The following is a 72089-nucleotide window of genomic DNA, read 5'->3' on the forward strand; positions in this document are numbered from 1 at the left end:
ATAGGCAATAAGCTGCTGGAGGGGAAAAACCTCTGACAGTGCGTCCAAAGATTTATGACTCATTCTCAGAAACAGTTTTCCATTGATGTGCTCTTACTGTACTTCCCCTGCTTACCATGCATTCTGATCTTGAATAAATACAACACATATTAACACAAAGTCAAATTATTGGCACACACACACACACACACGTATCCGAGTCAAGTCGTGGGACAAGGAAATGTTCTCGTTGTGTATTTTCAGCACAACTTCACTGGTCGTCCTGTGTAAAAATGAGCCTTTAAAATAACAAATAGTCACACGGGAAAGAAGAATTGATTGTTAATGAAAATATAGAAACATGCTAAATATGTATGAATGCATATGAGCCTATGTAAAAATGCAATTTTATAATGTCTACAAAATACCACCACGTATTAAGATTTTACATATAAGACACAAAATCAAGTTACAAAAAAATAACGTATCATTGTAGGATAGCGCAAAAATCAAAAATAAATAAAATTCACCTCAACCAGCTGCAAACTTAAAATGCTGTTAATATATTAGTAAAAGTATTCCAATAATATAATACATTTGAGAATAAAACTGTATTTGTAAGGGATCATTCTGTCCAACAAATAATCTGATAATACTTATGTACTGGTACTTCTGTATGTTCTGAGCCGATTTGCACCGAACTTGGTGGAGGGATGGGGCGTGGGCCAGGAAAGAACCCATCAAATTTCGGGGCAGATCCGGATCATTTACTATGACTCTGAATTTTTTTTCTCTAAAGTCGGGTGTATGTTGTTTGACGTCGGCCTCGGCGGAGGCCCGCGCTCTGCTGAGTGCCCTTTTAGTTACAGAACGGTACTGCCATTTTTAATCACGTAAAAGATACGAGTGCCTTTTCTGGCAGTGCAGTTCTGAAATAACTGACAAACAAAAGTTACTCAAATCAATGGTGTGATACAGTGTGGTCTAAATGAGAGGAAAATAACAATCTGTGGGAAATTTCAGCATATACTGTATGAACAGGGACAAGATGTTCCACACTGTGCTTGTGTTCACACTGCCAGGTTAAAACTGTATTTGATCTCTATAAATAACTATTCGTCAGCATTCACAGAAGCAGCTGTGGCCTGTTTTTGATTTGCATCACTCCGGGCTTTTCAACAATGCACAGTGCTGTTGGAAGTCCCGGAGAAACCAAGCGACACCTCACCGTTCTCTATGGTTTCTTCAGTAAAAGTTTCAACAAAGAGCATAATGTTCCGTTCTTCAGATGGGAGGCATTTAGGAAACAGGCCAATTCACTTTCTTGTCAAGTGTCAATGTGAGTGTAAATGTGAAGCTACAGCTGGCACCTGGTTAGCTTAGCGTAGCAACGAGACCGGAGACAGGGGGAAACAGCTAGCCTGGCTCCGTCCAAAGGTTAAAAAAAAAACCCCCAGCCATCCAGCACCTCTAAGGCTCACTAGATACCATGTTATGGTGTTTTTTAATCAATGCTGAAATGTAAACGCAAAAGTTTGTTGTTTTACAGGCTGGTTGCCTCGCAACTGCTCTCAACAAAGAAATAGTCTGGCACACACCGTAATCCCATATTCAACAGTGAGTTGTTGTTTTTGTGCCTTTGTCTGAATAAACAAACAAGTTTTAGCTTTAGCGGTGCTTCCAGGAGGATTTCGTTACCTTTGGGCGGAGTCTGGCTAGCTGTCCCCTCCGGTTCCAGCCTTTATGCCAAACTAAGCCGACCAGCTGCCGGGTGCGGCTTCACATTTAATAAACAGTCTTTTCAGTGGCATCCATCCTCTCATCTAACTCTCGGTGTGACACCTAATAAGAATAACTTCCAAAATTTCAGGGTTCAGCTGATAACAACTGCTGTAATTATACTGTGAATTGCTCGGTCAGCGTCTTACAAATCAGATTTTGTAAAACGGAGCAATGAGATATTAAAAAAAAACAAAAACAAAACTATACATGTGGAGACATGCATGTGCTGCAAAGTCTGATTCATATTCATATTTACACATCTTAAGTCGATAGGGTGAACTTGCGGGCAAACAGCTGCTTATTTACGTGCCCAGCAGTTACGCAGCAACATTACAGGTCATTTAGAGTCGTGATTGTGTCCACCTGATGAATCCAAGTCCAGAAGTCGCTCTCTTTTGGCCCATTTTGGTCTCTAACCTGAGGGAAATATCGGGCTCTTTAGCTGCTAAATGCTCCACTATGTTCACCAGCCAGTTCGCCAGGGTGAACCAAAACGGTACAGATGCAGCCCGGGACACTGAAACTCACTGTGAGGCTCCATAAAGTCGAGGGGAGCTGCAGATTCAGGTGCTGATTCTCTGTAGGTTCATCACTATGATCGGCCCCTTTCACATTGTCACATTATTTTCACGTTGTCATTTAGCACGTTGTTATCCTACAAAAATCGGATATACACGCTATAAACTTTGAAATTAATAATCTAAAACCTTAAAAGGATAATCTAGCGTGTGAAAATCCCTCATATGAAACAGACAAAAGGTTCCTAAGGGCTTTCGGTTACATGGGCTGGACTCACATACCTTAGTGGGACACGCTGTTCACCCCACACAAGTTTAAAATGCCATCTTGAAGCATGATTCATCATTCTGTCTGCACCCTGTCATAATATGCAAATACCGAGGCTGGCACATATGACTGGATACGCTCAATTGCAAGCGTACACATGTCAATACATAACATGCTGTTCCTACATTGTCAGACACAGACAGAGGGCGAGAGAATGACGGGTGGAAATGGAGCTGTATGCGGGGTATTCAAGTTTTCGGATACATAACGTTAAACACTCTCGATTTAATTAAAGGTCTCCTCCCATCCCGTGATGCCTCGGCAGCTTTCTTAACTGGGAGAGTGGGTGTCCAGCGGCAGGACAATCCATGACCCGCTCTCTGCCACCACTGGAATGCCTTTAACTCAAACGTTTGATAATGACTCCTCCTGTTGGCCTGGTGAAGAAGTGCAATTTTGCTTTCATGCATCGTGAACGAAGTTACAGTCGAGTCAAGTCAGGTTTTATTTGTATAGCCCAATATCCCGAATCACAGATTTTCCTCAAGGGGCTTTACAATCTCCCCTCAAAAAAGAAAAAAGTTTAATGGGACAAAAATTGAAGAAATGTGGAAATTTCAATATAAAACCAAGTGGAAACAGAGATATTAACATTTCACAACTAAATATAAAGATATTCCTCCCTTATGCATATTTTGTAAATCTGAAATAGAATCATTATGACTTGTTGTTTTTTTTTACTGCTGTTGTTGCTGTTACTTTGTTAGTTTCCGGTTGCTTTAGTGAACTAATTTTCCTTTTCTGAAGACATTTTGTTTTCATCTGCTCATACCAACAACAGCATCTGTGTCTGTTAGAGAAGCGTCATATCTCTAAATCAAGAACGACGTACAGTTTTCTCAGCTTCTCGACTTTTCTTAATTGATGTGAAATGTGAAATATTTGAATCGATCCTTAAAAAAATTTCTGTAACAGCGAAGCACCGAAAACCGTCACTTTCATGGAAGACATTGTGAAATTGTGATGTTTTGTTATTTATTTATCTATTTATTTTTTGTGTGTGTGTGTATGCAGACTTTTGTCCACTCATACCCGGCCTGTTCTGCAGTGTTCAATAAAATATAAAGAAAAGGAGCTATTAACATGTAATGTGACCCTGGTGTAACACTGATAACGATGCAACAATGTAAGTCATCAAGGGTATAAAGTAACTAATTACAGTACGAGATGATTGCTTTTTCTTGCATTTGTACCCTTTTGAGCAGGCTGATTTTTACTTTTATTCTACTACTGTGTGTTTAGACGGAACTTTTCCTTTTTTTTTTTTTTTTTTTTACACTAAATCATATTGTTATCATCCTACAGATAATTGGTTTGTTAGCACTAAATCAGACACAATAGCCAGTTTTAAGTATCGGAGCCATACCATTCCACATTATTCTGGAATTTTTTTTTTTTTTTAACCGAATAAAATAACCTGACCTCTGACCTGACTACTGTGACCTATAGAGAAAACTTTATTAATCCAAATGGGAAATTGCAGCGCTACAGTGGCCGAGTTATATGCAAATCACAAAACCAACAACACATAAGGAGGTAGATAAGAAAACCTAATAAAAAAACAAGCAACTGACATCTTAGGCCAGACAAGGCAAGTTTATTTGTGTAGCACCTGTCAAAAACAAGGTTACACAAAATGCTTTAGCTAAGACATAAAGAGGCATTAAGTCAAGATATAACAGAAACATGAGGCAATATAAAAAGACACACGGGAATAAGATTAAAAACCAGTCAAACAAAATACAAGATTAAAAATAAGGTTAAATTAAAATAAAACAGATTAAACAGTAGAATTAAAATGATATTGCAGCAACAGTGCGCTGCGAGATATGAATAAATAGTCCCATATTTAATGTAGTAAAAGGTTGTGGCAAACAGAAAAGGCTTAAGCCTCAATTTAAACAAGACACTGAACTAAAAATAAAAACTAGGACCAAAATCTGTTTTTATATATAAAGCCTACAACAATAGTGCCTGGTAGTATTCTATGCATGGTTATTGCATTACAATATATAGTTTTATAATATTATAGGGTACATTTTTACAATAATAACTGTATTTCTACTTAATTAATTTCAGCAGCGTGACATATGTCCTGCTTGAATAATGATATTTTCGTAGTTTACTGTCTCCACACTTACTGTATTGATAAGTTAATACTAAATCGCCCCTGAGTGTTTCGGTTACATATATGGCTCCTAAAGAAGAGACACACAGGCTTTCAAATATAATAACACAAAAATATCGACTGCGTTGAACATCAAACTCAAAGTGGTTGGCAGCGGGGAGATTGATTGGGATAAAAAATAAATAATAAAAATAATATTCATTTAAATAATGATATTTAGTAAGAAGGCCTTATAGCAACCAAAAAGACAATGTCAACAAGGTGTCAAATAAAAGTAGTGGAGTAAAAGTATTTCCCCCTGAAATGTAGTAAAAAGTAACATAAAATGGAAATGCTCAAGTAAAATACAATTACCTGACAACTGTGTGAGGTTCAAGCACAGTGCCCGGGATGTATGTAGTTACTTTCCAACTCTGGGTGTTACGTTACAACGTTACTCGGGATTCTACATCAAACAGGGCAATACAACTACCACTTCGGCTCCTATGTGTAGTAGTAGTATACGTCTGTATTCCCAGTACTAATACTAATAACAGTAGAGGCAAAAAAGAAGAAGAAGGTGATAATGATGAGGCCAGGTCGCCTCAGTAGCTGGTACAACTACAGAAAGGGTCAAATTTCAGACCAACTATGTTACCCAGAAGTCAGCTGCACCCCGCGCAGTCGCAGTTCGAGTCGTTTTCACGACGCTGATTTTGCTGTCTTAGCCCAGTTACTGTACCGCTCTGTATCGCCAGTGAGAGCTTACCAATACGCGTTGCAGTGATGTAGCACACAGAATAAGGACTTTACCCTTCTGTGAACGGATAACGTCAGCTAATGCTCCTGTCCTCTCCGGGCCTGAGCACCGTTTCTGAAACTACCGCGGCTCCGTTCATCAACACCGCTAGCTAGCCTCTCGCTAGCAAACACGGTGGCGTGAGTTTGCGATGTGCTGCTGTTCGCTTGTCTCTCTCTCCCGTCTCGGCTAGCTATCTAACTTAGCTGCCAGGCGGATAACCTTATTTGTGCGTGTGTGTGTGTGTGTGTGTCTGCGCGTCCGCGGTGCGGAGCCGAGCCGAGAAATACACCGCCATCCCCTGTCTTTAATGCGGTTGTTGTTGCTGCTGTCAGGAGCCGAGCTAAGATGTGGCAAAGTGTCGGGCTCACGCTGCTGGTCATTGTGGCCACACTTGTCTGCGCGCTGCTCTTCATGCTGTTTGGTGAGTTTAAGGACAACAAGCTTCGTTAGCGACTCGCACAATCCGCTCTGTGACAGATTTAACTCACGGGATTTGGGGTAACGTTACAAGAAGGCCGGAGGCTGCAATAGAAAAACAACAACAACAACATAAATAAATAAAATAAAGGTTGACTCTCAGAAAGGAATAGCTACGATTTAATGTTTCCTTATGACAAGTCAGAGTCTGTTGAGCGTCTTTGACCGACAAGTTTCGATTTCAGTAAGGAGTTTCTATTTTTACCATGCGCAGGGGTCCGATCTTAACCATGGCTGCTCCTCTGCCACTCTTTCATTCCTTCCCTGTTGCAAACTCTTACTGACGTGATCTTCAGGGCTCGTTTTCATGCCGCAGGATGAGCTGGGGACCAGTCAGACGCCTCCCTGGTGTGTAGTAATAGAGTGTGATGGATAAAGCAGCTGTTTTTCCCTGAAAGATAAATTCCCAGCAACTTTAAAAAAAAAAAACTTTACCACTGTTTGTTTCCACAATCCTCAAAGACTCTTTTGACCATTTTGGTAAAAAAAACAAAACAAAAAAAAAGTCTGTCAAAAGTCAAAAATCTGTCTGCTGCTTCAAAAAATGACCATTTTAACACGTTTCTCTTATTTCCAGGTAGCCAGAGATTCAGAGCTGCAACTAACGATTATTTTCATTATCAATCCGCCAGATAATTTCCCGATTAATCAGTCAACCATTTTGTCTACAAAATGTCATGCTGTGATTTCCCAAAAGCTCAAGCTCGAAACGACGTATTCAAATTGCTTGTTTTATTTGACCAGCAGTCCAAAATCCAGAAATATTCAGTTTACAATCAGATATGACAAAGAAAAGCAGAAATTGATTTTTTTTTTTTATGCCTATAAATAACTTTTTCCTTCTTCCCCCCTCAGGTTGGTATGTAGTCTGGCAGCTCTTCCTGTCCAAGTTCAAGTTCCTGCGTGAGCTTGTTGGGGACGCTGGCACCCCGCAGGCTGAAACTCAACCGTCCGAAACCAAGAATGAACGTGCCGCTAACGCCCCGACTCGTAATCGGCCCAGGACTGCACGCCAAAGAGCCGCCCCTCTAGAAAGCACTTCATAGGTCACCCGGACAGCCGCCGTGCGTCTTCACGTGAAACCTGTCGCGCCACGACTGCACGTCGGCCCTCTACAAACGTCGTGTGTGTGTGATCATCAGAGATATTTCCCCACTGACCCTGCGCTCTACACTACACAAGGACCTTGTGGACGCTCAGTAGTCAACCCTCAACAGGACACTTTAAACTGACCAGGCAGATCTCCTGGTTTCAAAGGGAAAAGCCATTTACGTACATCGCTGTCCATTTCTTTATGTCCTCATAAATATGTTGAATTATGTACAGTCGCATGTACTGAGCAGTGAGTCGGGGGCTCCACGCACGGTCCTCCAGTCATCCTGCAATAGAGACGGCCAGCTTTTCGCGAGCGGCCGAGCTGCTTCCTGCCACCTCTGTGCAGTATAAAGACGCTCCAACACACAAAGAGATACGTTAATTCTCTCAAATATGTGTGTTTTTTAGCAGAAGTTGGCAGATAACTTTTTAACAATGAGCTCCTCTGCATCATTTCAAAGAGAGCCACCGAAGATAAACTCAAAAGCGAAACGATGATTTGTACAACTGACAACTTTATTTTCTTTAGAACATAACAAAGTGCAATGAAAGGAATGTTCAACCTGTCATTTTGTTTTTTCTTGCGCAGTCTAGTGCTGCCTGTGTTATGGACAACCATCTGTGAGGTGAAACTCTCTCGCCCAGTAGATGATGCCCAAAGCCTCCGAGGAAGATGATAAATTACGAGGCGTCATTCCAGTCATGTCATATACGTGAGCTTTTTCTTGCAGCTTCTCCTCCACCCTTTCTCTAGATTTATACTTGAAGAGTCAGGAGACGGTTTCAAGGAAATGGCAGCCGGTGTTCAGAAGCAGCGCTACGCACAGCAAGCTGAAGCTCCGCAGCGACAAAAAACGAGGCTCCCTGCTGCAGGAAAACCTGCCCGAGCGATGTCTGAGCTTCTCTCCCCCCGCTCCCCGTGCCTCTGTCAGTACCAGTGCCTGTCGCGATGGTACCCGCTTTTTCGTTGCCCGGCCTCCTCTTGTATAGCCAACAGAAGCGTCGTGTCCATTGCAGGGCAAATCAAAGCTGACCAGGGCCTAGTCAGTATTTATGTATTACAGTTTCCCTCCAAGTACAACTCATGTAAATCTTGCACCTTTTTATCAGCAATGATTTTTTTTTTTTTTTTCTTCAAAGGAGCAGTAGCTTCAAATAAATAATGCCACGAATATGGTGATCCCTGTCCTGTTTGCTTCTTTAGTGGAAAAGTTGCTGTTTTTGAGGAAAAGTAAACTGGTCGACATTTGATTGATCATTGAAAACTTTAAAAAAATATATATATATTAGCCATCAGAGAAAAATTTCCTGTGTAATAAACATACAAAGTACTTCATAAAACACCTCTTTCTGTATATTCAGGTGGAAATAACCATATCTTAGCCATCTGACATTCGTAATCATTAGAGCTGGATGAATGAGAAGTTGATTGACAGTAAATTAATCTGCAACTATTTTGATAATGATCAATTGTTTAACTCACGGGATTGGGGTAACAACTTCTCCAATGTGAGAATTTGCAGTTTGTTTTTTTTTGTCTTGACTCACTATTTGTCCCAAAAACAAGACATACCACGGACACACTGGGCTCTAGTTGTTACTTGTTCGTTGATGTGATCTCGACCAAACAAACGATCGATTAATTGAGAAAATAATCGTTAAGGTGCGTTCAGACCGAAAGCGACGCGAACAGGTCGCGCGACATCGCCTCCGCCACCTGTCGCTCGTCGCTGTGGGCAACCGTCGTGTAACTATTAGCAACCTGCACTTCCTGCAGGGGGGGCAGGAAGCTGGGCCATGATCCACTGCAGGTAAGCGCCAAACTTCCAGACTTGATTCAACTTTACGGACCGTTTTGGAGGCTGCGGTTTGTGGTGCTTTCTGGACCGTACTGCCTTATACCGGAGAAGAAAAAAAAAAGGGTTTCTATTACTTTCGCCCCACTTGTGGCAGCGAGGGCAGGGCTGGATAACAGACAAACCTCTCTGCCGTACGCAGTCAGGTTCAACGGCTCCCTCTAAAATGACCGGACCGTTGAAGCAACGCCTCTCTAAAGTGATTTAAATAAAAACCCAGCGTGACAACCTTCACGAAGGGAGGATTTATCGCAGCTGGAGCGTTAAGTCAAAACATTTTAAACAACCCCCCCTGTTCACTCTGGACTAAAAGTCAGTCGTGAACTTAACTGTCATGGCTTGATTTCAGACAGCACATCCTCAGACTCTTGACGGGTAGTTGCTGGCGACACCCAACTCAACCACAGGGGGGCGCACTGTCCTCGCAAATACACGACCGGTTAGCCAATTCACAGTCGATCCCCTTCCGCGCCATCGCAGCTCGCCTCTGTACGCAACGCTGTTACTCAAACCTCCTCCTTTTTTTTTTTCTTCTCCAGCCTCCTGGCGTCCTTCTGCGGTTTGAACACAAGGTGGCGGCATCACACTGGCAGAGAACGACGGTTGCCCCGAGCCCGAGCGTTAAACGTGCGCCCTGGTCGGTAGTGAGTGTTTTTGAGCAACATTTACTCGAGTAAATGTGCACGAGTGCAACTTTGAGCTGCTCGTACCTGCTCCTGTGCATTTTGTGCTACTTTAAACTTACACTTCGCCGCCTCCCAGAGGGAAATATTGCACCTTTTGCTCCACCACATTTATCTGACGGCCGTAGTCACCAGTTACTTTTGAAGCTCGAGACTATGCCCGAAAAACCTTTTCTAAAATATGATGCATTTATAGACTGAACTAGTTATAATTATCACCACCTCATCCAGCCAAAGCATTCAAATGAGCGTGCATGGAAATGCACCAGTAATAATAATAATAATCCAATAATATAACATAACACTCTTAAGGGTGGGGGGCATCCTGTTGCCTCATTAGCACTTTTAATCATTTCAATTTACTTAATTTCCATTTTATTTTAAGACCATCGGAACACTTTGCCGCTCAAACTTCGGAAATTGAGACTCAAGTGAAATCGAGGAACGCAAGGACTTTTACTTAACGGAGTTCAGAATCCATTCTTCCTCCACCTCTGCCTATCCTGACACAATACCTCCTCTCCATCCCTGCAGTCAGGAAATCAATCGAAAAGAGGTCGTTTGTGTTTCAGGCTCCCTCCCACTGCAGGAACTTACCCCGTAGACATACGACATCCTTGACACCATTCCACATCACTGGCTAATCCTGCACACAATATACAATACCCTGTATATTCTGTGTGTTCTTTACTCTCTATCACCCTTTTTTGCCGGGCAAGCGTCCGGTCACAGCCTCTCTGTGGCCATCTAGTGTCTGTGCTCAGCAGTGTACTCGTCTTTCTGTGCTGATTGTCCTTGTTGTAGCGTGTCTGTTGAATTGTTGATTGTTGTTTGTTTTGTCTTTCCTGTCACTTTATTGTCTCTGCTGTTTTTGTTTATTTTTCACTTTTGTTTGTATTGTATTTTAGCCCCCCCTGGAAAAAAACAGGATGGTCAATCTCAGAGGGGTTTATCCTAATGAATAAACTTGTATCAACCGCTGGTGAGCATAAAGTCATGGGGGGTAAAGCTTTTACCTGAAGTCTTTTGCTGAAAGACGTCTTACAAGAATAATTTGAAATAAAATACATTTTTGAGTGGAGCGGAGACAAAGCAGACCGTGTTGGTATTTGACAGTTAATGCACTAAGAGACAAAACAAAATGAGAAAGTGCTTTAAATTAGTTTTATTTTGCCCATGTTTGATCAGAGTAGGGTTCATAAAGAGTTTTTTTTATTTTACCCCGGAACGAACAGTGCAGCTCTTTTGTTTTTGAGCGGAATTCGGAGACAAAAATAAAACCTACAAAAAAATGAAATATATGAAAAATAAAACAAATACTCACACAAAAAACTCATGCCCTGACTCCAGTGAAATCCAACCTGTCTCGTTACGCTTTCAGACTCTGCTGGCTGATTTCAAATTGCTGCCGTAAATTACTGTCCCAAACCTCAATGCAGTGAATTAATCTGTCGTACGTTTAATCTATACCGAGTCTGTCTATCTTTGAAAGACCATTTTAGTCTCTGACAACGCTTAATTCATCTCAGCCCCCAGGGTCATTAGCCTGCTCCTAAACTGCTCGTACCCAATCTAGTTCAAGGATGCAGCGATTGTGACTGCAAAACATGCAGCAGAGCGAGAAATAAATGTTAACAATCGAGCTACAAGTGAGCCGTTCTGCTGCAATAAAGATGATATTTTCTTAAATTGGAGAGTTTTAAAGACAGCGTATTTAAAAACAAATGGTAAAATAAGAAGCTAAATATAGTACTGGTTTCTTTTTGAAAGTTCAAATGCATTGAATTTCCCTGCAGCTTGTGGTTTTTAGACCTTTTCCTGTGTCAGTCAGCTCTTTTGAAACTCAAACGAGCATTTCATTCACGACTGCAACACAATCATGTCCTCTATCTGCAGTTATGTGCAGTTTTGGGAACCAAAGAAAGCACCAAGAACGCAGAGGTAGAAAGTAACTAAATACATTTTACTGTCCAGTACTTAACTATAATTTTGATGTACTTCACTTGCGTATTTCTATTTTCAGGTACTTTATACTCCTCTTCCAGTACATTTCACAGGGAAACATTGTACTTTTTACTCCATTACATTTATCTTTCAGTTGTAGTTCTTTTGCAGATTAAGTTTATTAAATCGAAATAAAATCAAAAATAAATTATGATGCGTTATTAAAACCCAGCTGTATCTAATTTACTTAAAAGTAGCCTCACCTGTGCCAGCTGCAACATCAAACTGATACATTAATGCATCAATAATTATAGTTACATTATATAATGTACGTTATACTGTAACAGGCCATTTTGCATGAGTACTTTTACTTTTGGCACATAAAGTATATTTTGACGGTGATACTTCTGTAGTTGAATGCAGGACCTTTACTTGGAAGTAAGTATTTCTACATTTGCGGAGGTTCGGAAATGTGGGCCCCTCTTTTTGGTTGTTTTTCATCTCTTTATGGCCATTTTGCATCTCTTTGTGGTCATTTCGTGTCTTTTAACTGAACTGTATGACTTTAAAATAATAAACATTAACAGTCACATCATAAAGCTGCTGCGGTGGCCCAGGAGCCCCCTGACCTCTTGGGCCCAGCAGGCCTGTTTGATAATTCAGTCATTTTTCTACACTGTGGTATTGCCACTTTTAGTTACAGGAAAGGTTTGAGTACTTAGCCGACCACAGCAGGAACATATTTAAAAGTAAATAAGAAATAGATCTGTGTTGTTTTGAGTGCAGTAATCGATACACTTCCCTGTGGTATGACTCAAATGTTAAGAACCAACTCGTCCAGAATGTCCTGCAACCGTCATTCGCTGGAAACAGATGCAGAAATTTAAGAAACCACCCTTACAGCAAATTGACGAAGTTTTATTCGTTCTAATGATGCCACCTCTCCCTTAGATCTGGCTGGCTACATTTCTGCCTGCAGCTGGGGCCTTTTTCAGAAAAGGAGGCCCCGCTGAGCTACGAAGCTGTAATTTCAGAGCCTGCAAATACTTTACAGGAAATGATTGTGGTAAGCCAAGGAAATGACATAGACTCTCCACTGTTCCTCTAACTCTTTCTCTATACGTGCGTACAGTGAGAGCCTGGCTGTTGCTGGCTGTAGGTATCGCACATTATCTCCCCGATGACCTTTCACTCTGTTTGTTCCCTCAATAGACAGGTGAGCAGCTGACTTTTTGATTGCTGTTGCTCTTGTGTATCACTGTAAAATTTCCATCTCAGCAGTCCAACACCTGTTTGCTGTTTCTCGGCTTGACTAGACAGTATCTCATCGGGGAGCGTGGAGACAACTGCTCTAAGGGATTGAACAAAATGCAGCCTCAGCTGTCTTCTCTGCAGTACCTTGTGTAGTTGCGAAATTGTGGTGAACGAAAAGACAGCCGTTAATGAGATGTTTGGCACGAGGCGCAGATACACACTGCTGCCGTTGAGTCCAGGACTGTGTGTTCTGGCCGGGGTGCATGGATTAACGCTGCCAGGACTAAAATAACTCATTGATTCACCAATCGCTCCCCAGGTCTCAAGCATCAACATCGGCCAAAAGCTGTTCCTCTCGCTAGTTAGTTTAGAGCCAAAAGATGTCCTGTGATGCCATTATCACTGCCCTACAAAGGCAAAGCAACAGCTGAACAAAGAGAGATATATCAAGTGAAAACTAGCTGTTAAGATAGCGACAGATAGCCTTAGCTAAAGCTAAAAGAAAGTGAATTTTTTTATTTTTTTCCCTAGCTCTTATTTGTGATTGAAAAATATCCACTTAGATTAACTGACATATTGGTAATTCAATTATTCCACATAACTAAAGGAGGTAGTACCTAAATCCAGTCATGACGGAGAAAAGCCCCGCTAAACTCCTGCTAACGGTAACTAGCTAGCAGGACTAGTAACTGCCATCACAGCTTTTGACAGGTGGAATTCATCCAGTGTGGTACGGTTCATTTAGCTTATAATCACACATTTAAATTCATTAAATTGTAAATTAGTTTATAAGAGTGATTTGACTACAAATATTTCTATTAGACAGACAGACAGACACCTAGCAGAACAGAGATACACCTAACTCGTATGAGCTACACCACAAAGGATCAAAATAAAGTTTATTTTCTTAAACAAACTAGCAAAAGTGGACAAGATCAAGCTGAAAAAAACACATTTTGTTTGTAGGTATTGCCTTTTCCCTTTCCATTCTAAAAAGACTATCCAAATGCAGAGTGCATATACACTTTTAGCCCTGCTAGCATGGCTCTTTGGATGGCAGTGTAATCTGTGGGTCTACCACTTTGGTCCAGACTGAAAATATCTCTTCACTTCTTCTTGGATTGGCACGGAATTTGGCACACATGAGGCACACTTGACATGGTGATTACCTGACTTTTCTTTAGCGCCACCATGAGGTTGACATTTCTGAATTTGAATTTGAATTTTGTACAGACAGCATGGTCCCCAGAGGATGAATCCCAATGACTTTTAGTGAGCGCCTGACTTTTCTCCTAGGAGGTCAAAGTTTTCACTTATCCAGTGAAATATCTCAATGTCGATGTGATCGTTCAATCCAATTAGTTTGGTGATTCCCTGATATTTTTCTGCAGTGCCACCATGATAACCAGGAGTAAAATGTCTCAACAACTACTGGATGGATTGCCGTTAAGTTTGGTACAGACATTCCCCTCAGGATGATTACGACCGTGATCCCTTAACTTTTCATCTAGCGCTACCGGCAGGTCAATGTTTATGATCAAATACCTGCAGAACTAATGGCATCCCCCTCAGCTGTAAATTGAAGGCATTACAACCTTTCTACCTGTTACACATTTTGCAAACCAGCCGGGAAAAAAATGAAAATACTTTTTTTCTCACCTGCTCTGCTTCTGCTCTCTGCCTTTACGGGACAGATTAACAGAGAATATGTGTAGGACGGACTTTGTAAGGTGGAGCTGACATCTCCTGATTTACCGTGTCTGTCTGCAAAATGGGAACCCTCTCTAAAAGTCTTTCCATTGCACATTCCTTTCTTACTCATCTCCCCGGAGAGCACTGAGAGGAATGCAGTGAATATTAAAAACAGTTAGATTGCCTGCCTGCGTGAGCTTGTAGGATTTTTAATGAGATTTTCTGATTGGGAGCTGAAGGGGGGCAGAAGTCTCACTGTGGTCACTGACATCTCTTCCTCACGCAGTCGCATCTTTCTTGCTGTAGGGCAGCCTCTCGCCAGGGACCAGACTATATTTCACTCAGATTGTAATGAAAGAGAGGACAGAGGGGAGGAAAAACACAAAGGTTGTTTTTAGTTGTATCCCACAGCCAGTTACTGTAGTTGCGGACACCCAAAATCTCTGATTTAATGTTGCCAAGAGGCTGTTGCAGAAAATGCCCAACCATTATATATATTTTATCAGGTCACCTCCCTTTAAACCAGAGCAAATGTGTTGCAGCTTGATTGGGTGGCTCTGAAAAAACATGTCTCTCATGGTCCAGAGAACATGTGTAGCAGCGTCTCGTTCTTTCCTTGCCGCTCATTATTCTCTGTGTGTCATATCTAATGTTCTACAGGCGAAGTGAAGAATTATTTGGCGCAGCCGCCCTATCCGGCAGCTCTGTCCCGCTTAATGTGAAATCCTTTCAGCCCCATCTTTAACCGAGCCCTTTTAAAGATCAGAGGGCTCAAATAACTTTGATCAGATATGACTTAGAAATCAAAAATATCCTGCAGGGGTCCAGGAGGATGCGATCGAGTTAGACAAGAACTTTGGGTTACTACAGTGACAATGAGATGTTATTTGCAAATGTTGCTCTTTAGTAACTGCTAAGTCATACTTTGGATTAATTAACTCTTCATGTAAATTCTGTTTCTTACCAATGAAATGGTGCTGTTGGTCGGACTATCTTAAACAGCTGCTAAACTAGACATTGTATGTTTGAGCGTTAAAGTTCATTCCTGGCCCTTGAAACAGTAGCTTGGGGCATTGATACACAAAATAATCCACTGATGTACATGTCTCACAAAAGAAAAAGAATCCCAACTAAAGGTACACTAACTGGCCTTTTTTTGCTGCTGGAGCTTGATATGACACTGAGAAAACTACACCCACAAATGAAGACCTTGAGATGTGGTTGGAAGCCCTAGAGAAAGTAAACTAACAAGATTTATATTTGAGTGTGAAAGTTCATGGCTCGACCTTGGAGTAGTAGTTTGACAAGTTTTTTTTTTTTAACCGCAGCTTGACCTGACAACTGGGCAAACTTCAGCCAGTAGTGAAGACTGAGAGATGTGGTTAAAAGCTCCAGAAAAACTAAACACACAAGGTTTGTATTTGAGTTTGAATGTTCATTCTTGACTTTGGAAAACAAAACAATTCTTAACTCAATGCCCACTTACAAGCTTTTTTTTCTCTGACTAGCATGACAACTGAGCAAACTCTATCTGCAGATGAAGATCATACAATGAAGGTAAAAGCTCCAAAACAAGAGCTGATAAGTAGACCACAATTTACTTATTTATTTCAAAATCTATATCAAGTTGGGTTTTAGTGTCCCATTATTGTCTAAATTCTGTTTCAAAAGACACTGTGTTATGAATACATTTCTGGGAGAAAACTACTATATTTTAGCATGCTGAAAAAAGACGAAACTAAAAGATACTGGAACAAAATCATGGCTGTTGTCACTGGAGTCAATCTGAAAACATCTGCACTGGCCGTACAAAACGCATTCGTCAATGTGCTGCTTTCTTGGCAAGGACAACCTTCCAAAGGAGAATTTTCATCTCTGGGAGAACCTGTTTTTGGTTTCCTGGTTTTGTTCATTTTTCGTATTTGCAGTTTTCGTTTGCAGTTGTTTGTGACAATTTGTCTATTTTTATATCAAGGGAGTTTGGTGATATAAGATCCAAGGGGAGGGTGCTCCAGAGTCTAGGGCCGTAAAAAAGGGAACACAGCCTCACCAGACTTCTTGTTGGAACTGCTAAAAGAAAGGCATTGGAAGCAGTTACTATATATATGTATGTGTATATACATGTTGTAATTCTGCTGTCATTTCAGACCCTGCCACTCCCACCTGCCTGCCTTTCCTGTCAGTAGAATCACCTGACCTGCTACTCCTTCCCCCTCAGCTGCTCACCTGTTCCCCATTCCCTCGTTGGCTCCCCAGTATATGTAACGGGCCGTTTCCACTTGCTCCCTGCCAGATTGTTTTTTTGCCATGTGCCTTAGTGTTCCAGTGCTATGGTCTTTGCCTGCCCGTTTTGATCCTGATTGTGTTTTGGACCTTGCCTGAGTTTTTTTTTTTTTTTTTTTTTGGATTTTGCTTCAGCCTGGCCCTTTGTGCTTTGTTTACCTGCATGGGTTTTTGTATAGTAAAGACTCTTTACTGACACATTTCCCTCCCTAATTGTGCTCTTAGGCCCCTTTTCTGAGACCAACGCAACAGGTAGCCACTGCCGTGACACAAGCAGTGGCTACCTGGCTATCTATCTACACATCTCACAGATATAAAGCCTTGGATGAGTAAAAAAAAATTTTTTTTTTGATTAATCAAATTCCTGGCTGCAGCGTTCTGAATTAACGGTAATTTTCTTGAGTTGTAGCAATCTGAGTGGCTTGTAATAAAAGCATGTATCAGCTTTTCAGCATCGTTCTGAGTTATTTTGGCAATTTTCCTAGGATGAAAAAAAATTATGTAATTTCTAAAATCACTCCCAGATCTCTAACTTGTCTTGGTTTTTTTTTTTGGATAGAGCAAACACTGAGTCCAGTCTTCCTGCTTTTGATCCTACAAGTAGAATCTCTTCTCTTCCCATTTAAATAAAAAAAAAACCAAAACAAAACATTTTTACTCATCCAAGGCTTTATATCTGTGAGATGGGTAAAAAAAGCCCCCAAAGAGTTTAAGGTTGTCTGAGTACAGAGATATAAAGTTGTGTATCAACTGCGTAGCAGTGATATTTGAAATTATGGTGATTAATAATGTTGCCCAGAAGGAGTGTGTGTAAAGAAAAAAGATTAGGACCTAAAATACTTCCTTGAGGAACACCGTATTTGGTATCAAATGTCTGTAATACAAAATAACCTAAACTAATAAAAAGTTTCCTTCCTGTCAAGTTTTAGCGAAGCCAGTCAAGCACTACACCAGAGAGACCTACCTACCTATTTCTCGAGCCTATGGATTCATTTGATCAATTGTAAAACTCTCAGGTCATTTAGTACCTTTTAATAAAACTGTTTCAGTGCTGTGGTTAGTCTGATTACCAGACTGGGACTTTTCCAGAATATTGTTAGCATTTAGATCATGTAGTTCGTCAAATTCCATCTGCTCCAGACGGAAAAGGAAGATTTGAGATTGGCGTGCAGTTATCAAGGTGAATAATATCCAGATCTGGCTGCTTACTGTGGTAGGGAACACTGGGAAACACTTCCCCCGTGCTGCCCCTGAACCTCCCTTGCTGATTCACTAGCTCCTCCTTTCCTGTCAATCACGGCCAGGGATATTGAAGACACCTGTTAGCTTTATTGCTACCTCTTGCTTCTTCTATGTGCTATGGTTGTAGGTCTCCTCATTCACACTGCAGAGGTATGTAGCCGGACACTTTGTTTGCTTTAGGAAGAAGCTGCATTGTTAACTGTGATATGTGTACACTGTGCACTCTTTTAGCTTCTTAGCCAGGGTATTTCCGTGAGGCTTCCTGGTTGAAACCCTTTTCATACCACGGTGGTCCCCACCTGCTGCTGTTTCTGCCTAATTTTGGTTTTGTTTTAAGTGCTCTCCATGTTTGGTCATTGTTCAGACACTGTTTCTTGTAACCATTTTAAAATACTGTTAAGCATTTAAACCAACCGGTATCTTTTCAGTTTCTTTTATTTGAACAATTCAATAAAAACACTTCAATTTTGAATTGCACCTGTGCTCCTTCAGTGAACAAGTCTATGAACCTTGTTTGACTGTGGATTTAAGGTAATTGGTATTTGGCAGTACCTGTCTCCCTAGCTGTACTTTATTCATTGGGTGTAATTCCCCAGGTGGCATAGTTGGTTCCCTTTTTAATGCACACATAAAAAAAATAGTACTCTCTCTCATCTCTCTCCCCCCACCCAATTCAACAGAGGTTTTATCATAATGTTTTAAAAGCAGTAGGGAAAATGCCTAATTGCACATTCGTGTTAATTATTGTTTCTAGGGAAAGGCACTGGAAGTTGTTTTTAACAGTGCACCTTTTAATTTCCCTGTTTGGGATCAGTATAGCTTATCTTAAAGTTATAATTACTTTTGTTTAAATTCTACTAAATTTAAAAAAAGACCAAATTCAAACATTCAATAAAATTCCCACCTAATACTGTTGACAGTTTCTGTGGATTACCTGGTGTAACGGGGACACTAATTCAGGTGAGAGACATAATTATTATTGAATGTATTACATGTAATTTTTCCACCACAACCAAAATTAAACTCACCTTCAATATATCGGGGTGGCATCAGAAATATATCTCAAAACCTGGGAAACAAAAACTATCTGCAGGAGTAAGACACTAGAAACAAGTGAGAAAATGTTTTAACAGTTAGGGTAAATGCCCCCTTAAAATAATACAATAATGACCACCTGCTTCTGACCTTGCGGTTACCAAACCACTCTGCTCTCTGGAGAATTTCTTTACTATTACAAATCTGTTATGTCCGAGAAATGAAGACACAGTCACGTGGTTAAGAACAATGCTTTACTTTGTGGAGATCTCCACACACATCCACATTAACGTGATTTTTTTTTGTTTTGTTTTTTTACATTTACTGTCACACCCAGCAGTAACACACATCGACGACATTTTGAAAATGAAAAAAAAAAAACCATCTCATAAGGTGCGTCATAATATGCAACAGGAATGTTATGAAAACTGTCCACATAATCCTACAGAGACACCAATACTGCATCTACATTTATATTCATACCATAATATAAAACAATCTACACAAAAATAGAGCAAATATTTACAGAACAGACTATTTACAAACATTAAAACAGGCTTACAGATGAAGAGCAATTTATATATATACGGTAAATATATATTTTGTGCTAGATTAATGTACACAAGGAGTCTGTGGTGAAATGTACAGGAGGAATATGGTTGCAAATCACGAATTAGCCATTTGCACTAACTGTTCCTTGAACTGCTGCGAGTGGTGCGAGAGGTCTGTGACTCTGTCCACCATCTCCTGGATGGCAGCTGTGTTTGGGTAGTTCAGGGCGGCCGTTTTAGTCGCAGCCACCACCGTCTTTAACAAGTCACACAGCACGTTACTGGAGTTCATCACCCTGTTTGCTACCTCGGGGGCCGAGGCCTGCCTGGACAGTGTGTCTCCGATGAAGACCAGTTTGTGGGCGCTGAGGATGACGAACTTGCTGTGCGCCACAAAGATGCGGGGAGGCTGCCCGGCGCTAACGCAGCTGAAGAAGGCGTCGACGGCGCTGAGGAGCGTGACAAAATGCTGCTCGCACTGCTCGGAGTAGAAGCCGAGCAGCTGGCGGTCCCGAGCGCACACGTGAGTTGAGGGGGACACGGTGGAGGAAGAGTCCGAGGGGGAGGCCGCGGTTACGCCTGAGTGTTGGTGCGACGTCCACTGTGTGATGTCGTTTTCCACGGGTTTGATCACTTCCTGCTCCAGCTTCTTGAACTGATTGATCTGTGAAGGGTTACAGGATTTAGATTATTTTCTGACCTTGACTGGTCAGCATGTACCATACCTCTGATTTTACAGAGATAGTTATATGAGGTCGTGCTCTGTGAAATTGTTTCTAAGATTACAGTTCTTTTGCTGTAAGACACAACAAAACAAGTCAGCTTCCAATTAACGCTGCAACTATTAGTTGATTAATCAAAGAATTTTAAAAGAAAATCAGCAACTGTCTTGATAAAAGATTCACTTTTCAAGCAAAAATACCAAATATTTGCTGGTTTCCATCTTTTTAAATATAAGGATTTTCTGTTTTTTTTTTTTTTGTGTTGGATTTTGGACTTGGTCCAGTAAAACATGCGGTTTAAAAATAAAAGTCTGGGCTCTGGGAGGTTGTGATGGGCATTTTTCACTATTTTTTTTTTTTTTGATGCTTTACAGACTAAACTATTTGTTGATTAATTGAGAAAAACAATTGTTAGCTGAAGCCAACAGTTGCAAATTTTAGTAGTTACAGTATATGACTAAAGGTTCATGTAGAACTGCAACACTCATAGTACGAAGCTGATCGAGGAAACATGTTTTTGGGGCTTTTTAGTATCTTAATTATTTTCAGTGTGTAATAAAATGAGGTGCCACCTGGCTACGAAAAAGGCTCCAAATGATTGACTCCCCCTGGCCTGTTTTTTGGCTCACAAAGTCTCTGTACCCATGAAAACCCAAAAAGGTCAGCAGCTGTTTGTGTCCGACATGGTAAATTAAGATATTTATTTCTGACTGATAACAGAGAATTACACAGAAGCACCAATCCGTAGCAACGTCTGTGACTGTAAAAACAAAAAACAAAACAAAAAAACAACAAAGCCGCACCTGTTCCTGGCCCAGCTGGACTTGACTCTGCTTGATGATGTTTTCTTTCTCCAACAGCTCCTTCTGCTGACGTTCAAAGTCCTCCTTGCCCTGTTCAGGAAGACGAAGAGGTGAGAAAAGGTATTCAAACTTACTCACACAGCCCAGTTTCAACCTTTCGATACATGCTACGTGAATCAGATAACATACTCCTGTGTTACAAAGTCCCTGGGAATAAAGCTGATCAAGCAATAAGAGTAGGCCATGAGCTTTAAAACCCCAATGAAGTGCTTGCAAGACTGCACAAAATCCTTAACTGCAACATTGCCCACCAACTTACTGTTAGTATAGAAAATATACCACATAAGCTACATGTTTTCCAATTCAGGTGATCTCAAAAATATGACCCTGTGAGTAGGATTTGAAAATATGACTTTGGCGCTCCTAATAGTATCTCAAAAAACAATTCTGTTTTTGCATTCCGCTACCCACTACTGACCTGACCCTGGGACTCTTGTCAATGAGTGGGCTAAAACCAACACAGACTGCACCACATTTAATGAAACAAGACTAGGTCATAACCTAGCATATGGTCGGACCACCCTTTTATTGATTGCTTCTCTCCTACTGTCTTTGCTCACGTATAAAATATTTTACTACAGGCAAATTCCCAATAAAGCTGTTGTCATTTACATGTTTTCCTGTTTCCGTTGTCAGTCAACGGAACAAGTAGGAAGTAGTGGCTGAAACAAGGCCCGTTGAGACTACATGTTAACCAGCAGTCACTTCCAAGCCATTTCCAAGCTGCTGCTCTGCACTTCTGATATCCTGCTTTTATAACTGTGACTTCGTCTGACAAATTCCGCGTACAGTTGACACACAGTTTTCGTGTTCTCGCGTCATTTAGCATTTACCTGCAGATGTACGTAGTCGTAGTCCTCCATCCAGCTTTTCACACACTTCTCACTGTTGTTCATGTTGTCTTTGTCCTGGCTGGAGGGCACAGGGAAGGGCTTAGTCTGGTCCCCGTAGTTGTCGTTATCTGAGGAGGGGGAGGTGAGCGGGTGGATAATGTTCTCATCAGGTGTGCTCCCGTTAGAGAGAGACCCGTCCACGTGCGTCCGCCTGAACAGTAGCTCGGCAGTGCTGCCTATCGTGGACGCCAGCTGCTTGGCGTCATCAGGAACAGTCCTGGAGACCATGACGAAGCGGTCCAGGTCGTCGCTCTTGCTGTGGTGCTTTCCAGAGGAGGCCAGGGTGTTCAGAGCCCAGCTGCAGTTCTCCAGGACCTGGTAGATCTGCAGAAGGATCTGCTGAGAGTCCTCCAGGCGTCCCAGCTGCCGTCTCAGCTTACTGTGCAGACTGGAGTCTGATAGAGATGTAGAATTTGCTGCAGCCCCTCGACCGAACACTATGAAGTCCCCCAGAGCAGCCCGGACCCTGTCCAGCACTGTGCGGACATCGTTAGCATGGCACTCCATGAAGGGAAAAGTTCTCCAGTGAGGTGAAGCTGCCATTGAATGCAAAGCCCAGACGGAAGCCTCCACGGCCTGCTGCAGGCGGTACAACCTCTGGACAGCAGCGTCCACATCCAAAGTGAGGCGGCCCTCTGAGCTGGAGCCCGTGGAGGACGAGGAGGTGGACATGCTGCTGCGTGTGCTGCCGGTGCTGGAGAACGACAGGCGGTTCACGCCGTCCGTCACGTCTCCTACTGCTCGAGCATCCTGAGCGGGGATGTCGTAGATGCCTTTGCTTCCATCTCTGTCAGCAGGTGAGGTTCTGTGCTGGGAGGGCTGCTTGCACCGGGGAATGTCGTATATGTCCCGCTGAGACCCCGCCCCTGAATGAAGGGTGGGCGGAGGCACGTCGTAGATTCCTTCGTTGCCGTTGGTATTTGGGTGTTGATGATGGGCAGCAGGCTCCACATTGGGGGGGAAGTCGTAAGGCGACTGGGGGCTCTGTGTGGGTTTGTTGAGGGCAAGCGGCGGTACGTCGTAGATGCCCTCCTGCTTGTGTTTCAGAGGCTGCGGGAAGTCGTAGTTTCCCTCCTGGAGGGCGGGGTTGGTCCTGCAGGGAGGCACCGAGTAGACCTGTGGGTGAGGAAAATCATTAGGTTCATTTCCACTGCAGCTTCGCAACCATGCAGCACAATCGATGTGTTCATGTTCACGGCACCAAAAAGGCTCCACAAATAAAATGTGACCCAAAAAAAGTTCTCTTCCTGAAACACAGTTCAATTTCCAGTTCCATTTCACTGAAAGTAGTGGCCCTTAAATCACCCTACAATTAGTTAATAAAGCATGAAAAAGACTTCAGTTTAATCCAGACCAAGTCTTTTTCTCTCCAGGAAGATTCTGCTTCATCAGATAACGTTCTTAATTTAGGTTTGTACCAGACATCAACAGACAATTGTTCCTTGTACACCAGGAACACGATGTAACACTTAAGTAACCAGGTTACTCAGAGAAACCAGGCTACACAGGTAATCAGAGGACACGATGACATGCAATGTAGTAACCTGGTTACTGCCAAACTGTGTATACGCGCAATGAGATTTATCCTCTGCCCAAAACTATTTTAGAAGACTGGTTTGCTTACTTTAACTGTAGCAATGACAGAAGCCACAGAGGAGCTTGTCCTCGCAGCACAAGTGTCTAAATTTAACAGTCAATAGAGTTACGTAGACTTATAGAGGATACTATCTTAGTTTCAGTTTAAGTCTGACTTTGGATGGAATTATTTTAGATGTGAGAACACACTGCTACATGTAATGATATCTCCTTTCATTCAGTGCCTCTTCTGCCTACAGTCTTTTAGTGTCTACAGCCGTTTTACCACGCACATGTGTACTTGTAGAGAGTTGATTAGAAATCCGATCACCTGTATATATTGCTGAGAAATCTGCATTCTCCAGGAGAAGACTAGCTGGGGAAACCAGCTTAACCCGATTACAGAAACAAGTTTTCTCATTCTCATCGGCGTATTGGAAAAAGTTGACTGTGACCTGGAAAGTGTTAAAATGCACTGAATGTGGATTTTCACCAGATACACTTTGTACAACAGTACTGCAGTTAGAAATTGAGGAAGTGAAACAGCTTCTGGCCTGTGTAGATACTATATTTTAAACCTCAAAGTTTCTGCCTTTGATTCCTTTCCTTTGTCAGAGTACGAGAAAGCTTTATCCTCCCACCAACTTGACAGAGCAGTGTGCCTCTCCTGACGTACATGGTACAAAGCACGATGGGAGTGCAGTTTGGTGAATAAAATGGTGGCCTGCAAGCGATTTCCATCAGCCTTAAAATGCACTCTTTACAGCTAGACAAGCCTGCCCAAACTGTAATTAGGAACGACGCAAATAACAGGTCCCAGCATATTTCAGGTTATTACAAACAAACTGATGGCTCTCTGCCTGGTCGGGTCTGGAAGTCTGGTGAAATCTTAGAGGGTCTGGAAAGAAATTAGTTATGTCCTTGCTTTTTTTTTTTTTTTTTTTCCCCCCCTCGCTGGAGAGTTCAGACACAGAACCATACTCATGGTGTTTTGTTTAAACTCTACTGGCAGGCTAAGCTTTCATTTAGTGCAGCCACAAAAATGTCATAAATATGACATTTGATGTATTATTCATTTATTGCAGACAAATAAGAGAAATACTAGGAACTGTATCGATAAACATTAAAAAAACATTTTCCGGACATAAGCGGCTACCACTTCTTTAATTCAACTATATTTCACTGAAATAAATGGCGTGTCTGAATGATTATGCCCTTTCGTTGTGGCTGAAGATCAACTAGTTGTTGAAATTTTCTCTTACCCCTTGCGAAGAGGGAGGTATGTCGTAAACGCCTTGTGTCCTGTGGTCCATTTGAGAAGGGGGGACATCATATACTCCCTGGTTTCTGGCAGTGCTGTGCTGACCAGGGAACATCTGACCAGGTGGAATATCGTACACCTGAAACATGAGAATAAGGTGATATAAACACAAAATACGGGGTAAAAACTTTAAATTATCCTTGAGAACTAGTTTATTCTTTTACAAAAGTGAGTTGATTTTATTTGAATAAGGTCAATAGCAGCCTTTTATTGTATCAAAGCGCCACTAGTTTTGCTTTATATCTGCAATAACTGATTGTTTTTGGTCACTTGGGGTCAGTGGAAACAAGTTGTGAACAAAGCAACACAATATACTATCACCTTTTTTGTTGATAAATATTATCATTCATTTGCAGTTGTATTTCTGTCCAACAGATCAATACAAGTCCAATATTCACCCTCTTTTAGCTCAGTTTTTGGTCTCTACCAACCCTTTTCACACTGTCGCATTGTTTTCACATTCTCATTCAATTTGTTATAAAAATATCAATTATAGACTGCAGGTTTTGGCGCCACTGTTTTGGTCCAGCCAAAAACACAGGATTATGGTGAGACGAATGGTTAACTATAGCGTTAACTTTGTGATATCTGTAGGACGTAGGCTAGAACAAAAAACACTAGTATGATTCATTACAGTTAAGAGAACTGATATTGTAGGAAAAATGCTTGTTGGAACTTGTCATCCAAAATTTTCTTTTTTTGGATTACAATTGATTTCTTTAGAAGTTGTTAGAATACATGTGATAGTACATTTCAGCCAAAACCTATTGTAGGTCCTGCTGTCGTACTGTACATGCTGTGGAACATGAGACACCTACCCCCTGTGATCTACTGGGTGGGACGTCATAGAGGTCCTGCTGGTTGTGTTGGCCTGGGCTGTAGGTGTAGGACTGTCCCACTCTGGTCGGGGTCACCACCTGTCCAATCACAGCAGGGGGAGAGAGACACAATCAGAGCTGCTGTCTTTAAAAAAAACAAAACAAAAAAAAAACCAAAACATGACACCTGGAGAACAGCAGTGCTCAAGACAAACGCTGAGAATCACAATTACAAACGCACTGCTCCTGACTTCGGTGTGTGCCTTTGCTCTCTGCTGTTTTGCCTGTTCCTCATTCTCGGTCCTCAAATGACCCAGGGACAGTAAGTGATTACAGTGGAGGCAGATATGTTCTGGGACAGACCCACATCCTCCCTGTTTCAGGATATTTGCGAAGAACCCAGGAAACCGAGTTATAAACAGAAATCTGGAGCTGCAGGGCAAAGATTCTGTTGAGTCAGTAGCTTGAATGACATAAACATCCTGGTGGTCTAAGGGTTTAAGACTCCAACCATGTTGCAATGTCCCTGGTTCGAGTCCAACCTGGCACCATTTCCTGTCAGCTCTATACTGTATACTATCTAGTAAAGCCTTACATTGAAAAAATACTTTATCGATTAATCAAGAAAATAAAGATTCAAGTTTTGTATATAAAATGTCAGAAACAACAAAAAATACCCATCACAATATCCCAGCCCATGATCAAGTCTTTTTTTTTTTTTTCCTGTCCAACGGTCTAAAACCCTAAAATATTCCATTTACAACGATATAAACAGAGAAAATCAGCAAATCGCCACACTGGAGAAACTGGAACAAGCAAATATTTGGAACTTGAAAAGTGACAATCAAATATCAAAATAGTTGCTGATCAGTAATCGATTAATCGATTATATGTTTTAGCCATAAATAAATAAAACATCTTCATTAAGGCAATTAAAATGGGACTGGGATAAAGATGTCTCCTGATGAGGAACCGTGTGTTTACAGAATATCGTCTTATTTTTGTGATAAAACCAGTGAGATGTCTGGGACACACAACCACTAAGTCTCGATTTAAAGGCCTGGAGGCTGAAACATTAGAGGCAAAAGAAAGCTGATAATACAGAACTAAACACCGAGTTGTGACGGGTTGTTATATTTCAGCAAAGTGCTCTACTGGAAAAAACACACATGAGGACTTCAGTTCAAATAACAAAAAACAAAATTAGGTTTAGGATGTACACCTTTTTAAAGTATTTTACACTATGGTACAGGCAGGCTACAGAATAATGGTGTGATTATTGCTTGGAAAAAACAAAACACACAAACACTGCTGGCTCCACCTACAGTGAAATTTTTTGTTAATTTATTTATTTTAAAATCAAATTTTCCCTCCTTCTACCGTCACTGCTAATCAGTCCCTCCACACCTCCCAATCCCGGTGTTTCCATCCCCCCTTTGCCCTGCCATCATCTCACATCCCCTAAAAGCAGAGCTGCAGACCTCCTTGCTGCGTCAGACAGACAGAGGAATGCTGGGAATGTCCTTCCCCCAGCCCGGTACTCCTCTTCTGCCCCCACGCACCACTATCGACAAACACTGGAACGAGCTGGGTTCATTAACAGGGCTCGAAAATAGGAACCATACGCATAGCCTACTGGCAGAGGGGGGAAAGTCTCCAGGGAGCTATAAGACTTTAGTCCCCGTATCCAGTCAAGAGTCGCTGTACAGCCCAGTTAATATCCTAATACCATCTCTCGTACTGTGGACACATTTATCGGAGCGTGAGCAGTAGGAGCCGTAACCTCAGCCAACTCCGAATGGGATTAATGTTTCTGAGTAAGGAGCAGAGAGGGGTAGAGGAAGGGGTTTGTAAAAGATTTATGAAAAAAGGCAACAGAGGTGGAAGAGGGGGGAAAGGGTGAGGAACGGAAAATGAGAGTACGTCGCCTAGTATGGAAAGGAATGCCATTCATCTGAGCTGGAGACTGACTAGCAGTAGTCCATATGGTTCTCATAAGTCCGATCTGAACAAGCCCGTGGTGATTTAAGGTGTTTCATTGTTGGCATTCCTGTCTGTGCATACATCATCCCAACAGGGCCTTGTCGGGGTCAGAGCTGAAACATACACTGTGGGCTTTAAACGCATCACCCCAAACTCTGATATAAACCAGCCTAGGAATAAATAGCCTAGCTGCTTTTGGCTCTTCTCACGCACTGTGGCTCGAACACTTCAGGCCGTCGAAACCTTAAAAAAAAGATGTTATGTATCTACTTTATAGCATATACAGTACAGTGACGTTAACCAGACTATTGTCATGTGTTATTGCACATTCATGGATGTAGCATCTGGCCGTATGGCACTATAAAAATGTTTGGTTCACTGTACACTGCGTATAATATCAGAAATAGGTTCAAATGATGTAGATTAAGGGTATTCAAAGTTTGAAAACCTCATACCAAAATAATAGTGCATATGAAAAAGTTATTAAATGGATTTTGTAACTCCTGTATCATCTTACTTTGATTTAGATATTTTGGAGGCTTTGGGGGTTTGTGGAAAAAAAAGTAGCGTGTTGCCATGGAATTAGTTAGTTATAGTGGCTGGGAACTACAAATTAAACCCAATTTATTAAGCCTGTATGTGTTCACATGTTGGCAAAATCGGCACCATTAAAAGTATGCCGAATTAGTTATTAGCTGTTCCTCTTGCAATTCACCCATTTCGATCCTGACGAAAATGAAAAAAACTATTATTCTCAGGCAAGTTCTGGAATTATAAGAAGTTTTTTTTCTTTGATTTCTCAGATTTATGGACGCTGTTCGCAATGGACATCGGAGACAATGATATCCTTGGAGAGTGTAAGTCACAAGGAATCGAAAAGTATGTGTATCATGTCAGTATGTTCAGATATGAATGACTGTTAGAGCGTGATCTTTTAAAGCAAATTTTGGTAATTAGGTGCAGTGATTTAAAGTACCTCCGTGTCCGTACCCACTCATCAGTGTGTATGTTTAAAAAAAATAAAAATAAAAAAAAAAACTGTTGTAGTTTTATTAGCATGGATTGAGAGCGCGTTACTGATGGTTGTTTTAATTGTTTGCAAAATAAAAATGTGCTGTGAGTGTGAATTAAAAAAGGCTGTTAAAACGTCCCAGAGCATATATCCAGACACAGCAGACAGAGAGCTGGGAGAGCTTGCCTTTCACTAAGTAACTACAAAGTGGTGCTTGGTAAAAGGTCACTTCAGCCCGGCTTCAGTCCCTGCGGGTTGAGCCTGTGTGCTGACGATAAGGGGATGTCTGGACTCAGCTGCCACATGCAGATGACAGTGAGGTGTCTGTCAAAGACCTCAGTGACCTTTTCCACAGGTACATGCCATTGCTTTGAGCAGCACCTCTTGCCATCAGCCACTCCTCTCAGCCGCTGCCAGATGCACATTGCTCATTTATTTCCCAACTCGGACCGCTGTTTACCCAGCGGGCTGTTGCTTCGAGGCCACTCGGCACTGCTATAATTGATGCTGAGTAAATATTTACCACGTCCAATGAGGTTGGCGCTCGCACGGCGGCGATGGCAGTCCTTCTAGAGAGCGATGACATCATGAAGAGCTGGGGCGACTGTGCAAACATTTGTTCCCACTCAGGTGATAGGCTCTTGGATTCCTTCATGGAGGAGGCAGAGCAAACTGAAAGACTAACGATGGATCAGGTTTAAACGAGTGCCCTGAGGAGCCAAATAGATGCCTTGTTAATGCTCCTACGTGTTACGCTGAGTGACTCATGGCTCTTTCAGCAATACTTTGTTTACTTAGCATCCTGGCAGCCTCAGGCTTCTGCAGGTAGGACTTTTCAGCTTTACTTCAGAGTCATTTGGGAGTTGTCGTCATAATGTCAACAACTACTTCATGAGTTTGTCATATACTCTGTTAGATATTACGCACTGATGGGAAGCTCAACATTTAGTCTGTGCCATGGGTCTGGGAGATAAATCAGAGACCAGAATAACATAACATGATGATACTATCATGTTGTTGTTGTACAAGTATGATTCTGAGCAAACTGTAATTAAAATCTAAGAAGATTAGTCAGAGGTTTTTGTTTTACACATATGAAGAGTTTGATTTGCACAAAAGTAGAAATGTCAGTTGTAGCTCTATTATTTTGTTCATCCCATTTACATTAATGAGTCCAGGCTAAATAATGGAAACGCCTCTCGGTATGTGATAAAGTTCACCAGCACCACAAATCTACACCCTCCAAAATGATTATACAGCTGAATAAACATCTCTCTGAAACGGTTTTAACAAAAACTGAACGTTATAACCTTCATGAGAGTAGGATTAATAACAGGACTTTTGCATTAGACTGATTTATTTTTGATTTGGTGTTCCCCAATAAACTGGCAACTAATTGTATTTTGATAATTGCCTAATTAATTACTTTTCTGGGGAAAACTGTCAAGTTCCCTTGTTTGATTTCCACATGTTAATATTTTCTGGTTTTCTTGTCTTGTATGATATTGAACTGAATATCTTTGGATTTTGGATGTTGCATGAATATGTCAACTTGGGCTCTGGTACATTGACTTTTTTTTAAAAACCATATTAAGCCAAACAAATCACTTGATTATTTTCATCATAGATTTAATTATTAGCTGCAGCCCTACATTTTAGTGGAACACAGTTCACTGTTTTGAACATCAATTTGCATGTCTTTCTTCATACGTTTGCCATATTGTGATATGTAGACGGATGGCAAATTAAAGGAAATAACCCGAATAAATAAGTGGAGAAACATACAGTAACAAATGCAGATTCTTCCATACACTGGATGGTTTGAGAAGTATGAGAATTATGTGAATCATATGTTTTGGCCTTTGCAGTCACCACATCTGAAGCCAGCTAAGCACCAGCGGGAGGTTTTGGATCCATTCACCACTATCATCAAAACACCAACTGAAGGAATATCTCTCGGAAGAACAGTGTTCATTCCCTCTGGTAGAGTCTCGGAGACACTGAGAATCTCAGCCAATTGAAGCCGTTAATGGAGGCTTGAGGCGGCCCAACAATTTACAAATAAACTATATGCTGGTTTTTTCCCCTTTCTCGTTATATTTTCCACCATGTCACCCTGCCCTAGCACAGTTCATTTCTGCAGAATTGCCAGAGCCGAATTAGGGCGCATGTGTGTGGCAAGCTTTTACAGGAAATCATCATTTCACACCTTTTCATTGGTTACGTACACGCACGCACGCACGCTCAACCACTTCCCCCTGCTAATGACCCGCTGACACAAATCAACAACCTTAACACGGCTTTTCACCAGGGTTCGGGGTATAAAAGATGGTGACAGTGATGCTTTATAGAATTTTCATCCATCCATCCATCCATCCACCCATCCATCTCCTTATTCACACCCCCTCATCTCTTTTCTTGTACTCTCTTCTACCTATCTGGTCGACCACCGCCTGTTTCTACCTTTCACTCTGTCAACACAGCCCTGTAGCTCCACCGCCTGCAGCAAAATAACCATGCTATCAGTCATATGTTAGGTAACAGTGATAATTTTGTATATGACTGCATTTCCTAAATGTAGGGTGTGTTTCTGCTCTGTAATAACCTGCCTTTTTCTAATTTGCTGAATCACGGCACAAAGATGTCTCTTGCAGCGTTGTGGGCCATTTTCCTCGCTCCCCAGAACTGCTCGATAACGTTCCCCTCTGCTGCTCGGAGCTGCACCAGCCTATTAAAGTGCCAAACTAATTAATGCAGGTAATTAAGTCTGGAATCCTGTGAGGCCTTCAGCCGTCTCCATAACACGTCCAAGTGGCTAAACCCAAACAGACAGCAGACTTAATGAAGAGCATTAAAAGAGAACACACTGATTTTAGCACTAATAAGGATCATCGCTCATCCTCCCTGATCAAAGCAGCTTCTTAATCTGGCAGTGTGATTATCTGAAGAGAAGTAAAGATGAGTCTGACATTCAGTGTTTACATTCTAAGAAAAAAATATCAGGAGACAAACCTCCAAAAGAAAAGAGGATAATGTGAACTGAGAAATGAATTGAATGACCCCTTTAGCATAAATTTTAACAGGGAACAAGAGTAAGATTCTACAGTGGATCTGTGAGGCTGAACTTGGGGCACTGTGGTGCTTTGAGCTAAATGCTAATGCTATGATGGCAACATGATCCCAATGAAAATGCTAACATGAGGATGTTTAGGAGGTGTAACGTTTACTGTGTTCACCATCTTAGTTTACCATATTATCCCGCCAACATTTGCTAATTACCAGCTGAGTCTGATTGGCAATGTCATCGGTTTTGTCGGTATTTGGACGTAAAGAGATGTTTCAATGAAATCCACAAAAGTCAACCATATGTTGGCACCAGAGGAAAAGTCCATGGATAACCAAAGTCAGCAGGATTCATCCTCTGGAAAACCATGAATGTCTGTACAAAATTTCATGGTTATCCATTCAATAGTTGTTGAGATATTTCAGTCTGGACCAAAAGGGTGGACTGACCAACATCCAGACCGACATTGCCGTCCGTAGAGCCACTAGTGTTCCTAAAAATGCCAAAAAAATTCACTTGCTTGGGTTTTTCAATTCGAATTTTTCCTGGTTTTCTTGGTTTTCTGTTATAGGAAACTGAATCTCTTTGGGTTTTGGGCAGTCAGCTGGATAAAAACAAAGACAATTTGAATATGTCAACCCGACAGCCATGTCAGTATCACAGCTAAAGATGTTAACTTTCAGCAAAGCATTTCCTGTCTTCTCTCCTCCTACATCTCTTATTTTATCATATTCTCCACGTGAAAACTTTCTCCCCTTGAAAGTCCTCTCAGTATGCACACCGCAGAGCAGGCTACTTTTGGTACAACTGATTTATGACCTTGCCCTCTCGGTCAAATCTCATGGGCCGGTGATTCATCACAACCGCGACAATAGCGAGCAGACAAGCATTTGAAGGAGCTGGCCCGCTCCAGGAAGAAATAACTCACTTATCTGGTGCTGAGATCGTCGTGTGTATGATTAGGCAGAGAAAATATGGCAAAGGCAAACAAACAAGCCATTCATTACACACAACCTGGTTACTTCCAAAAGTGGAGTTTTATCAAGGTAGATGGCACACTCTCATAGCCCATAATAAGTTATCAGAGAACTTTGAGTTGTGTGGGAATTTATCAATCCTTATTTTGCACCCCTACGTCTTTATGGCACCAATGAGCAGATTGGATCTATGGGGTATGACAAAGTGAATGGAGGAAATGCCCATACAAGGAGCAGACCTCATGAAGGCAGGAAGTGAGGAATGAAAAGGGCGTCTGGTAGGAGTAGATAAGACGCCCGGCAGAGATCTTTGAACTCTGAACCCAACCCATCTTTGAACGGCGTGACCTAAGCGCCTGAGTCAGAGGGGGAAGCACAGAACAGTGAGGAAAAAACTGAGGGAGTGAAACAGACACACCTTTCAGAGCTGGAAAAGAAAGAGGAAATCAACAGCAGCGGGCGGAGATGAAAAACGGGCCTCTAAGAGCAGAATGATAAAAAGCGGTAACAAGACTTCTCCTAGCCTCCATGTGAGGAGACTCTTTGTGTGGCAGAGAGCTCCAGGCATCTGTCCCACACGGTCCCAGCTCAAAGGCCTTGAAGGAGTGGGGGGGGGGCAGCTGTGTAGGTCCCAGCAGGGTCACCCAGGGACAAGGCTGCAGCATCAAAACCAAACAGCCAGAGAGGAAAGGATTGCCAAACCTCAGTGTGCCTTTATATACCAGAGCCCTAACACCACATGAAGAGAAAATAACCGGTCGCCAATCTGGATTTGCACTGCGGTGTTGGCATGCAAACCCGAGGACACATTCTGGAGGACAGGACTGCATGCATGCATGACTCTACACACACATGGTGAAGGACATACAGGAACCTCTCTCTAGTGGAGCTGGGGTGAGGGCTTTAGAGTAATTTGAGAGGGGATTATCAGTCAAGGAAGCCTGCATCAGTCTCCATAATCATTTGGAAAGCCTCTGTGTGTGTGTGTGTGTGTGTGTGTGTGTGTGTGTTTGCATACACGCTTAAACTTGACAATAAGAAAATGGCTTTTTCCTTCAGCTCCATCGACTCTTAGCACGTTGCACCGCATGCAGCATGAGCCAACGCTCACGGCCTGTTGTCAATACTGCTCCCACAAAGACGAGCAGTAGTAAACAAGACTGAGTTTGGTGTTTTCAAGAGCAAAAGTCAGGGTTTGGATTTCACATCAACAAAAATTTTCTCTATAAATACTATGACATATGACAGTATAGTTTGCTTATGAAGTGGAAGGAGCTGCTGGTTCATTCAGGTTTTCTTTTAATAATATCCTCATACAAGTCTCCTAGACAATTCTAACTTTACTGTTTTTATTATGGCCTTCAGTTTGAATTATTTTAGCTTTGTGAAATCTTTTTCGTCTATAATTAAAATAGTTGTGTATGATTTTGGCCATTTGAATGGCCCTAAATACTGAACCGTAGCTGCTGCTGCCGTAAAGAAGAAGGTACAACAAATTGCAAACTCTTTATCTTTGCAATTTGGAGCAAATCACCTTTTTTATGGTTGTAGATTATATCAAAAATAACGTTATTGATGGGGACTTTTTGAACCCTGGATGCCTGAAATAACTTCCTCCACTACCAACAATACTTTTCCTAAAATCTGTTTTTTTTTTGCAGTTTAACTACAGATACTGCTGTTTGGCTTTAACAGGACTGTCTGTGGCCACAGAGACTGATGGTGTGTCTGTCCAACAGTCAGACGTCACTGGAAAACAACACGGCCTTGTCTGGACTCCTGCAACACACTGACACATGGACATACACGCACACAGATGTAAGTGAAGCACACAGTAAAAATCTTTCTATTTAATAGAGAGGAACAACTGCTGAAAATTGCACCACTTTGATAACCACAGATTGGAGGGCAAGTTAAACGTCCAAGACTCAATTTAATCTCTCCAATAACATGGTTACAGCTCCAAATTCACTCATTAGAAGCACATTTAATTTTCCATGTTATCACCAAAGCATTTTTAATACCATTTCTAAGCTTAGCCTTGAAGCCTGACAGTGGAGAAGTGAGGCGTTGGCTGACAGGGCTGCTGTGTGCATGTATGTGTGCGGACATATATTGTATATTTGCGTGTGAGTGTTCAGGATGATCGACGAGCCTCTCCTCTCAGCCCCTGGCTCTGACTGACTTTATCACACTCACTCCTGTGCAGTGATCCACACAGTCCTCTAAGCTCCTGGCGCCGGCTGCCTATTTACCTACTAAAATGCACACCTTAGCTCATGTCTACAATGGCTGGAGCTGATTATATTTGGGGGAGAAAAAAAAAAAAAAAAAAAACACCTTTTAGGGTATCAAAAGCTCATCCAGCATATAATTACTATCCGTCTCCTGGAGGGATGATGTGGTCTGAGGTGCTGGAACTACTTAAGCAGTTGGATAAACTGGAAAATTTTCCCTGATGTATCAGCACACACCTGCCAATGACTTCCATTTAATGACAGATCACGCCTCTCACTCTTGTTCAAATGGTGTATTCAAAGCACGATTATGTAACTTTTGCTGAAAATGGCCACAAATGACAATCACTGGATAGACAGAGAACAGTTAAAGCCAGCAAACTGGCTCAGTAATGTCAGTTATAAGCAATATCTAGTCCAGTTTTGGTAACAGGAGCTACCGTAAGCTAATGTGGCTAATTTTAGCTGATCTTAGCTAACATCAGTCACTTGTACTAGCTAAAGTTTGCTAATGTCAGCTGCCATTAGCTACCATGACCACTGTTAACTAACATCCATGTTTAAAGTAGCAAGAGTTAGCTAACATCAGCTATCATTAGCCACCATACGCTACTGTTAACTAACATCCAGCTGCTTATGTTAGTAAATGTTAGCGGAGTTAGCTATCATAAGCATAGCAGACCAAGTAAAGCTGTAGCAGTAAAACGTCAGTTTCTACTGCTAACCACTTGCTCGCCTAATTTTAGAGAAAACTGCTGTGTAAAACTCGACCAGACACAAGCTTTATTGAGCGTTCCATAGTTTACCATAGCTTCACCTACCATGGTAGGCTACTGTATGATTTTCTGAGACAGTTTACAAAGTTACTTAGCACCCGATTTTAATCGGTCGGCCCTTACCATAGTTTACTGGAGTACAACAGTTACCATGGTCAAAATACATGAAAACGGAACTGTCTTGGTTATTTCATAGATAAAAACACTGGATATTTCAATAATATATTGACTGCGGAACTGGAAATACCCCAGTTTTCATTTCAGATCCGATCGCCTTGGCATGTGTATCAGACCAGACGTGAAACTCACCAGGAAACTGGTCATCCTTCTTTGCTATAATAGGCTTTATTTTCTAGATGTATCCTTTAACGGATCTAGCCAATAAAATAACAATCTACACACTGCTTGGAGGATTGTATATAAAGCATTACTCTAAGTGACCAGGCCAAGTGCGGTGGGTTAGTCAGTGACTGTTTACAGCATTTAAATACAGTAGAAAAAAAAAAAAAAAAACTACATTTAGGCAGCTTAGCCCCACCAAAATCCAAAAAACAGCTCTATGCTGTTTGCTTTTCCACATGTTCTTCCCACATTCACTGCCTTTCTGTGGCTTAGACTGGCTCTGCTACACACAATGTATTTACAAGTAATATAGAAACCCTGCACAAAAACACTACCCTGCTCTGTGGTGAGTGCCAGGCCCGGCACACCCTGTCCACATTTCACATCACAGACCCACAATCTCTGCGGCCTCTCTGTTTTTCTGTGCGAGCAGTCACACTGATCAGAGTCGTGGCAGACTGCAGGATAGCAGGTCACCCTGTAAATCTGTAAATGCCATGTCCTGTCACGTCTGATACACACACTCACCAGAGCTGATGTTTCGTTTTAAATCCGCTCGGATCCTGAAGAATTGCTTCCAGAGGCAAGGGAATGGACCAGCCGCCATTTTCCGTCTTTCTATAAACCCACTCCATTCCCTTATTTTCTACCCCCCCATCTAACTATTCTCTACCACTGTATCTGAAGAATATTACTTGTGTAGATCACTGGTACCGAGAGTTTTCTGTGTACAGTGTCTATGGGCCTATGAAAGTGAATATCTGAAAATCTGCTCACGTAAAGGATGGACGCCAAAATCTTTTGGAGAAATGCAGGACTCAAACAATTAGTCGATTAATCATCATCTATTAAGCAGAAATGCCAACAATTTGCTTCAGGATTTGCTGCTTTTTCTGTTTTATATTTCTTTTTTATATCACTTTTAGACTGTTGGTCAGACACAACACATGACATCTTACAAGTGTAAGATGTCATGGTGGTGCTGTTGCAACTTGTGATGGGCATTTTTTTCTCTCTCTTTTCTTTTTTTTACATTTTAATCGATTAAACCAGGGATGTTGGAATCTTGTGCCATAGAGAGTCAGCAGGCCACGGGTGTTCCTTCCAGCCAGTCGCCTCAGCAGGCGGTTTCACTGATGAGTTTCCTCCTCCCTCTTTAAGGAAACAGTGAAATCAGCCGATGCAGCCTCTGGTTGTAATGAAAACCTGCACATTGCCGGCTCTCCATGGATTAATCAAAAAATTTAAGGACAGATTCACCGATAACGAAAATAGTCATTAGTTTCACTCCTCAGGGGAATGTAAACTAGAGTGCCCTTTCATTTTTCTTTTTCTCACCTTGCTCGGTGTGTTTTCAGCGGCTAGAGTACTCCTCGGTGGGACTTGGTAGACGTCTTGTCCAGGAGGAACCTGGTAGATGCTCTGCTGGCCTTGCTGCTGTGGACTCTGGAGGGATGGGGGCACCTGGTAGAGCCCCTGAGACCCCGAGCCAGCTTTCTGCTGATAGCTCTGAGGAGGAGACTGGGCGGCGGCGGCGGACGCCGGGGACTGGGCGTCGAACATGGGTCCGATCAGCAGCTTCAGGCGGTTGCCAGGGGCGATGCCTTGGCGGCCGTGCAGGGAGCAGAGCCACCAGCCCTCCAGGCCGCCCGTGTTCTGCTCAATGACGGTCAGGATGTCCCCTTTACGGAAGGCCAGCTCCTCGGGGGACTCCGGCACGTTGTCGTACAATGCTTTGGCCATCAGGTTCTGCAAAAAGAGAGAGCAGATGTTTTTAGGACACATTTTCTTGCTTAATTATACAAGAATATGCACATATCAACAACAAGTTTTTCCTTCTGTCCTATAATGTTTGTCAGGTTTGAGTACATTTTACTAAAATAATAATAGGTTTACATTTCATGAAATATGCTTATTTTGCTTTCTTGGCTGGCTGCTAACTATCATGGTATTTACCATACAGACACGAGAGTGGGATCAATCTTCCTGTCTAACCCTCCACAATAAAGCAAATGAGCATATTTCCAGTAATGTCAACTACTCCTTTAAAAAACACTAGTGTTTAACACCATTTACCATACTTCTATGGCAGTTTTGGTGACTGACATGCTGGTGAACGTCTCACTGCTCTTAAAATTACCATTCAGGATTAGCATTAGCCCGCAGCTCCGCACCAGATGTCTTTCAAACCGAATGTGAACTCGATGGGATTTTCTCAGCTTGTGCCCTGCTCCAGGGCACAGTTATCTAAAGGGCCAATGAGGGCTTAGGGATAATGACTCAAAACCGCAGATTTTGGAGATAGGAAAAGCCCCAGAGTGTGCCACTTCTGTGTCTGTGTGAGGCATTTAAGACTAATTGCCTCTGTAAATGCATCAGCCTTTTCCCTTTAGCCTTTGTTCATCCAGGGAAGGAGTTAACTGAGCATGAATACTCCTTTTCAGCAGCTTGATGCCCACACAACTTTTAACTCCCGGGAGCTGCCTGGCGCATCAGCGGTCCTGTACTTTCAGCCGTGTACGCTCTAAAAACAAAACTAGGGATTAAGTGCCTTGCTCGAGGGCAACTTAACGTTAGGTGCCGCAAGAGAGGAGAGGGTTTGTTGTTCAGTTTCCTCAGCTTGTCTTTGTTTCATGCGCATGACCTCATTTCCTTAATTTTTGCAGTACCACTACCCAGTCAGACGGGCCTTGCAAATACAGTAAAAAGAAACAAACAGCTGACACACCCCTTGTTTGTTCACAGTTTTTGCAATAAAATGGCTAAAAATTGTATTATAATGAAGATACAACTACAGAGGGACTGTAGGATTGAATTTTCTAAATCTCAGTTATTTGTTACTGAATTTGTTAAACCTTGATAAGAAACGTTTGCTTACAACAAAAAGATTATTAAGTAAATGTCCTCAGCATCATATCTTTCTATATTTTATCTTATGTTTTCTTTATTAGCCTTACGCCATTATTAATGATTACATTTATTATTATTCTTTTGCCCTTTCTTCTATTTATATTACTTTATATTTTATTTAGTTTTTCTTTAACATTTCACGTTTATTGTAAATTAAATTTTTTTCTGTCATTTACCAATATACAGTTCTTCTATATAATAACAATAAATTGGATTTTTGTTGTCATGTCACCCAGGTTCTTGGTTCTCCCACATGTTGTAGATAAACTTTGATACAGACAGCAGGATTTAAGCTCCACTGCTGCTGGCCTTAAATCTTCATACACTCATCTTGCAGCATAGTGAGCCGGATTAAATTCACTCAAATCGCATGAAATGAGCTGAGTAGGAGAAAGAAATTGGATTCCCTGTCGGACAATACGCTACATGCACGTTTGGATCAAAAAGACATTTTTCTACTGAGTGGATTATCAGAAACATGTAAACAAGAAACTGATTTGAAATGTTTCAGCATGCAAATGCAACCATTCAAAGGATAGGTCAGTTTCACTTATCTTTCTAGTAGGTTTTTGTTTTTTTTGGGCCCTGTTATTAACACCTCACCCTTCAGTAGCTCAGTGTGGGAATCAGGAAGCCCCCTCGGGTTTGAGGCTTTCTTGAACCTTCTTTGGCCTTCCTCTTTCTTACTTGGCCTGATTCAGACAGTTCCCATGTGAAACTCTCTCTGCTAGTAACATCGTTATCTCCCACTGCGGGCCTGGCCTCCCTGGCTATTGTCTGAGTACACTGTCAGTGCCATTAGCCAGAAACACCCGTGTCGCCGCCCACCACGACACCAACTGACAAACTAGCTGCAACAAGTTTGGCTGTGACCCCGGAGGTCAACGTTGCCCTATGGCAGCGGACCCGGATGTTTATTTGCTCAGGGCTGACAGAGGCACTCGTGAGGAAACAAAATGCTGTTTACTAGAGCTTGAATGTATGAGGAAACTTGTCTGTCTGATCAATAACTTTTGAATTAGATCTGACACCATCAGTCGGTTAATCAGTGAGTCCATCTTCAGAGAACTGATCAGCAACTATTTTGATAATCCATTAATTGTTAAAAATCATGTTTAGGATTTTACAGAAGTTGTGTGTTTATTTCTTGTATTTTGCTACTGGATTCTGCTTTACCTTATTTCTTTATAACCCAGTCCAGTTAGACATCTGCTACTTAAGCTTGAGTCCTACCATTTGCTTTTATTATTGTTAATGTGTAGTTTTCCAATAATCTGATCAGTGATGGCAGAGGCATCAATGAGGAAACAAAACGTCGATCACTGCGATTACTCCTGCAGCTACAACTATAATTTAAATATTTCTGTTCTGAGAAACGAGGGACCAGCAATGGGCCTCATGCAACAACATTTTCGTATTCTTGTCCTTCAGCTATCCCCGCTTTTTTCTGTGACGTTTGCTCATACTGAGTCGGATTCACCAAACTCCCTTAACTGCAAATATTTGGCGGAAATTGCTCGTTTCACCTGCCTGTTTGTGAGTTTGGATCATCATAATAGACGCCCCCAAACTTTCCACACAAGACTTCCTGATCTGCTCTGTTTACGGGTAAGTTTCAGTCACAAACAAAAATAGTGTCACACCACTGAGTTTCAAGTCCTGGTCTCAGAAATCCACAAAAAAAACAAAAACAAAAACCTAAAAAGCAGTTAGAAAATATTAATAGCACCGCTGTCAACAACATGTCATCAGAGCAGCACTGTACCGTGACAGAAATAAAGAGTGAGTAGACTGACATGAGGTAAAACACTAAGCACCCATGAGAGGCGGTCAACATGGATGTGACTGTCGTGGTGATATTGGACTAGAGAACATCACAGCAACAGTAGGTGATGTTACAGTGTCGGGCGCAACGGAGGATTATACCGGACCGAGATCTGCATAAAAACCCTGAGGCAGCTGTCGGAGTGAGAAGCTTGTCCCAAAAACTACTGAAATATATGTAAACTGCCGTGTCGAAATATGATAAGAAAATCACGAAATCTAAAAAAAAAATCGGCAGCCATGATGATGATGATAATGATGATGATGATGATGATGATGATGATACGGCGAGCAGAATATTCAGATTTCAGATTATTAGGGCTGCAGCTAATGATCATTTTCATTATCGATTAATCGAAATTGTCTGTGAAACGTCACAGAGCCAAACGTGACCTCATCAAAAGTCCAAATACCCAAAAATATTTAGTTTACAGTGATATGTGACAAAGAAAAGCTGGAATCAAGAGAATATTTGGCGCTGATTCACTTATGTTTGCTTGAATAATGTCTCACATGACTAATCAATTATCAACATAGCTGTTGATTATTCTTCTGTCGATGGTTTCAGCTCTGCAGTTTACACAGATTAAGGCATTATAAGACAAAAGAAGGGCTGCACATGACTAGAACGTGAATTTCATACCGAAGAGAGAACTGCAAGAAAATGGATGAATGTCATAAATGCTCTTAAAAACACCCGTATGTGCCACTTAAGAACAAATCTGATTGTCCTGCTGTGGTTCCCTGCTTTGTATTTGATGCTCAGGAGAAATTAAATCACCCCACAGAAACGTGACCAGCACCTAGCACTCTCCTCCGTCCGCTCCTTTGTCTCTGCCGACTACAGTGATCGCTTCCACCAGCTGCCAAAAATCAAAGTGTGCCGGTTTCACCTACAACACGTGCACACAGTCTCAAACCACTGCAAGTGCCCCAACACACATAAAATAGATACAGTAAACCGCCTGCATTCGAGCAGACCTGGTGATTCCAGCCCCGCTACGTTTTGCAGAAATGTAAGCTGGTGGAAGAAGAAGTGCGAGAGAAACTGTGACCCATCATCCGTCTCCTAAACCACCATGAGATGAACGTTTCTGCTAATGTCAACTGCTCAGCGACACATTCACACAAACATACTCAAGCTTTAACAGGCTTCACTGCAGATTTTAGACTAATCCTTGAATTTAGGACAAACAGTACCTTCACTGTAATGTTTTACTTTGGTTTCCTGGGGACCCCAGGCTCTATTTAACTGTTCAAAAGACTAAGCTAACATTGTTTAATCACTTCCTTTTCAATATCTTCCTAATTTTATTAGAAGGTTTTGATCTGATGACTTAAAACTTCTTAAACTAATGTTTAAGAAGTCCTTTTCTGCCCAGATGGAAATTGGCTGGTAGCTAAATCTGGTACGATACATCTCTTGTCATTGTATGAAATTAATGAATTTTGCACATGGTCCCTTACAAATAAATGTAAATTGACTAAACTTGTGCAGTAAATACAGGATTTTCATATGTTCTATATGTCTGGTTGGTGTCGACAGTAAAAACCTCACCGCACTGCAATTTCAGAAAAATGTGTTAATGGACAAAACAGCGACAGATGCAGAAAATACATCCAAAAAACAACGGTTTCCAGGGAATTGGCTTTTTGTTAATGTAGTTCATAAGAGGTTTAGCAGGTACTTAACAATACCCCAAACGTAAGTAACCTCACTGTGTAGGATAACGTACTGTACATTTCTTTGTCTTTGAATGACGAAACAAAAGGAAGATAGATTTGCTCATATTACAATTGAAATATTTCCTCATTTAGTGTAGTAACAATATGGTTATTTCTGTATTTCTCCATCGTCATCTAAAAAATGTGCAAGCCTGGACTGTGACAAAGGGAACGGTTAGTTACTTTAATATTTTGCTACATGTTGGTTTTTAATAACGTCAGAAGGAAAAAAAAAAAAAAAGGTTTATTTTGCAATTTCTATTGCAGGTTCTACACATACAGCCGTGGGATCTGTGGGAAAGACAAATGACTAATCGTTGTAGCTCCATTAAAGTTTAGGTGCTAAATGCTGCAGCAATCACTATGGAGAAGCCACAATTTAATTAGGATTCCCACAACCCTGACAAGAGGCTCAAACTGCACTTTAACCACTGTAATCATCACCGTCAGTCAATGAGCAAACTACTCCACATCTGGACTTCTGCAGAAGTCTTCCATCAGTCTGAGTGTGAGGAAAAAATAAAAATAAAAAAATAAAAATAAAAAATCCGGCTAAAAACATGAACACATACAGTATCATGTGTTGCGGTGAGTCTGGGGACCGCAGAGATCCCAAAAGGGAGCAGTTTGACACATTTTCACACACATCTAACCTTTTTCTCACTGCAGTTTCGTTGTTTTTGGGCTGGGCTTGTGGTTGGATGATTTAAATTCGTAGCACCTCGAGTGATAAAGAGCGCGTCACAGGTGAACCAGAGTAGGTTTCAAACCTAATGAGTGACATTACAAATCTGAGGGGTCATGTGAAACACAAAACACCGCCTCTAATCATATCGAACGAACAGGTTGTTAGCTGTAATGGCCAACAGCTACATGCAGATCTTTTTGAAGTGCTGCAGAGGGGGAAGACTCAGCTGCTGTCATCTTGTTTTTGTTTGCCTCAGTCCGTTGCACCTCTGTAATTGGAGCAGGTGAAACTGACTATTAAACCGGGCGTCAGATCTCTGGTATAAACACTGGTTAGTCACAACACGGTGACTCCATCACTTGCCATTGATCTGCCTATAAACACATGTTTGCCATTTGTCATTGGGCGGGCACGTGGACGGGCAGGCGGGGGGTTTTTGGGGGGGTGGGTGGGTGGGGCCCTTCTGCTTCACCCACAGATGAGTGCGAGCTTCCAGGAAGTTATCTGTTACAAGTCAGCGAGGTCATTCTGCTGCTTCCTCCTGCATATATGTAGCGTTTCTGGTCCCTACCTCGAATCTTACCAAAAGGAAAAAAACAACACAGGTTGGCAGAGGTGTATCGAGGGGGTTAGATGGTGAAAACAAGATTCTATCTCAAGATGACATTTATGGTATTTTGCCCTTTGCTATATTTCACACTTCTTAGGCCCTTATGAACCTGTGCAAAACCTCATAGACTAACTCAATCACTCACTAACTCACTATCCTTTAAAATATACTTTCCTCATAAAGTGTACTCTGGTTTCACTTAATGTGTGTCTTCATTTCTTTATTTCTAGTTTCACCTTATTTCTTTCTAACCTGATCAAGTCACATGACTGTTATTTGCCCGTTACTTGTACCATTTGTTCTGATTTAAAGCTTCAGTTATTGGTACATTACTTGTTTATTCATCCGACTAAAAGGTTAATCCCCAACTGGTAGATTAATCAGTAATGAGAGTAATCGTTAGTTGCAGCCTTAATCAAAAATTTGCACAACACAATGTCTTGAAACCAAAGATATACCATTTACTACCAAAGAAGACTGAGAAAGCCCCAAAATATTAACATTTGAAAAGTTTTAACCTGTGATTGTTTTCAATTTTTGCTTAAAAAAGTGCCTTAAATAATTAATTATTAAAATTGTTGCCCATTAATTTTCTGTCAGCTGACAAATCTATTAACCAAATTGTTTCACCTCTATATAATTGTGATTTTTTTTTTTTTGCCTCCCTGTATGTGAAGTATGTGAATGTTCTGTACTTGCCCCACAAGTACCCATCATTGTATAGATTATTAGTAAAATGCACAAGGTGTCACTGCAGTTGACTGGTTTACTTGCGCTTTCAGATATTCAGGTGCTTTGGGCTGCAACTAACAATTATTTTCATTATCAATTAATCTGCTGATTATTATTTTTTGATTAATAGCTTAGTGTCCGGAATATGAAATCAAAAATTAGAAAAAAAAACAAAACAAAAAACAGTTATTTCAAAGAGTCCAAGGTCACGTCTTCAAATGTCTTGTTTGTCCGACCTACAGTTCAAAACTTAGAGATATTCAACTTTACTAGTGACAGAAAACAGATAAAAACAGAAGATCCTCTCATTCGAGAGGCTGGACACAGAATGAACAGAGGTTAAAAGATGAAGCTTAACAAATTTTGGCCAAATTACTGAAAAACAGATCAGATCAGGAAGACATTTAACCTGTGTTTGTGACATGAACCTCTCTAACGCACGTGCGTGTTTTCCTCAGGGGTCTCCCAGGTCTCATACTGCCCTTGGCAACATCTGGGTTTGAGAGAGCTCTCACAGCTTTGCATGGTTTTGTCATTAGAAAGCGAAGAATCGTGCAAAGCTGAGCTGTCCAGATTTGCACCTGGAGCACGATATCCAGCCTGAAGACCCAGCTGTCTGAGCCCCCCCCCCACCGACTCTGATCCCCTCTGTATGACTCACACCTCTACATCAACAAGGCTTTTTTTTTTTCCACCAGCGTCTCGCCTGAACACAAACAGTACAAACGTCCTCTCATTTGTATGGAGAGCCTGCGCTGACCAATCCAAAAATAAAAAGCACCCTTATGTAACTTCACCGCCTGGTGAAAGGGCCCCACCTTTGCTTTCAGTAAGAGATCTTCTGGGTGGTTTTGGCTCTGCTTCTCTGGGGTACACGTCAATCTAATAATAATGAAGGTGGCTTTGGCCGAACAAGCTCACAAATACTCAAGTTCCCCTGCTACTGCGGCCAAAAACACAACCACACCACGTAGCAGAAACCCGCGTCCCCACAGCAACAGGAGCCGACCTGCTTTCAAAGAGACGAGGATGTTTTCAACCCAAACAAACCCAACCAGCTCCCAAAAAAAAAGTGGTACACTCCGACCGTGAGACCGTCGCGCAGTACCTCTGCAGCGGGGCTGGTGTGAAAATTAGGGCCGTACCACTGTAACACGTGTCCCGGGGTGGTTCATACACACTCATTTGGCCTCATTTCACATGGTTAAATATAGAAAATAATTATGGTAATGACGATAATGAGGACCCGATGCCTTATACGAGCTGTTCCTCGGAGTGCGGCCTGCTGCGGGTGAGAGCCAGTTCAAATAAATGGGCCGTGTGAAGGGGTGCTGGGTAGGAAAGGCTCATGGGAAGCGGTTCGAAGCTCAGGGTGCATGGTAAGTTCTTCATCTGGACAGTTTTCAGGAAGGTTGACCCTCTGATTACAGCCTCTTTATAAGCCCAGCCAGTGGCCATGTATTATCATAATTACACAGCAGGCTCGATGAAACCTTACCTCCTCTGTTTCTGAAAGTCTTGTGGAAAAAGGCGCATGTCACAAGTTCGGGGCTTTCATTTTAACCCTCAGCACACAGGGGAACTTGATCCAACACACGCACTGTCGCTTCACAAAGATTGATATCTTACGTAAGCAGCTGTAGATCAACACTTAGTTACGCCACAGTTACAGCCGCATGGAGAGAGTTGTGACTGTAATCAATCAATCAATAGCTTATTTTAGCCTTGTGGTCCTCTGACCAGTTATTTCATAGTTACTGTCAAACAGAGATCACAGCATTGGACTGATCATTTGTTCTCGTTTTGCGATTAATTGTCGTTTCATTGTACATATTTCTGTGTTTTCATTCAACCACAAATACCAAGACACAGCACATCAGGCTCCTCCAAACTGATAGACAAGGCTCCATTCATTCTGTGGCACTGGATAAAAGACTATTGTATCCTCAGTGTAAACATGACACCCACAACCTTCATCATGTCTCATTTGGGATTCACGAGCTGCAGCACTGGGAGAGAAAAAAGGAAAAGAAAAAAAAAAAAAAAAAACCCCACACCCTTAAGCAGCAACAGCATGGCAACGGTTTATTCAACGGGATATGATGTGCCATGTTTGCAACTAACCACACTGCAAGCTGTGACAAATCACAGATGTCAAATACCTCAGTTTGAGAGATAAGGTATTGGTTTAGTCAATGAAGTTGTGTGACAAAAAAACTTAGTCATAATCACTGTTGAGTTTCCATGAAGACAAAACAAAAATAATTATGTAAATCTGAGCTGTTTTTTTTTTTTTTTTTTTTTAAATGGTGGGTATCTGACCTCAGCTCTTTTCACAGTTCCTGTATAACTGCTGTTTCTGGACTGATGGTCAGACAAAATTAAGTGATTTGTTACCAAAACTTTGGGCTCTAGGACATTTTGATGGAATTTTTAAAAATTATTTTCTGATGTTTTATTGGCCAAATGGTTAAAAATCAGCCCTAATGTGAGCCATAAAAATCTACAAAGGCCTGCTGACAACAGAAAAGTTCAGAAATTGAAGATCGGTGACTTCCTGTAGTGACTGCTCGCAGGAAGTGTCGCCACATTGGACAGTTTTTGACCCATTTGGGCTACTTTTTCTAGAATAGGGAAGGTAAAAATGGATTTGGGCGGGTTGTTATAATTGGACTAGTTTTTGGTCCCAACAGGGCGGTTTCCACCAACAAAAATGTTTTTTAGACTGTAAGGGAGGTTCTGAGGGAGAGAGGTGAGGCAAAGATACTGTATGAGGTGAAAGGGACACCTGCATGCAGGTGTTGTAAAAACACCAGGGAGTTAATTATTGTAGTTTGGCCCAGTTGTCACCACGATCAACAGTTGCATCAGCAGCTCATGGAGGCAATTAGGGCAGGCTCCTTAAACCACTCAGCGTCCGACTACAGCATTTTATTTTAAAAAATTTGAGGCATAATAACTCAGTTAAATACGAACACACAGATATGATACACATTTTTAGATTCAGTGTGACTTGCACTTTCCAGGATATCAATATGTCTGATGTCTATTGCAAATAAACCTCCATAAACATGATTAGAAACCACAGAAAAAGATGCTCCTTAGAATTACAGAACTTGCCTGATAATTATCAGATTTTTAAGTTTTCTTCAGTATCAAAGTAATCCAGTGATGGTTGTCAGTACAGCCAAGGGTACATAGCAAACAGGGACTGCTCATAGCAAATTCATCGCACCGAATTTTCTAAAATATAAACAAATACGGGCTAAATAACAACAAAAAAGCGCGGCTCATCTTGTGGCTCACAGCGTAACTCACTTAATCCATGGCAACACTGTTACACTATTACATCTGTTTATATAAGTGAAGACTTTTAACATTTAATGTAACATTATCCAACAGACTTTGTAGAGAGAAAAAAAAAACTCATTTAAACAATACTTCCTACCTTCTCCTAATTTTGTCATGTGTATCGTATAGTCCCCAAAGTTAACTCAAGTATTGTTTTGTAACTGTGTTGGTATCATGACACTTCAAACCTATTTTCAAGCCTATTCCTTTAATATTTGTCAGTTACAACAGTGTTTCCACCGTTCTGACTGTGGGCTTAGCTTCTATTGAATTACACACTAAAGCTTATTAACCTTGGCTAATTCCAGCAATAAAAGTCACGATGAAATACAACGTGGGCTGGACACAACTGCACCGCTGTCAGCCACCTACACATAAACTCACAGGAAGTGATTTCGAGTAACTTCTTGCGCAAAATGACCATCCTCCTTCAGCTCCTCCTCACTCTGCTCATTCATCACAGTTGTTTTATTATTTAACTGTCACATAAACTACAAGGTAGCTTGACATGACACCCTCCTGTGTTTCCGTCCCACTCCTTAGCCTGCAGCATTTCCTGCCTCCTGCAGAACCCCAAAGAGATCCAGGCTACGGCCGGCCTAGTCTTATCATTTCCCATCTTGGACTCCCTCGCTCTGGTCCTGAACGCCAAGTACAACCTATAATTAGACGTGAAAGCCACACTGGAGATATTCTCTCAAAAGTGTATTGAATTCTGTGAACTGGAAGGGCTGCTGGGCGAAGCATATTGTGCAAAGTTGCCTCTCACATTCTGCCAAGTCATTCTGGGCCAGTGTGAAGCAGCAGGAAGAGAAACTGTCCCTCAAACTGAAGACCCACTTTGGCTTGCGTCCACACTGCTGAATGTATATGAATCCTTGCTGGCTCAAGGGGCTTTGTATGGCTGCTGGCGCTGACCTCGGACTTAAAAAGACAATATACTGCACCTACGGGGGTCGAAAAAGTATCAGAAACAAAACCCAACAGTATTGACGGTATTCATGGGACCACAGCCAACAAGGGCTCACTTTTGGCTGAGCAGAGGCAATGTGGATTATTTCCAAGCCTGGCACTGATGCCAAACGAGGATACAGGAGTGCATTGTGGTAACCCCCAGAGATGAGAGCTAATCCCTCCAAGGGGGATCAGCCGAGATGTGAAATATGTTTCATGGTATCTCTGCGGGGCCACATTGAATGGTTTTACATATAGGAATAGCCAATGAGATGGAGATTCACTCCGATGTCCCCCCGATTTCACGCTATGCAAAGATCTCACAGACACTAAAACACGAACAACTGAGGCTGCCATCATCTCCTTTTGAAACATGAAGGCTATCTGAGACAAAAGGAGACTCTTTTGTTTATTAGAAGGAAAGATCCACTCCTTTTTTAACACTTTAATACTGTTGTAAAAAATCTACAGATAAAGAACGCTGCTTCTACTTTTGTAATTTCTTTATTTTTGTGAGTAAGAGATGAGTAGGGCTGCAAGATAAGTGTCTTCAATATGATTCCATTTGGCATTTAGTATTTATTTTAATTAACATCTTAATCGTTTGCTCTATAAAATATTAGAAAAGCCCACAAAACCCAAGGTGATGTATTTAAAGATTTTATTTTCTCTGACAGAAAGTCCAAAATACAAAGATATTCAACTTTCAATGTGAGCAAAACAGAGAAAACAGATAATATTTACATTTGAGGAGCTGGAACCAAACAGTATTTGGAATTTTTTTTGTTTAAAAAAATGATTTAAATGATTAATTGATTATCAAAGTAGTTGTCAGTTAAAGTTCAGACGATGGATGACTTAAATGTTTCAGCTCTTCATGGGACGTCATGTTGAATTATTTCTTGCAGCTACAAACGGTTTTAATGGAAAAAAATGCCTGAAAGGATCTAAAACGTCAACAGTAAACATCAGATTTTTGTGTCTTTTTCTTAGAAGGGCTTCTTTCATTTTATTTTTGGCCTATTTTCCATTGGTTTCCAACAATCACACAAAGAAACCTTGAATAAAAAAAGGACCAGATTCCAATTTCTCCACCAACAGAAGCTTCAATCAACCACAACAATCTTGCCTCCGCTCTTTGCACAAACAACCGACAGGTGAGTGCAGCAAGTTCACACCTGTTCTCTCAGAGCTGCTGTGAGGAAAATGCTGAATATCACAAACAGAAAGCAAAAACAAGAAATCAGGCAAACCAAATATATATATGCAGTTGCCACATTATTAGGTACACCTGTAAACTCTATTGCAATTTAATACAACAGCTCATTCACAAAGTCTACCTTTAAAAAGATGATAATATTCAGTCCAGTACAACGATAAAAGATAAACCAAAAGATAGTAGTAAACCAAAGATATTTGGTTTACTATGATACATGACAAAGATTAGCAGCAAATTCTCACATTTGAGAAGCTGGAACCAGAGAATATTTGGCATTTTTACATGAAAAATGCCTGTAATGATGAATCAATTATCTAACAGCTTCAGTTGCTTCAGCTATGCTGAGATGCTCGTTCATGACTAAATCGCATCGTCAGCCAGCTAAAGCATCTCTGCAGTAATCGGTTTATTGGCTGACAGTCCTCCAGACAGACTTTCAAAGGGGTCAAACCAGGCTGACAGAGGCTCACCGCGACTTCAGAGATGACCCTGCAAAAATAGTTGGCATTCCTCAAGGGGAAGGATGAGGAGTGGCGAGAATTATTTCCGCTAAAGGTCAGACATGGAAATGATTATATGCATTGTTGCTGACGTTGGGTAGTCTCTCTCTCTCTGGCTGAAATGAACACACAATGTAGTCTGTCTCCCCGCTGGCCGTTTTCAAATGTTAATGGCTGGCTCACGGTGCGAGGGCGCAGCAGGGGGTGGAGGGGCCGCTATTCATTCTCGCTGGGGGAGAAGCCCTTCACGCTCACTGGAAATCTTGCACAGGAGCGAAGTCGGGGCAAAGGGCCAGGAAATTCAGCACTAAGATGTACAGAAAAAAAAAAACCCAAGCTACTCGACATCACAGCATGATAATACCGTGACTTTTTAGCAGGCAGTGGAATAATAGAGGGTCTGTGTTCCGAAATATTACAAGATAGAGAGCCAGTGGATTGGAAAACAGTCACACGGAAAATCCATCTCACTGCTTAAACGTGTAAAACTTGAAGAGCTTTCTCGAAAAAGCAAACAAACAGAGGAGTTTTTCTGTTTTTCTCTGAATAAACTCTTTTTGTGAGTGGAATACAAATGTGTCTTTCTGCACAATGCCATCCCCCTGCACAACCAAATATGCACACAAACACAGAAAGGAAAAGATCCCGGTGTGCCCCGCTGCCAGACTCATTAACAATGTAAAGGGGCACCTTGGTACAATCATGTGCATCTTCTGAGCGACCTTCCCATGCACGATCGGCTGGACTGCTCTCATTCTCACGGGGCGCTCCCCGACCTCCCAACTCCCAAACCCCCCCCCCCAACAATTCAACCAACTCTGTTTGCCCTCTCGTTCCCCCCACAACTTCCTCTCCCTTTCATTTTCTACAGGCCCTTTCAGCATCACAGATCCTCCTCCTCCTCCTCCTCCTCCTCTCTCTCAGAACAATGTCTGCTCCGCTCTCCTCTAGCTCCCTTTGCTTTTGGACCAGTGCCTGGAACCTGAACCCATAAAAAAAGAAACGCTGAGGAAAACATACACACAGACACACACACACACACATATTGGCCAGGGTATGGGTTCACCTAATCACTCCTCACTGTGGTTGTGAAGCTATTTATGCAACAGTTACGTCAGCTTCAAAGGAATGACTTAAAAGGTTGTGGAAGTCTCTGGACAAGAATGTACGTGAGAGGCTTTTTTTTTTTGGTGTGACGACACTTCAAGGGAACAGTTTGACATTCTGGGAAATGTGCTTCAGAGCAAGACTCATAAATGGCCCGGTACTAGCTTACAGGAGATATATTGGTATCGGTTTATATATCGTCCGTTAAGTGACAAGAAATTTCTGTACAGAACTGCCAAATGAGTTTTAAGATATTTCAGTTTGTCAACCAGAGAGCACTGACAAGATTTGTTCAGTGTGTATTTTGGTCACAATTCTTTAACAAAACAAATCAAAGGGATCTGCATCAAGGCAAGTAACGATGTCAGCATCGGCTCAAAAATTCAGCAACGTTTCAAGCTAATTTGCTTCCTGGCAGAGAGTTAGACGAGAAGACCAATACCGCTCTCGTGTCTGTACGTTAAACGTGAAGCTACAGCCAGTAGCCGGTTAGCTTAGCTTAACACAAAGACTGGAAACAGAGGGAAACTGCAACACAATCCCCCACAAAATGGCAAATTACCGTTTTTACATTTCAGTTTTTGTACAGACTTATCAACCCTCTCTCTGCCAGAAAACAAGTAGGACTATTTCCCAAAATGTCAAACTATTCCTTTAAACTACGAGTATCATCTCCTTCTTTCTTTATCTTTCCTGCTCTCTCTCCTCAGAAATCCCTGGGCCTCACCAACACTGCAAGAGATCCGCCCGTGTGCGGACCCATCAGAGGAGATTATACGCATTAGGTGACCTATAGAAGAGAAGCCCTGCCTTCACACCTGAACACCTGCTGGAAACCAACTCTGATGTCAGGGAGGAGGAGGGCAGCCTCTGGTCAGCTCACCTCAGGAAATGTGACGGGTCGGCCACCGCCGGGGGCGATCTCTTCAAGCCTCTGTTGAAACATTTCCACTGTGATATAATAATTCAAAAAAATCAATGATTGATCGCAGCTGAGATCATGAAAAAAAAGCAGAGGCGACCTCGTAAACTTTGACACGGCAAACTTTAACAGCTCTGAACAAGGATCTGCGAGTGGCAAGAAACGTGATAAACCCAGCAGTGACGCAAAATGTGTCCTCTATCCATGACGAGGCCTTACACGCTGCCTGAGTTCACACCTTCCATCTCGCTGCCTGCCACCCTCCTTTTCTCTGCCGGTGTTGCATAATGCAGATACAGTATGTTTATCACAAGCAAAGAGCAACAGCTGCGTGGTTTCTATGCTCTTCCTATCTTGCCTGAATGTGGTAAAGACAAACAAAGAAGTGTAGACACAGTTCTATGTCAGAGAGGTTGCATACTGGACAGATCTCCTCCCTACGGTGAGATAATAGCCTGGAAATGCTTGTGTTGAAGACACTATTAACATCCACTGATCGATCGTCTTGTTTGGGATGAACACAATGACCATGGAGATCGAGTCAAAGCTGCTTCCTTCCCTAAAACCCTTGCTATGCCTACTGGCCCTGCGCCATTTGTGAACTCTGTACTTAACAGGACAATGAGTCATTTAGGACCATGACACATATACACAGTGTGAACGCCCTCCAATCACAACCAAACCCTGCTGAAGAGTGACTCCGAGCCCAGTAGGCGCTGAGGGAAAGAGACCCAAATTACAAAGCTTACAGCTTGAGCTGTGTCAAGTCCAGAGTCCGAGCCAAAACTCTGGCAAACAGAAACTTCACACGTCAGCCAGCCAACTTCAAAGAACCAGTTAAAAGATGCAACTGCTGCCCTCAAAACCCCTGAATCGTCCAAACAATTCTGCATGAGAGAACAGTTTTTGCTTCCCTAATATGGTGAGGCAGAATTCAGACCAAAGTGTATGAAGCTGATGATGAACTGAAAAAGAGGGAGATGACAATTTGGCAATTGTGGCACAAATTCTCTCGCGAAATGTTCCCCAGACAATGCTAACAGCTTAGAGGCATTCACAAAACCAGGGTCCACGGAGGTAAACCTTTTCCACTACAGGGCCACAAGTTCAATCACATCCAACGTCAATTCGAGTCGCCACCAAGCTGTACCACCTCAAAGGGCTGCTCATCACCAAATAAACCCCCAGAAGTAAAGAGGGACAGATATAACAGAGCCGCTGATTGGCTGCATGCTGAGGTAAAGAGCAATCTGAGAGCTCCAGAGGTCCAGTCAGGACCCGAGCATCAATGAGATTCTGTGGGGGCATCATTCATTTTTAAGTGACAGTGTCAAATGATCTCAGCCAGAGGTGGAAAATATGACAATACAGTTTGTGCTGTGGAAACTTAAATGTACCATTTATACTGTGGAAACTTTCTCTCTTTGCAGCAGCACTGGGTTGTACTGTTGCATCAGTGCGATCAAGTGTAGAGCTGAAACGATTAATTGGTTAATGAAGGGACGGGAAATTAATCAGCTTTTCATTTTACCTAAACTTGTGTGCAAAAATGGCAAATAAAAATCACCTACTGTGATATAGCAGCAGTTTGGTTTAGTTTAATTCTGTCATAACGCAACCTACACATAACTAGAGCTGCAACGGTTAGTCGATTAGTCGATTTGTTGATCAACTGAAAAACTGATCTCTTGTGTAGCATCTTGTTATGAGGATTTTCTGCCTCTCTCCATTTTATGTTATAATACACTGACTATCTTTGGATTTTGTAGTGTTGGTTGGACAAAAACAAACACATTATCTAATTTCAAAATTGCCTCTGTGGGAGCCATTTTGACCACTGGCTAAAATTCGATAGGCCAAACCGTCAATCAAGAAAATGATCAGTGGATTAAATCAATATGAAAACAATTAGTAGTAATTTGAGGCCTTCACTGAGCAATTTGATCTTCAAGATGTTTAATTCACTAGATGATATAAAAAAAGAACTTAAAAAGCGTTTTTTCAGTTGAGTTGATATCACATACGTCGATATTGATGTATTACATATAATGTAATATCTCCTACCCCTAGTCTCAGCTAAAAGAAAAACAAAAACAACAAATTTCCAAACAAAAGGTTACATCTCACTGGTCATTCTCTTCCAGCAAAAATACCAAACAAACATCAGCCGGTTCCAGCTTCTCCAGAGTGCAGATCTAACGCTTTTCTTTGTTCACACATGACAGCAAACTGAACCTCTTTGGGTTTTGGGACAGTTGGTCTGACGAAACAAAACACCTGAGGACGTCTTTTTTTTTTTTAAAGGTGGGGGGGGGGTTAAAAGGGGCAGGGTTTTGGTAGCATTCGTACCCTCTTTACGCCCCTGAGGTGGCATCTAATGCACCCTACAGACAGAGACGATACGTTCACTCTCTCACTCCAGCTAACATTCACACATCGACCCGAAGGACCCGAGCAGAAAAGTGACAGCATCCTCCGGTTGGCCTGCCGTCTCTCATAAGTGCAGTTCCCTCCTCCTTTTTTTTTTTTGCCGTTTTCTAGGCCAGTTAATTTTTAAAACGAACCCGGACGCAGTCGTTTTAAGAAGTTAATTGCCGCCATTAAAACAAAGTGGGAAAAGTTTCCCGACCGCGGCACCGACGTCGACCTGTCTGACAAAAACAGCCCTGTTGTCATGTTTCCAGCGAACATTATGACACGAGAGACAGACGGTGGCGATCCAACCTGCGCCGTTTCACTTACTTTGTACTTCATCTTGCTGCTGCTGCTCCTGCTTCTTCTTCTTCTTCTTTTTCTCCTTCTTCTTCTTCTTCTTGTCCGTGACTCCAGCAAGAGTGAGAAATATCCGCTTTATCGCACCAGAGAGCGACACATCTGAATGACTGGGGGACTGGGGGGGGGTGGATTTTTTTTTCTTTTTTTTTCTCTGAGCGGTTAACCGGCCATCCAGAGCTTCGTAGACGGAGAAACACGCAAGAAGGAATCGCTCTGAACCCGGAGCGCCGCTTTCTAACTCCTTCTAATCAGACTGCTCCCCACCACATTGACCCTCTACAGCGCATTTGCATAAGCAGCCGCTGATTGGTCGAAAGAAACCTTCTGGCCCCGCCTCCTCCCCCTTCAACACCCCCCCCCTTCTCTGTTTCAAAAGTGACGTAATTGACACAATACAACAGATTAAATCATATGTCTGTTTATCTGGATAAAATCAAGCTGTTTTCTTTCAACAGTGATTCAGTAATGTCAAAAAAAATAAAATAAATAATTAATTAAATAAAAAGTCAACTGATAGCGCAACATGAAAGTTCATATTTATGGGTTTTGTAGCTGTTGTTATTGCTCTCTGTCTTAGCTGCAGAGATGAGTGACAGGGACGGCCCAGGGGCCCAACCGCAAAAAATGTTACTGAAAGAGACGCAAAACTACTACAAAGAGACATAACATTAGCAAATAGGGACACAAAATGTTCACACAGGGAAGGAAAACAACCACAAAGGACGCAAGACGACTACAAACAGATGCGAAACAACCACAGAGATGCAAAATGTCCACAGAGCGATGCAAAATGACCACATAGAGACACAAAAGTACCCCGATGAGACACAACATGGCTGCCAACACATGAAAAGCAACCACAACAAGCCGCAAAATGACCACAGGGAGATGCAAAATGAGCACAAAGAGACGCAAGACGACTACAAACAGATTCAAATCAACCAAGGAGATGCAAAATAACCATAAAGTGCTGCAAAATGACCACAAACAGACACAGAATGACCACAGAGGAATTCAAAATAACCACATAGAAACACAAAACAACCACAAGATGTAAAACAACCGCAAAGAGATGCAAAACACACACAATGAAACGCAAAACAACCACAAGACGCAGCAGGAAGATACAAAACGACCACAAAGTGACACAAAATGAGCACAAAGTTTTTTCTTCCATGTTGTGTATGAGGTGTAGGCGGCCTTTTACATGTTTGTACCCAGGGGCCCATTGTCTAATAATCCATCCATGTTTTGGAGATAATCATGCTCTAAGATTTGGAGCTATTATACTGGTACCATTAAAAGCATGCCCAGTTAGCTATTAGCAGTTCAACCATGAGTATTTTTGTATCATACTCATGGTTGTGCATACAGCTGTCACTGGATTAGTTTGATACTGAAGAAAACCTAAAAACGCGATGTTTCTTAGGCAGGTTCTGGAGTTATTAGAAGCGTCTTTTTTCTACGATTTCTAAGCGGCTTTTGCAGCAATCAGGCAAAGGAAATGAAAGTAGCTCAATCCCCACCACGATTCTCAATCATTTTTAACGCTGCCCGCTCAGAGACTGTTGTTGCACTTTTAAAAGGCTTTAAACAAAAAGCAAAGTTAAAAAATTTAAGTTGAACAAAGTTTTTGCCCGCTGAAATTCAAACATCTCCTAACCAACCACTAGTTAACGGTTGGGTGGGGTTTTGCATGATGGATAAAGTGAGATGGCCCCCCAGATCACACACACCTTAATGAAAAAATCTATGCAGATAGGGTTCATGAGTGTTTCCTGACTGACAAAGTCAAAGTCAGAAGATGTCCTTTGAAATGCTGCATAGGTTTTATCCAACCAGTCACTATTTATCAAAAAACTCTACCATTGTGCGGAACTGAGAGAAATATTCATTAACCAAAATTTACAAGCAGGAGGCCGAACTTTTCTGAGCTGTTCATCTATGTCAACAAAATCATCATTACATCTATTTAATCAGCTGAATGTACAAACCAAAAAAGCTGTTAACACAGTTAATTATTTTCCTTTTGTTTCTTTTATCACAAGGTCAACCCCTGGCAAGTTGTATACACAATTTGTATTGCTGAAAGCCTGCTGTATACTTGCTATATCTGTTTCAATAAAGGAAAGAATTAAATCATATGTATATTTTTATACAACAAGAATCTACTTTAGCTACGCTATTTTCTTTTTTTAAAATATGGCGTCTCTGATAACATATCAGGAAGTTCTTGTGGCCTTGTGTGATGGAGAAAAAAAAAGAAAGTGTCGATTGTTTTTCCGAGAAATAATGTTACCCAGAGGGTGAAGGAAGTGTGATTATATAGCATTTTCTTCTGCACGGAAATCTTTCTGTTAGTTCAGAAGAAAATTGCAGCACCTACTTACACAGGTATTTTTTTTTTTTAACCTACCTCCTAACACCTTCATTCTGCTCTTCTATGAATAAATGAATAAATCAAATAAGATAACAAAGAATGGATTTTTTTCTTCTCAGAGGCGTAGCCCGTCCTGAGCACTTGTCTTTTCCACGGCTGTCCCTAAACCGCAGCGCTCAGGAGACACAAACATCTACTTACACGCTGATAACTACAGCTTTAGTTTGCATGAATAGCACTTCATTCACCAGGATGTGCTCTCTAGTGAAATCAGGTTTAGGCCCTACTGGGTGAAGAGATGAAAGTCATAAGTGAAAAGGTGTGTCTCCGTTTCTTCCTGTCTGGTTTCTCATGACAGAGATTAAATTTATGCTGTAAAATCCAGAGACGCGAGCGGCTGGTCTTGAAAAATCCTGCTTCAAAAGTTGGTTTGCAAAACCAGGTACGTTGGAGGGGTTTCCTATTATATGAAAATGACAACAACCGCTCACAACCTGCTGGTTTGACTCTGCAATATCAACATGAAAAACTAGGCAAAATGATCAACGCATAATATAGCGGTGTCACAAATGTTACCTGGAACAGGTGCGGTGCATGTTTTTACAGTCTCCTGTTAAATCAATTTTTTTAAAAATCAATCGCCGAGCACAGAGGCCACCATAAATCAAAAGAATCTGAATCTGTCTGTACAGTCTAATAAGGGCAGTGGTAGGAGAGATCGTTTTAGTAAATATAACAGTATGGCAATTTAAAAATACTGGAAGTTGTCTCATAAAAGTGCCATAAAACTGGAGTAAAAATATGAAGTTAACAAATGGAAATAAACAAGTTATATGCATGTACCTACAATATGTGCACCGTTGCCATTTTTCTCAGGCAACGCCGACAGTGTTTCGTTACCTTCCACCACTGCACACTCATATATATCAGGAAGTAAGGCTGTTTTTGCAACACACACAGCTGCCGCAGCATATATTTTATGTTTTCATTTGATGTTTGATCACTACTGACACACAGGAGAGAAGTTAAACATACTAGTTCTCTATTTGATTAAAAAAAAAAAAAAAAAAAGACAGATGGCTTTCAAAACGATTTATAATAAATACCTGATAGTCAACAACACGACGGAGAATACTTTTTAATCCTCTTTTAAAAAAAAAAAAGACAGTGGAGATAATTTTACAGGTTATTTTTAGTGCTCACCCTGACGGGAGTGAGGACAGCGCAGATGATAGCCGAGATGTCACCTCTGTACACCCGGTTCAATGTCTTATAGAGGTGACAAGAAACACCCAGGCTGATCTCTGACAAGCTGATAAACTGGCAGGAAAGCCTTCGTCTCACTGCATCACCCTTGGTCACACCTTGGATGCACGCAGCTTGTTTCTGCAAAGTGTTGATTATCGTTATCTGATCTAAGGCCTAAGACTGTATCTCATAAGTCATGAAAACAAAAACAAAAAAACACCAAAGGCCTTAGCCAGGCCTTACTTCTCTCATTTCTAAAAAAAAATTTTTGCACTCACACAGGCCTGACCTGACGTGCGCCTGCCACGGATGGATTACCCAACAGGCCTACTGGGCACAGGCCCACTGGCACGAGAGGTCAGGGGGAACTGGGGCCAGAGCCTCTGTATAAAGTGATTATTGATATTTCTTGTTTAGTCAAGCGTCAAGGGCCCATGGCCAAAATCAACAGTCCCAGTAAAACTGAAAGTGAAAACTATGCTAAAAGCAAAATGAAAGTGAATGTGACAGAGACTCTAAAGTTGCAAAAACAACTAATTGATTTTATGTACCTTGTGCCGACACTGGTCCTGTGACCAAAAGTTCACCCTTTATTCGCATTTTCTCACCATGTCACATAGGATAAATGTTTTATTTTTCCATCTTTAGAGCCCGTTTCACTCCCTTGTATACGTGTGGGCAGTTTCTCTATAAAGGGGAATACTTTTCTGGAAGTCACAGAGCTCAGTTAAAAGACACATAAGGATCAGATATAGGCAAAAGAGACCACCACAAAGAGACACAAAACTACAGCAAACAATGCAACCATGTCCTTTCTTTATGGGGGTCCGACATAGGAAGGGTGGGGGTGGGGGCTTTCTGTTTGTGCCCGGGGGCCCATTTTCTCGTGGCCCCTCCACGGGACCTGCCAGTTTGCTGCAGAGGCTGTTTTCCGTGCCCCTGCCTGCTATCACAGCTGCTTTAAAGGGGCAGAGATCTCCTGTAATTAGCCTGCCTCTCACGTGTTTCCGAATGCTCTAATTTGTGTCAGATCATTTATCACAATCACAGGGACCCCATCGGCTCTCATTGTCCCCTGTGAACAGTCATATCCTCAGATGAATGCCTCTTGTAAGGGCACTCAAAACACTCATTTGTGTAATATACACTGTGCCCAGCTGGAGCCCATTCTCTGGGCCACAAGTGGGTACGGGGGGCTATTCTTTTCTATGTATGGCATGTGATTATGTGCACGCGAGCACCTGTTTCCTCTGACAAACACGACATTTTCCCATCTGTTTATATCAGTGCTTTGGAAGAAAACAGCCTGAAATAAGTCAAAAGGGTTGTTTATCCCCCTTTCACAACATTTGGCTGAAAGGAATGAGCATTAGACTTCAGTCTCCGGTGGCGTGTCATTTCGGCTGGTTTCAATTCGAGCCTGATGGGCGTTAAGAGCTCGTCGTTGGTAGAAATGACAGATTTAGAGAGCCTCTTGCAAAATCGTCCTCACCAGCTTGAGTTACAGCCCAAAATCCTCCCTTTGAATCTCAGCGAAGAAGTCAAACAATGACTGGCCGGGGGAAGATTTGTATTGGCATCCGGGCTCGAGCGGCGAGTCCCCGTCGCCATGACAACTACCACCGCGGCCACAAAATTTGTGGTCTCTACCTACTGTATTACGTGAGCAGAAAAGGCCTCCAGTGTTTATGGGCGCAGTGGTCTCTAGCAGTTATTATGGCACATTTCAGCGCGGAAATAGCCGGTAATAGTGCGAGTGAAAAATGAGCCGTCTGCCTTTCATCTCCGCCAGGTGTCTGTGATGTTTGGGTTACACAAGTGCCCCTGCAGATCTGACCCCAGGTTTAACAGAGGGCAGAGCAGCCATACATCTTCCATAAGTGGAGATCACAGGGCTCCGCTGCCTGAAGCGAGGATCCTCGCAGCAGATTTCAGCGGATGGACTGAGGCAGGAGTTGGAAGGTGTTGGTGGCGTCTGAGGGGAAGCCTGACAAAAGCTCCTCTGTGCAGTGCAGGCCGGGCTGGAGGCGGCCCCTCGCTGATCCCTGTGAAAGTCTGTCCCTCAAACTCTCGCAAACCAGCTCAGGCAGATTTATGGGACCACCACCCCTCCGCCCCCCTACACCGCCACCCTTCCTGTTGCCTCACTCCACAGCCTGCACTCAGAGAGGTGAGGCCCCCCACTCATCCTCTGTGTCTCCCTCTTTGTGCCCTGTGACCTTGTGCAGCCTTGTGGCCGGGCAGCAGCAGAGAGGAATGTACAAAGCACACAAGACAGAGAAGAGTGAGAAAATATGAGTCTGACACACAGTCGGAGCCTCGATGTTTTTCTGCCATTGGTGCCCTAAACTTTAAATAGATGTGCCTTTAAGGGTCTTTTCCCCTGATACTATAAGGTTTTACAACAGTATTTCTGTCACATTTTTTTTTAGGTCTTCATGATGCCCTGGAAATAAGTTAAAGGTGGAGAGTTGTCTTACTCTGGCCCTTACGCTGAAAAAAAAACAACCTGTACTATTGTATTTCGTAATAAAAAACAGCTGAATAAGACTTCACAGGAATCGTGTGTTATTTCCAGCAATTAAAGGGATGTAGTTTCCAACAACTTCTAGTTCAGTCTATTTCAACATAGAATTAGCATAGTAAAACTTTTAAAAAAAAATTGTACCTCACAAGTATGATATTGTGTAATTGTATAATAACTGACTACTAGATGTTGGTATTGCAAATACCTAAAAATGACTGCTTGAAATGACTTTTCTGTTGACACTCGTGTTCTGTGGAGACAGATATCGCTGTTGAATTTGTTTAGAGTCAGTCAGTTTTCAGCGCTGACAGCACCACGAGCAAAACCTTTGGGTTAAAAAAATGGAAATCTAAAAATGTGGATACGTAAAATCTAAATTCTCAACATAGATACAGTAAATGCCTTTAGAAGTAAATGACAAAATATTTTTTTTGTTTTTTACATAGGTGAAATGCCCCTTTGATTGAAACAAATATTCAAGATCATTATGGATTTGCGGCTACATCAAACAGTGGACACGTTCTCGTCTATGTACCCAAGAAGACAGAAAATAAAAAACAGCATTGGGTTTGTACTTACGCAACTGATTCCAGTCTGATCCTCCCTCAAACCCTGAGCTGTTTACTTTTCCTCCTCTCATAAATTCTTAGTACTTCTGAAGGAACGCTGTTGCCCACTGCTTTGAAACTGCAGACTTGCCCTCAGGTATTTATTTTCTTGTCTTGTTCTTTAAAAGGAGAGTGACACAGAGGTGAGGCATGGAGAAATGGATTGCTAACACAAAATCCCCTTAAAACTGAACTGAGTGTAAGCTACACTAGTCACTGGATGAGTAACATTGGCAGTGTGTTGCTGGTTAAAAGTTTAATGAAAGACCATTTAATCCACAGAAACAGTCATAATGTGATGCCTCTTTTGCAGGTAGGTGTTTGCTGAGCTTTTAACCTTACGCACCAGCAACACATTGAACTTAACTGAGTCTGACACAGAACTGAAAACAGGCAGAAAAACAGGTCTTCTTTGGCCACGTGGTTCCTTGGAACCAGATGCCCTGTCCGTATTACAGATTCAGAGTCTACTTGGGTCCAGGAAGGATCATGGAGGTCTCCAGTCTGTGTGTAAATGACGGTAAAGTGGATCAGAGTGGACTCACAATCAGCTGCGATCACATGATGTGACATTATTGTGGTGAGGCGAAGACTGAGAGTGTGAAGTGTAAAATGCAGGTAAACATTACATCCATTGCTCCTCTTTTAATGGTGATCTTAGCGGCACATCACATCATTTTTTTAATCCATACACAAACAGAAATGTGAAAATGACAATTTCTGATTTTGTTAATGATTTGATTTAAGTGTTTGTGTTTTCCAACTCCAAGGTGAACATTGGTGGAACCGACTCAATGAACCCAAACTGACATCAGGCTTTTCAAGTCGTCACATTATCAAGTCTCTCGATGGTGAAAACTGCTCTCACAGACATTATGTGCTGGGCTTAATGTTCTCAGTCACACTGCTAAAATATTACAGTAGATTAATTCCCTTCTGCATCATTAGCCGAATCAACCACAGATCAGAGGAAACAGTCACAGCACTATAGCTCTGTAGCCTTTAGTAACTGCTCCGAGGCTCCAGTTTGACCAACCTCACTAACATGAAGGGTTTCATTTACGTCTGATTGTCACAGTTGTATTTCAATGACCTGAATAGCTCCTTGTATGCAGCTAAAGGCTTTGCTTTATTTGGCCTTCATCTTGGCAGTGATATAAGTGATCCACGGTCGCTGAAAAACAAGGCCATAAAAGTCTCTATTAGACTTAGATGGTGCTGCACACGTAAACGCTCACTGTGAACGTGAATTACTCTTAACTGGACGCCAAGGCCATCTTTTAAAACTCAGAGTTCAATGTTCACTCTGTTTTTTTTTTTTTTTTTAATCCCTCTCACTTGTTCATTCATTGTACATTGCCCGGGCACACCTTCCCCAGTGAGTAATTTGCCTCTGGATTGGTCTTGTATTCTGCTGCAGAGCCAACTGTTCATCATTCTGTCAACAGCTACTGCAGCATAATGCTTCAGTGTCAAGAGCAGTTTTTAAAATTCAGACAACATACAGATCCCTGCATACAACAGAGCTGGATTAATCGAAACAAGAGAGGTGAAACATACCTATTTTGCTCTTCAAATGCGAGGACATTGAGGTCATACATGTGATATTGACACCATATAGGCTCAGGTCTTGCTCCCAATCAATCGCTGAAAAATAAGACAGTATATACAGTATGTCACTCAATCCATCGATGGGAGCAGACTTTTCAGGTTGAAGTCAGTAAACAGCAACTCACATGAACCATTCCTCCTCCTAACAAGAACGCTATCCACGTGACAAGACGTGTAGCAGTGATTTCCAGCAGGGGTACTTGTACCCCAGGGGGGGTCTTTCGGCAGCTGCCAGGGGGTACGTGAAAAAATTGTATTCACACAAATTACACTGACAAATCAATCACAACATAGGAAGAGCAGAAGTAGAGAGAAACAGAAAAAGAAACAACACAGACCAATAACAGCAATTTTAAATAACAGTTAGATTAAAAAAAAAAATATATATATATATACACCCAGAGAGTGGAAACTGTTAAACTGCGAAAAGTAATGAATAAAACAGTTGTAAATAGCTATAAGTATTGGATAAATGATTTAAACTGTTTGGTAAAAAGAGTGGATAAATGTTGAAATAGATAGCTAACAGTATTGATGATAGCTAACAGCTGATGTTAGCAAAATGTAATGGATAAATGGTTGAACTAGTTGGCTAAAAATAAATGGTTGAGTAGGCTAAGTGACAGTTGAAATAGTTAGCTAAGAGTAATGAAGTACAGATCAATTCTGAAGGAGTTAAAAGTAAACGGCTGAAATACTTTACAGTAAATGGCTAGATTGTTAGTTAAATGTAAACAGCTGAAATAGTTAGCTAAAATTAATGATAAATGGTTGCTGATAGACAAAAGATAAATGGTTGAAATAGATATCCAACAGTTAATGGATAAAAAGTTGAAGTAGTTAGCTGAACGTAATGCATAAACAGTTCAAATTTTCAGTTTAAAGTAATGAAAAAAGGTTTAAATTGCTAGCTAAAAATGTTAGATAAATTGTTATAATTACTAAATGCTCATAGTCAACTAAATATATAAACGGATAAACAATGAAAAACATGGCTAAAAGCAATGGATAAATGGTGATATTGCTAAAATAAACACCTGAAATAAAAAAGTTAAAAGTAATGGAAATCGTTGAAACGTGTAGATTTTGCATCTCCAGTAGTTTGAATGCGAATGTTACAATTCAGTTGCACAAAAAAAATATTGTAACAATATACATTTTGGCATAATTAACAGGGTTAAACGACACATTTAACTCAATTCAGATGAGCCCATGGAGCATGGTTGAGTTCATCTGTTGGCGCTTTGGGGGTATGTCAGACAGAAAAGGTTGTCAACCTACTGGTCTAGGATTTAGAGTCTGGGCTGATGTTTGAGTGCGATGATGCCTGATACTGTGTCGACACTCGCGTTTGTGCTGTGAGATTCTCCGCCTGGTTGGAAGTGTGATAAGACCTCCAGTTGGCAAGGTGACAGACTGAGCGTATTGACCCCTCTGCTCTCCGTCTGATTGGAGAGTTGTGCATAACCGTGTGTGTGTGTGTGTGTGTGTGTGTGTGTGTGTGTGTGTGTGTGTGTGTGTTTACAGTATGTGGTGTGTGTTATAGGGATGTGTGAGCACACAAAGCTTTAATCAGGCCACTAATCCCAGGGTGCCTTAAAGCTGCAGCATTGTGGGGAGTGAAATGAGACACTTTAAGCCGAGCTTGAGATGATGAGGTGTTTTTGTGTGTATGTGTCTAAGTCCTTGTGTGTTAATAAAGATTGTATTTAATAAAAAAATAATAATAAAAATGATTTAATAAAAAAACTGTATCGAAGCGTTTGTTTGTTTTTTATTATTTCCCCCTTTGAGAGTGTGTGTTTATTGTTCTATCTACCTGTTACTGTAATATTTACTGTTATATCTGACTCTTTGGCTGCTAAATCCTCCACTATTCTCACCAGCTATTCTCTAACTTTACCATTTGGTGCTGGGCAGGCAGCGTACTGCGGATATTTTGGAGTCTTGTGCCCCCCCCTGTTCCTTAACTACACAAAAACAGGGGAAAAGAGAAGGAAACAAAATGACACCTCCCTCCATTAGTGCATCCTTACAATGGGTTAAGGTAGCAAAACAAGACAAAAAAAAAAAAAAAACCAAAACACTAATGGTATAAGTGTTAACAACATATCCAAAAAAGTAAAATCAGCCAATAAGGAAAATGAGCTATAGAGACCCATATAATACATTATATAATAAGTAACCACAGTAGCACATACAGACATGATAAAACCATGAAATACTCAGCTCATTATTATGAAATATTATGTTTGACTATATATTCAATATATGTTATTATATATTGTTATATTTCAAGCACAGTAACAATCTGCTATAGATTATTTTCTCTTTCATTTGAGAAGTTTTTATTCCCAAAGACTGTTTTATGTCAGAAAAGACAAACAGAGGAGAGACAGTTATGTGATATGCTCTTGTTTTGGTCAGAATGAACTGATTCTTTTGTCTGTATTTATTGATTTCACCATGTTTTGATTGTGTCTTATTTAGGATCAAAAACACTTGGGGTCACCAGACAAGTTCACAAAGCCCAAAGTGACACATTTAATTTCTTTGTTTGTCTGGCCAACACACAAAAAACCCCAGAATATTCAATATGAATAATATAAAACAGACTAAAACCGAGTTCAAGAAGTTGAAACAAGTGAATGTTTGACGTTTTTTTGTTTGATAAATCCCCTAAAACAGTTAATTTATAGTCAAAATTATTGATTAATTTTGTGTTGAAGACCAGTCGACCAAGAAACTAATTTAAAGCGACGTTTCAGATGATCAGAATCATTTCCTTTCACAGAACAAAATAAGTCTCCATTATATCAACACAGTCTGACTTTATTCTGTCTGTATAATCTCATGTGCAGACAAGTCAGTCTAATCTGATCATATTCAATTTCAGCTCACGGTTTTCTTCTCTATTTATCAAATTCCATGCTTTTATTTTCCTTTATCTGCCCGTGTGATGAATCCAGCACATTTGGACAGGAGCTACTTTCTGGAGCGAGCTGTCCGGGGCTTTGAAACAAAGCATGGAGAGGAAAACATAGTGGTTTTGGCTTTGCTCTGCTGGTTATTTATGGAGAGGATCCATCCATCCTTTTGTGCTCTGCGGGCAGGGGCGATGCGGGTGGGAATTCTGGGAAGTGAAGGATCTAAACGAGGCAACAACCCCCAACCCCAAACATGTTGATGGACGGGGAGGACCGCCAGTGCCTCTGGCTTTCGACATAAAGTGTTCCAGAGTGCAACCCAAGCACACACACACACACACACACACTTTTAAATATGCACACACAGAAAACAAGTGCGATTTTAAGAGGGATTCCTGACCTTTGCCTCCACCTTCAGTCCTTTTACTCACCATTTTGTTGTGAGACAAACGGCCCTCTGCCAACTGACCTACTTTTAGCTTCCTCTGACTGCACTGTACACATCAACCTTTTCTCCCTCCTGCTTTATTTAGCAAGCACTTGTAATGTTCACCATTTGATCCCCTGTGGTCATACCTGCATGTAAATGTTTTCTTAACTTAATCCTACACAATCAGAACAAAGCACAGTCGTGCCAAAAGGGTTTAAGCAAATATATCTGAATATGCAGGATGGAAATTCCATGATACAATTCAATCCATCCGTGCTGGAGTCTTTGTGTGAGTGTAGGCTTCTGGTATGACTGGCGATGTATTAGAAATGGGGTTCTGGTTTCCTGCATACCCTGCTGACTGAGATGAATGGGTGTAGTGTGGGTAGCTTCTTAATGAACTCATAGCAGGGTGTAGTCTGGGCTGGCTGATTGCTCAACACCAAGTCTGGAGCAAAAACTCTACAAATCCAATTGTGGCTCTTGAGAGCAGAGCCTGACTGCTCTGATTGCTTTCTGGTTGCTGTTGTCAGGACGCAGAGCTCTGCCCGGGATCTGCGGCTCCAAAGTAAAGCGAGCGTTTGGCTTAGATCTGGATTTGGTGTTGGCCGTGGGTGGAGGAGACATGATGAGACACGGTTAAATGAGGGACATGTCTGGTATTAACTATGCAATGTTTTCCTCAATGTAAAATGGAAACAAACACATTACATCAACAAGCCGTAGGCGTATAGGATTTGAAACCACATTGGGTACCACCCTGGAGTTAACACGAACCGGCTATCTCTTAAACAACTACAATGGAAAAAGAAAGTTACCTGGAACCCACGCTAGGAGCCGTGGTGCTTTGGGCTAAATGCTACCTTTAGCATGCTAACATACCCACAGTGACAGTGTTAAAACGCTAACATTTGCTGATTAGCAGTAAACCCAAAAGTTGTCTTGGTATTTCACTAAAAGCCATGGAGCTACCAGAAAAGTCAGTTGATCACCTAAGCCATAAGGATTCATTACCTGAAGACCATGGATGTCAAATCGACAAAACTTTTGGGACAATCCATCCGGCAGCTGTTGTGATATTTCAGTCTGGACCAAAGTGGTGGACAGACTGAATGAGTAGCAGACATCATCATACTTGCTTGGCTAAAAATTACCGGTTATTTTGGTAGGGTTTTTAAGTGAAAGTTAAGTCCTGGTAGGGTGGACTTGTTTTCAGATTTTGGTCTCTGTGAAGTGCCCTATTTTTAGCCCTAGTATGATCCAAAGCACTAAAATTTAGCTCATTTATGTCAAGCGCAGACTACATGACTTTTGTTAGGGCCTGGCTGGCCCAGACTAACTTCTCTAATCAGTACAAATTTGCACTTGTGTCCGTCATAAATGTACGGTTTGAGTTGTCCCAAGACATGTCTTCACCTTGTCAGAGGCTGTCCCAAAAACTAGTTTTCACAAATGTTCAACTTTATTGAAGTGAGAGTACAACAGGGAACCAGAAACCACTATCGGTTGGGGGGGGGGGCAGGTAGCAGACCCTCGCACAGTAACAAAAAAACAAAAAAAAAGTGTTCTAACTAAATATCTGATCCCAAACTGGAATAATTTTATAAATCAGTACACATCATCAGAGACCGGTTGTATAAGTTGTGAACCGCCATGTCAACATGACAACCATGTGTGACAAAAATGTCTTGTAGTGTCGACAGTGCAGCTATTTTGAGATTTTGAAAGTCTTGGAGTCTTTTCTGTCTTTTAAACTCATGAAACACACATTTTAACTGCTTTTTTTTTTTTTGCCAGTAAACAAGCCAGCTAAGTTGATGGTGTTGTAGCAACAAGGGCACGGATATCCTTTGTCTGAGTTTTACTGAAGGAAGATATTTCACGCATGTTCCCCTTCTGTTTTGGGTTGAAGGTATTTGTGCAACTGACTTGCCATGAAAATACTCAACTGCTAGTCACTAGTACATTAGATAGCATGCTAAACAGATGTTTACAACAAGGCAGTGATTGTTAGGGCACACTAATCAATCTGACGTTTCAGTGAGGAAACCTCAGCATCTACAACTGCACAAACACAAAACATTTCAAGTCTTTTCAAGACGGCCGAGTTTTATATTTAGAAACTCAGTCGGCTGCTCTCGATCAAATTTGCTCAAGGACCTCCAGAGTTTCTACCATTACCTAAAAGGCCTCAACTTAAATAGCTTCTGTCTTTCTCTTTCTGACACACACACACACACACACACACACACACACACACACACACACACACACACACACACACACACACACACACACACACACACACACACACACACGCACAAACACAGCCAAACTTGTGGTCAACAGTTTGATCCAGTTTCTGCTCTCGGCCATCCGGAGTGGTTTCGTCTCACTGGCATGTCCCCCCATGCAGTCAGACTCAATCTGACTAAAGGCAGCCACATATACGGTAGTTAAACACTGGCCTTCAGATTTAATATGTATAGTTTTTGCAGAGTTGAGTAATGTTGCTGCTCGACAAAATACTTTTTAACATGTATTTAGCTGCTTTTCAAATGTTCATTAGTTTAAGTTGGCTAAGAATCAGCAAAGTGGAACAGCTTGTGCTTTTCCATCCCCTGGTTAATCAAAAACATCAGGTGTTTTAAGCAAGTTGAGAGTAAACAGTCACTTTATTTCACTTGGTCACTGTCCTGTGAAAAGAGTGTTTATGTAAAGCGAACAATCTTTATTTCAGCTTTTTGATGATACATTTTTGATAGTCTAACAGGTTTTTTTTAAAGATTTTTGGTAACATAATAAGTGAGAGAGTTTTGCCAGCCCATAAGGGAACATTTAATTCTTCAGTTTATGCTAAAAATTCAAAATCAGCAAGTTTGGAGATGCATCGTTTACACGGGACACTAATGAAAACATGACAAAGAATGAAATAAAAGGAACAAAGCAACAGTTGTTGTCATACGACAATCAGCACTTGCAGACCACATATTTCTACTGGCTTAAATGCACCACTGCAATCAGCAAAAGGTGCCCTGCATCAGCTCATCAACGAGGTAGAAATGGTCAAAGGCCTATGAAGGTTCTGAAAAGATATTAAAGCAATACATGTACTATATATGAAAGCCTGGAAAAATAAACACACACCTATAACTCAGCTAAGGACCACGAAAAACAGCATCAAAGTTGTAAAAAATTAAATTGGATGTCTGTCAGTCTGAAAATCAGGTTGGTTCTCTTCATTTCTGAAATGTTCACTCACTGAGGAACTTTTACGTACGTGGTCCTATACTGTTCCCTCCCCCTTCTCTTTATTAGAACTTCCTTTGTTGATAAATATCTTATATTTCCTATTGCCTGTCCAGTATTATCCATTTCCACTAAATATAGGTTTCCATTGATTTCCGTGACTTTAAAGGTGCCGTGCTCGTGTGATTTTATGGATTCATTTTAACTGTTGCCGATGTGTCTAGTGTTTGCGATTTGACTCCTTTTGGTGCGGCCTGTAGCCCGGGTATAAAGATGTTTTTTCTTATCCTATTGTGAGTTTAATGCCTAATCAAGGTCTGTGACAGAAATGTTGCTTTTTAAAAATAAACTCAGTGCTAAAAGTATGCATGAGTTCACCACCCTCTTTCCCAGAATGTTTCCAAAATGATTCACAGTAGCTTGTTTTATAATTTTCTTTGTATGAGTGCATTTTTAAACATTACCAAAATAAAAAATGAATGTCATGAAGTCACCACAACCACATTTTTCTAGTTTCTTTTCCCTATGATATTCTAAACCCTCTATTTACAGAACCAATGCCCCTCAGATTTCGGCACCCTCACACGACAGAAACATTTCCAGAAACTTTTGCCACCTCAGATTGATGCTGTCTTCAAATTCCCCAGTAGCAGATGCCGAGGAAGAGACAAAAACCTTCACAACAGATGAAAAATCCATTGGTGGAAGAATGTGCACAAGGCTCCTTGCCCGACTTAACCAGCCATTTGTTTTTGCTATTGAGTTCATCCTTGCGCAGGAACTTTAAGTGATGTTTATATTTGTATTCCTCTGGCTTGGGGGAGCAGCTCTGAGTTTTAATGTGGGTGAAAAATGTGCCTCGCTGTAAATCATTCCGTATTCCAAGTCATGGTTGAAACAACTGGAGCTGGAGTCAGAAATGTGATGTGTTGTGATCCTGGGAAATGGTGAGGTTTTTTTTTCTGTTGTTGTTGTGTTACCCTTGTATGAAAAACAGTGTTTAAAAAATTATGAGCCATTTTTTCCACATTTTATCCCAAGCTCTTTCCAGCTTAAGTACTATAAAATTTACCAATAGTTATAGGTTTTTTCAGAAAACAGCTATTCCCTGCACATAAAGACACAACAGGAACAATGCAAACAGCTAACCTTTTGTCTCCGAGCCATACATGTCTGGTTTTTACCACTGATGATGAGGTTATTGCTCTGAACAGGCGTGCATATTTCCCTACTTAGCAGGGAATATGGAGTCCTCATCCACCACTACCTGGGGCTAAACCGATTCCACCAGAACTGGTCCCTGAGCAGACGGCTGGAATGAAAACAGGGCAGGATACCGACTCTCCCGGCCGCTGCAGGGTATCCAGCTCCAATCCTGACCTGATATAACCTGCATGCATGGAGCTCCCCCGAGGCTTTCCTGCTGCTGCTTCTCCACTGCTTCTGAGCTGAACTTCACCCACTTACCGAGACCACATTTCATCTCGTTAAACACACAAACCACATACACACACCATATGCTACGTTTTGACCAAGGGGAGAGATGTTTGTTTGTGAGAGAGAAAGTCCTGAGGGCATGCT

At 41.5% G+C, this 72089-nt stretch overlaps 2 protein-coding genes and 2 long non-coding RNA genes across 6 annotated transcripts; 3 read left to right on the forward strand and 1 right to left on the reverse strand.

Moving 5' to 3' along the window:
- The first annotated feature begins 5378 nt into the window (after positions 1-5378).
- On the forward strand, positions 5379-8280 carry smim13 (small integral membrane protein 13). Its single transcript, XM_040120961.1, has 2 exons — positions 5379-5937; positions 6849-8280. The coding sequence occupies exons 1-2, from the start codon at positions 5862-5864 to the stop codon at positions 7037-7039; spliced, it is 267 nt and encodes an 88-aa protein (XP_039976895.1). The 5' UTR covers positions 5379-5861; the 3' UTR covers positions 7040-8280.
- Positions 8281-8804: 524 nt separating this feature from the next.
- LOC120786728 lies at positions 8805-16099 on the forward strand. The gene is made up of 4 exons (XR_005706753.1): positions 8805-8899; positions 9484-9588; positions 15846-15930; positions 16026-16099. It is a non-coding gene; the product is annotated as an uncharacterized LOC120786728 (long non-coding RNA).
- A 1314-nt stretch (positions 16100-17413) lies between these two features.
- Positions 17414-37668, forward strand: LOC120786360. Of its 3 annotated transcripts, none has more exons than XR_005706711.1 (7): positions 17414-18192; positions 21211-21273; positions 28607-28660; positions 30684-30798; positions 31457-31572; positions 34552-34674; positions 37570-37668. It is a non-coding gene; the product is annotated as an uncharacterized LOC120786360 (long non-coding RNA). The 3 variants fall into 3 exon arrangements; XR_005706710.1 differs by having other exon boundaries at positions 31470-31572; XR_005706709.1 differs by lacking the exons at positions 31457-31572; positions 34552-34674; positions 37570-37668 and having other exon boundaries at positions 17424-18192; positions 30684-31010.
- Positions 19249-55825, reverse strand: nedd9 (neural precursor cell expressed, developmentally down-regulated 9). Its single transcript, XM_040121795.1, has 7 exons — positions 55496-55825; positions 37550-37960; positions 25821-25919; positions 24944-25081; positions 22047-23222; positions 21154-21243; positions 19249-20292 (listed from the first exon to the last, which is right to left on the reverse strand). Exons 1-7 carry the CDS (start codon positions 55505-55507, stop codon positions 19744-19746), a joined length of 2475 nt encoding a protein of 824 aa, XP_039977729.1. The 5' UTR covers positions 55508-55825; the 3' UTR covers positions 19249-19743.
- Between the last annotated feature and the right edge of the window lie 16264 nt (positions 55826-72089).

This window comes from Xiphias gladius, chromosome 24 (assembly GCF_016859285.1).
Source record: "Xiphias gladius isolate SHS-SW01 ecotype Sanya breed wild chromosome 24, ASM1685928v1, whole genome shotgun sequence".
Lineage (NCBI taxonomy): Eukaryota > Metazoa > Chordata > Actinopteri > Istiophoriformes > Xiphiidae > Xiphias > Xiphias gladius.

Coding starts and splice junctions, on each gene's coding strand:
- smim13 (XM_040120961.1), top strand. CDS start 5,862: ATGTGGCAAAGTGTCGGGCTCACGCTGCTGGTCATTGTGGCCACACTT. Junction 5,938..6,848: donor GCTGCTCTTCATGCTGTTTG/GTGAGTTTAAGG, acceptor TTCCCCCCTCAG/GTTGGTATGTAGTCTGGCAG.
- nedd9 (XM_040121795.1), bottom strand. Junction 21,244..22,046: donor ACGACTACGTACATCTGCAG/GTAAATGCTAAA, acceptor CTTCCTGAACAG/GGCAAGGAGGACTTTGAACG. Junction 20,293..21,153: donor TCCAGCTGGGCCAGGAACAG/GTGCGGCTTTGT, acceptor AACCCTTCACAG/ATCAATCAGTTCAAGAAGCT.